At 45.3% G+C, this 72,089-nt stretch overlaps 2 protein-coding genes across 2 annotated transcripts; both read right to left on the bottom strand.

The window, feature by feature from the left end:
• Positions 1 to 21,572: 21,572 nt before the first annotated feature.
• Positions 21,573 to 32,068, bottom strand: LOC141212372 (uncharacterized). Its single transcript, XM_073664924.1, has 5 exons — positions 31,974 to 32,068; positions 31,817 to 31,895; positions 31,019 to 31,116; positions 30,780 to 30,897; positions 21,573 to 23,394 (listed from the first exon to the last, which is right to left on the bottom strand). The coding sequence occupies exons 4-5, from the start codon at positions 30,844 to 30,846 to the stop codon at positions 21,602 to 21,604; spliced, it is 1,860 nt and encodes a 619-aa protein (XP_073521025.1). The 5' UTR covers positions 30,847 to 30,897; positions 31,019 to 31,116; positions 31,817 to 31,895; positions 31,974 to 32,068; the 3' UTR covers positions 21,573 to 21,601.
• Positions 32,069 to 34,571: 2,503 nt separating this feature from the next.
• On the bottom strand, positions 34,572 to 45,638 carry LOC141212353 (oocyte zinc finger protein XlCOF29-like). Its single transcript, XM_073664910.1, has 4 exons — positions 45,290 to 45,638; positions 37,428 to 37,607; positions 36,409 to 36,532; positions 34,572 to 34,672 (listed from the first exon to the last, which is right to left on the bottom strand). The coding sequence occupies exons 1-4, from the start codon at positions 45,512 to 45,514 to the stop codon at positions 34,572 to 34,574; spliced, it is 630 nt and encodes a 209-aa protein (XP_073521011.1). The 5' UTR covers positions 45,515 to 45,638.
• Positions 45,639 to 72,089: the final 26,451 nt, after the last annotated feature.

Below are 72,089 nucleotides of genomic sequence, written 5' to 3'. Positions count from 1 at the left end.
GCACCTGGGTGAAGATCTATTCGCCCAGCATACGTGCCCGGATGGGCAGCCCTTTGTATGGCCCCAGGAGTACATTCAGCTGGAACTCCAGAGAGCAAGGCCCATGTGCGAGCCCCTGATTCCGGCTCCGAAGCCCGTAAAGAGGACCTCGCCCCCGCTGGAGGAGGCACAGTTCGAGTGGGACCCCACCGGAGAAGACCTCATGGGGTTCACTCAGGAGACTCGGGCGGCCGCAGCAGAGCGTGCAGAGTGCTGCCGGCAGCAGCTCGAGGTCTTCGAGAGGGAGCGGAGAGAGAGGCGGGTCCGGGAACAGCAAGCGCAGATAAGGAGCGCGGAGCAGAAGAGCCGGACCAGGAGGAATCCCCGTGCAGCTCATGGTCCCCCTTCCACCGGGACTGTGATAAAATTCAATATGCAGCACGGATGGGGCTTTATCAGAGACCATCAGACCCCCGGCGACGTCTTTGTGACCCGCAGAGACGTAGAAAGCCATCTGCCGGAGGGACACAGAGGTCGTGACCTGTACGTAGGGGACGAGGTCACCTTCACCCGGCACAAGTGTGCCAAAGGACCCTACGCCCTCCATGTGCATCGCCTGACGGAGGAGGAGCTGCGGTGTGAGGAGGAGCAAGAGGACCCGGACGGGTCTGAAGAATCTAAAGAAGGAGCAGGAGGACGCCGTCGTTGAAGTACGGTAGAGAGAGACTGTACATAGTTACCCGTCAGGGTATAAGAACTGTTCTAGTTAAAATATAGTCCCCGTTGGGACCAGCAGATTGAACTGAAACCCGTGTGTCCCTATTCCCACTGACCGAGGACTGAGAGCGGTCAATCCTTCCTGATACCTGGCCGAGGACTGAGAGCGGCCATAATTCCCTTGTATATAGTTGCGCTTCCTAAAGCGCCCCCTACCGGTTTTATAGGAAACCGTGTTTCTTCAAGAGACTGTCGCACTTTACCCGGTCACAAGTTGCACCGTGGCCGGAGGAACAAGAGTGTTATTTATGATAAGTTTTATATGAAAAGTTTATGCTGATAATATATGATGTTTTATATGTTTATGTTTTATGAAAAAAAAAAAAAATGTATGTTTGTGGATGTTTATATCTTACAGCCCGAGGACGTGCTGTGATTTACCAGGGGGGAATGTAGCACCCTGAGGATTCGGCTGCTACAGGGGTATTACACCTCAAGCCAGAGGTGTGGTATTCCACTCCCGGGTAAGGATGGAGTGTGGAACTGAGCTCAGTTAGCTGCATGCACTACACACATCCCATTTCCGAGGAACAGACCGATGGTACTCCCACTAGAGAAATGTGCAGGTACGACAGTGTCTGTTCCTGGCTGGAGTGGGAGGGGGGTGGAACATCCCAGTAGTGTAGGGGCAGATAGGGGGAGCAGTCTGGGTAGTGCTAGGAGCTCATTGGGTGCTGGTCACCTGAGCTCACACATAGAGGGAGTATATAAGGTGGGCACCATCTTAGGACAGGGTCTTTTGCAGAGTGAGGTCAGTCTGTCAGCGTTGAGTCAGAGAAGCAGAGCAGAGGAGAAGAGCAGCTCCAAGGCCAAGAGAGAGAGAGAGGAGAAAGAAAGACCCAGAGGGGGAGAAAGAAGGAACTCCAAGAGCCCAAATTAGACCAGAGGGTGAAGCGTTGGCAACAGGGTACCGGATCCCAAGCTGGCAGAGGCTACAGCACACCTTAGCCAGGAACCGGAGGTCGTGGGCAGGATCTGCCACGATCACCCACTAAATCCACCCGGAAGGCAGACCAGGAATAGGGTCAGGGAACCCAGAGACAAGGGTTTACCACCAAGAGGCCCGAGGGAGCCGGACATAGGTGGATCCCTGGTGGGGAAGGCCAGAGAAGAGGACAGGACAGAAAGGGAGCTCAGGACCACGCTCCAGAATCACCTGGGGGTTGGCTGAGTCCAGGACCTGGTGGACGCAGCGCGGCTCGGGTGGTCACTTAAGGCCGGAGTGACCAGAACAACTGCAGTAAGTAAACAAACCCTGAACTGCACAGCCCGACTCTGAGTCTCATTTCCATCCTCGCTGCACCACCACAACCCCCATCCTCTGCAACTGACCCCCTGAGGCTATACCCCTCCCGTTGGGGGTTGTACTACCTGAGCTGCACATACATCACCAGCCTCAGCGGACCCTGCTGCAGCGGCGGCCGTATTGACCGCAATTCAACGGGTGGCGTAGTCGACACAAAAGAACATCTAGTAACATCATAAGGACTGCCACACACTGAGCTTGACACCCTGGGCACGGACCGGGTCACAGCCACTCGGAGACTACAACCCCCATCTGATCCGGCTCCGGGTATCCCTAACAGCACTGGCCCAGGGGGCGCGTCACATAGACATTATTGCATTAAATACAATTAATCAAAGCTATATTGATGAATCATATACTACTATACAGAAAGTTTTTTTCCTTAGAATATAATAGCGCATCAAATCTATTCTATTAGTTCTTTTAAAAATTAATCCTCCTCTATTAGATAAAATTTCATATAATGCCATAAGTCCCCACAGTCCCTCTTCATATCTACTCAACTCTCCTCCTCCAAAACCAGCTTCTCCGCCATCACAGAAGATCAACTTTCCTCTCCAAGTAACATCTCACCACCTGTGAACTTGACCCAATCCCGTTCCACCTCATCCCAAACCTGCAGTCTTCATCCCAACCCTAACCCACCTCTTCAACCTGTCACTAGCAACTGGTGTCTTCCCCTCATGCTCCAAACATGCCTCGATCACACCCATCCTCAAAAATCCATCCCTTGACCCATCCTCTCTGTCTAGCTATCGCCCCATATCACTTCTCCCCTATGCCTCAAAACTACTGGAACAACACGTCCATCTTGAGGTGTCCTCCCACCTCTCCTCCTGCTCCCTCTTTCACCGCCTCCAATCTGGCTTCCGACTGAACCATTCTACTGAAACGTCCCTGACTAAAGTCACCAACGACCTACTGACCGCCAAATCCAAGCGACACTACTCTGCCCTTCTCTTTCTGGACCTGTCATCTGCCTTTGACACAGTAGACCATTCCCTCCTACCAGGGGTGGATTAAGAGTAGTCAGGGCCCCGGGCAGTTTAGAAGGCGTGGGCCCCCCCCCAGGCACCTGATGTATCACGTGACATGTCACATGATCCCTTTTGATAGATCATGTGATAGGTCATGTGAGTAACACACAGATGCTTTGATCACATCTGTAGACGGAAAATTACGGAATTTTTTTCCATTATGTACAGCACTATACATAACATAGCGCTCTACATAATAGAGCAGCGGTGGTAGATTATTTTTCCCAAGGGGCCACAAGAGAGACCATGACTGTTGTGGAAGCCGAACCAATAGGCTGAAATTAATTCTGCTCCATATTAATAATATTAATAAAATAATAAAAAATAATATTAATTGTATGACATAATATTGAGCAGTTTTAAGTATGCTGACATCCCCCTATATATTGTATGAGCCCCCATATAGCTTCCTAGATACAGTATGAGCCCCTACACAGCCGTATACATACATTTTGAGCCAACACACAGCCCCCTACACACAGTATGAGCCCCCGCACTGCCACCTACATACAGTATGAGCCCCCACATAGCCCTCTATATACAGTAAGAGCCCGCACATAGCTCCCTATATACAATAGGAGCCCGCACATAGCTCCCTTTATACAGTATGAGCCCCCACATAGCTCCCTATATACAGTATGAGCTCCCACATAGCTCCCTATATACAATAGGAGCCCGCACATAGCTCCCTATATACAATAGGAGCCTGCACATAGTTCCCTATATACAATAGGAGCCCGCACATAGCTCCCTTTATACAGTATGAGCCCCCACATAGCTCCCTATATACAGTAAGAGCCCGCACATAGTTCCCTATATACAATAGGAGCCCGCACATAGCTCCCTATATACAATAAGTGCCCGCACATAGCTCCCTATATACAGTATGAGCTCCCACATAGCTCCCTATATACAGTAAGAGCCCGTACATAGCTCCCTATATACAGTAAGAGCCCACACATAGCTCCCTATATATAGTAAGTGCCCGCACATAGCTCCCTTTATACAGTATGAGCTCCCACATAGCTCCCTATATACAGTAAGAGCCCGTACATAGCTCCCTATATACAGTAAGAGCCCACACATAGCTCCCTATATACAGTAAGTGCCCGCACATAGCTCCCTTTATACAGTATGAGCCCCCACATAGCTCCCTATATACAGTAAGAGCCCATACATAGCTCCCTATATACAGTAAGAGCCCGCACATAGCTCCCTATATACAATAAGAGCCTGCACATAGCTCCCTATATACAGTAAGTGCCCGCACATAGCTCCCTTTATACAGTATGAGCCCCCACATAGCTCCCTATATACAGTAAGAGCCCGTACATAGCTCCCTATATACAGTAAGAGCCCGCACATAGCTCCCTATATACAGTAAGTGCCCGCACATAGCTCCCTTTATACAGTATGAGCCCCCACATAGCTCCCTATATACAGTGAGAGCCCTTACATAGCTCCCTTTATACAGTATGAGCCCCCACATAGCTCCCTATATACAGTAAGAGCCCATACATAGCTCCCTATATACAATAAGTGCCCGCACATAGCTCCCTATATACAATAAGTGCCCGCACATAGCTCCCTATATACAGTAAGAGCCCGTACATAGCTCCCTATATACAATAAGTGCCCGCACATAGCTCCCTATATACAATAAGTGCCCGCACATAGCTCCCTATATACAGTAAGAGCCCGTACATAGCTCCCTATATACAATAAGAGCCCGCACATAGCTCCCTATATACAATAAGTGCCCGCACATAGCTCCCTATATACAATAAGAGCCCGCACATAGCTCCCTATATACAATAACTGCCCGCACATAGCTCCCTATATACAATAAGTGCCCGCACATAGCTCCCTTTATACAATAAGTGCCCGCACATAGCTCCCTATATACAATAAGAGCCCGCACATAGCTCCCTATATACAATAAGTGCCCGCACATAGCTCCCTTTATACAGTATGAGCCCCCACATAGCTCCCTATATACAGTATGAGCCCGTACATAGCTCCCTATATACAGTAAGAGCCCGTACATAGCTCCCTATATACAGTAAGAGCCCGCACATAGCTCCCTATATACAGTAAGAGCCCGCACATAGCTCCCTATATACAGTAAGAGCCCATACATAGCTCCCTATATACAGTAAGAGCCCGCACATAGCTCCCTTTATACAGTATGAGCCCCCACATAGCTCCCTATATACAGTAAGAGCCCATACATAGCTCCCTATATACAGTAAGAGCCCACACATAGCTCCCTATATACAATAAGTGCCCGCACATAGCTCCCTATATACAATAAGTGCCCGCACATAGCTCCCTATATACAATAAGTGCCCGCACATAGCTCCCTATATACAATAAGTGCCCACACATAGCTCCCTATATACAATAAGTGCCCGCACATAGCTCCCTATATACAATAAGTGCCCACACATAGCTCCCTATATACAATAAGTGCCCGCACATAGCTCCCTATATACAATAAGTGCCCGCACATAGCTCCCTATATACAATAAGTGCCCGCACATAGCTCCCTATATACAATAAGTGCCCGCACATAGCTCCCTATATACAATAAGTGCCCGCACATAGCTCCCTATATACAATAAGTGCCCACACATAGCTCCCTATATACAATAAGTGCCCGCACATAGCTCCCTTTATACAGTATGAGCCCCCACATAACTCCCTATATACAGTATGAGCCCGTACATAGCTCCCTACTCTGATTGACTGTCAGTTCCACAGCCAGCTCAGAGAATGGTCGAATGCAAAATGCAGCTGCCTGGGAGAAACCTCTGATCATCGCATGAGGTGGCCCGAAGGCGCCCCCCTGACGAATGTACCCAGGTCACGTGCCCCCCCGATTCCCCTAGGTATGGCCCTGTACAGTCTATATGACAATACATGACTGGTATCTATAGTACAATCAGGGAAGTTTCCTTCTGTCAGAAGCCTCTATAGACTGCGCCAGTGCAATACCTGCACAGTCCGGCCGCAGACAGAAAGACGCATCCACATCCCAGACAGGGAAGAGGAGTGCGGAGCCAGAGATCGCGGTATGCATAAGCACTGAGCGCATACCGCGATCTCCAGCACCATAAACACATACTTGTTCGGTCCGGTCATCTCTGGAGAGGCCGGGGGAAGAGTGTGGCGCCAAAATCGGCGCCTGCACATAGCGCGATTTTTGGCGGCATTTTAGTGAAGACAAATATGCACAGTGTCTTCAACAAAATGGACAGCGTGGCATGCGCATGCGCATAGTCTGGCGGCATTTGGTTGAATACACTCTGCACAATTGTATTCATTAAAATGAAAACGGATATCGCGCTATGCGTGGGCGCCGATTCCGGTGCAATTGTTATTGAAATAACGCAGGCGATGCGCTGCAGTGGAGAGGTGGAAAAGCAAGTAGGAGTCTTTTTTTTTTTTTTCATTTATTTATGGATGGGGGAGTACATATCAGGATGGGTGACTAGGATGGGGGAGCATATACCAGGATGGGGGGGGGAGCATGGACCAGAATGGGGGAGCATATACCAGGATGAGGAAGCATACACTAGAATGGAGGAGTATATACCAGGATGGGGGAGCAGGCTTGGGGAGCATATACCAGGATGGGGAACCAGGATAAGGGGGGGGGCCATGGACCAGGATGGGGTAGTATATACCAGGATAAAGGAGTATATACCAGGATGGGGAGGGGGGCATAGACCAGGATGGGGTAGTATACACTGTGTTCCAAATTATTATGCAAATAATATTTTCTCAGATTTTCCCAAATTACCTATATGAATTGCAGTCATTGTAATTTTCCAGTCAAATAACTATTAGAGTACAATTGAAAGGTTTTTGTACAAACTGCCTATGAGAACAGTATATTTTTAAAAAATAAAAAACTCAAACTGCACTCAAAATGCATGTTCCAAATTATTATGCACAGCAGAGTTTTCAACCTTTTCATTTTAATAAAAAACAAAAAAATGGTCATTTTTGAAATTATAAGCATTAGCAGGTTATTACAAACTGAAATCAAACAGTTTTCAGCTCAAAACTTTATTCTAGGTGATGTTACATTTGCACATAGGACCCCTTGTTCGAAAGGAGCTTCTGAACTCTCTCGTCCATTGAATTTGTCAGGTTTTGGATGGTTTCTGCTTTAATTGTTTTGCATGAGGACAGAATACACTCCCAGAGCTGTTGCTTAGATGTGAACTGCCTCCCGCCATCATAGACACTCCTTTTGATGATGCTCCAGAGGTTCTCAATGGGGTTGAGGTCAGGGGAGCATGGGTGCCACACCATAAGTTTGTCCCCTTTTATGCCCATAGCAGCCAGAGATGCAGATGTGTTATGTGCAGCATGAGACGGGGCATTGTCTCCCTGATGCGGCCGGTTTCTAAGGCACAGTACGGTCCCCCGCTGCTGAAAACATTATAATGAGGGCAAATTGGCCATGGGCCCCCTGGAGGCCCGGGCCCCGGGTGGTAGCCCAGATTGCCCTTATTATAATCCACCTATGCCTCCTACTACAGACTCTCTCATCTCTTGGCATCACAAACTTGGCCCTATCTTGTATCTCCTTATACCTAACAGACTGGACATTCAGCATCTCCCACTCCCACACCACCTCCTCACCTCGCCCCCTATCTGTCAGTGTTCCCCAAGGCTCAGTTCTAAGACCCTTGCTCTTTTCCATCTACACCTTCAGCCTGGGACAGCTCATAAAGTCTCACGGCTTTCAGTATCACCTCTATGCCGATGACACACAGTTCTACCTCTCTGGACCTGATATCACCTACTTACTAACCAGAATCCCCCAATGTCTGTCTGCTATTTCATCTTTCTTCTCTAGATTTCTAAAACTTAATATGGATAAAACTGAATTCATCATCTTTCCACCATCTCACTCAACCCCCCATCTATCAAAGTCAATGGCTGCCCACTCTCCCCAGTCCCGCAAGCTCGCTGCCTCGGGGTAACCCTTGACTCTGATCTCTCCTTCAAACCTCTTATCCAAGCCCTTTCCACTTCCTGCTGACTCCAGCTCAAAAATATTTCCCAGATCCGCACATTCCTGAACACGAATCTGCAAAAACACAAGTGCATGCCCTCATCATCTCCCGCCTCGACTACTGCAACCTCCTGCTCTGTAGCCTCCCTTCTGCCACTCTAATCTATCCTAAACTCTGCTGCCCGACTAATCCACCTGTCCCCCCACTATTCCCCAGCCTCTCCTCTCTGTCAATCCTTTCACTGGATCCCCATTGCCGAGAGACTCCAGTTCAAAACCCTAACCATGGCATAAAAAGCCATCCACAACCTGTCTCCTCCATACATCTGTGACCTAGTCTCCCGGTACATACCTGCACGCAACCTCTGATCCTCACAAGATCTCCTTCTCTACTCCCCTCTTATGTCCTCTTCCCACAATCGCATCGTGGAAATCTTCAAAAGGAGCCTGAAGACCTACCTGTTCCGAAAAGACTACAACCTGCAGTAACCCTTGCTCCACCACACTGCTGCACGATCAGCTCTACCCTCACCTACTGTATCCTCACCCATCCCTTGTAGACTGTGAGCCCTCGCGTGCAGGGTCCTCTCTCCTCCTGTACCAGTCGCTGACTTGTTTTTTTTCCAATTATTGTACTTGTTGTTTGCTATGTATACCCCTTTTAAACATGTAAATTAATGGTGCTATAATAATAAATAATAATAATGCGACTTATCTAATCTAATGTAATTTAATATAAACTAGTGATTGTATGATGACTGCATTGTTGAAAAAAGCCTGGGACAGGCTGAAACATCCTTTGGAATTGGCAATGAAATAAAAGAGCAATTATTCACTGAACACGTGAGTGCTGGGAATTACTTCCTTTCTGCATATTCTACTCCACGTGCACCACCACCACCGATCCACCATCCCTGTATTCATATTGGGATACGAGCACACATTTTTCACCATTGCTGCAACAAGTCGGATTTTCAATTAGGAAGAAGCCGCTAGAATTATGGTGCAATCCACAATATCAACAGATTTCCTGAAAATCCCAACAAGTGAGTTCAAAAGACGGGACTTTGAGAGGGGAAACTAAGAGGTTGATTTCATATGAGTTGCATGCTGAAACACTTGTAGAATATTATCGAGAAAAGAAAATACAGCAGGACTTAAGGGTTTAACCTACGCTCGACGCTGTTTTCAGAAGATAATATATTCTGCGATGATTTTGAGCAAGTGCTTAATAAATGCTCTATGGATTTGATGTTACTAACTATTGACAGATTGCATAAAGCCATCGCTGACCTTAAAGTTCAGAGTGCTAATATTGAAGAGCAATTAACCTCCTGTTTGAAATCTGATGAACTTTCCATTATGAAGGAATCTTTGAATTCTGTTCAGGATATTCATTGAAAGGATTTACAAGAGAGAAAAAGAAGGAAATTTACTCGTGACACTGAAGACTATCTAAATAATAAAGTTTATAGATGGCGAGAGCAAACTTTCAATAGGATTAGAAATCCCAGACAATGTTTTAGGAATGATTTTTATTCATCTGAATCTAGCAGCGAGTTCTCAGGATCCTGGAGGAATCCACGTCCTTTTTCCGTGAGAACAAAGCGGCCGAACATCACAAGAAGAGGAGGAGAGCAGGTCGCCATCACCGACACAGCTACACCTGCGATGCAAACAAGATCTCGGTAGAGAGGAGTCCCTTGTTATAAACATTTCATCAAAAACTTTTTTGCAATTCAGATGCAAGTATTGCAGAAAGGACTTTCATTTGGTGTTATGTCCAAACTTAATACATTTCAACTTGATTTGGACATTAAGTTTCTCCATAATGTCAGATTAAAACGTATTTTTCAAATGTGATTACACCTGCGCGCACTTTACCTGTATTACAGGTGAAATGCTTTACTGCATCTGAACTGGGATTAATACAAAGAAGCTTTTTCTCTCCACCCAAAATTCACGTATGCAGATAGACAAAGTGGTCCTTATCCAAGAATGAATTTGGGTTTTAGAGAGAGACAAACATTGACTTCTTTAACGCATGGCGATTCGATCGAAATTAAACCGGCAGCCAAGGGTGGTTCAGTGGTGGTAATGGATCGTTACAAATATAAAAAAAAGAAATCTTGTGACAATTGTCAGATCAGACGACCTATGTACCACTGAGCCATGATCCCTTGCCCAAAATTCAGAGGAAAATTTCCAACATGATTGATAAATATAAAATAAATATAAAAACCTGGGTATTATTGATGATAAATTAGCGGAGTTTTTGGTGAAGACAGATCCCCTTACACCTGTATTTTATAAACTGCCAAAGGTGCATACAACCTTAATTGATCCTCCGGCAAGGCCAATTGTGGCATCAACTAACTCGGTATTATCCCCGTTATCAATCATGTTGGAAAGGATCCTCCTCAATTAAATAAAAAAAACAAAACAAAAGCATTTCTTCTGGATACTAAAGATTTTTTTGAAAAAAATTAAAATGATTGATGATAGTGGAGATGATACTATATTAGTTACCATTGATGCAGCTAATTTATACACTTCTAGAGGACATCACAAGGGACTTGAGGCGATCCACTGGATTTTGAATTGAAATGAATTTACACACTTCCAAATTGATTGCATTATCGTTTTTTTTACTCTAGTCCTCAATGAGAACTATTTTCTCTTTCAGGACACTTTCTATTGTCAACGGAGGGGTTTGGTGATGGGTGCTAATGTGGCCCCCCCATATGCAAATGCATATATGGCATTCTTTGAAGAACGATTTATATACAAACATACTTTATTTTCAAACACACGTGAAAACGTGGTATAGATATATTGACGATGTCATTTGCATATGGGAGGGGCCACACTAGAGGCAATGCAAGATTTTGAAAAATATCTGAATAATATTTGGGATGAATTAAATTTTACCACGACAAACGATTTGGGAAGAATACATTTTTTTTAGATACATCAATTATTAAAAATGATAATAGTCTGGATACAGATTTATATAGAAAAAAAAATACGGACAAAAATAGTGTTTTATACTTTGAAAGTGCGCACTCTTATTCTCTTAAGAGGGCTATCCCTAAATCACAGTTACAAAGGATACGTAGAATTGTGTCCGAACCATCTCTTTGTGAACAGAGACTTACTGAAATGCGACATGATTTTATGGCGAGAGGTTATCCACGCCACCTGTTAGAGAAAGTTAAAGAGGATTCTCTGTCTAATAAAAGATCTAGAAGTGCATTATCACACAGGATACCTTTTGTCAGGGATTATCATCCAATCAATTTAAAAGTTGATCATATTGTTAAAAAACATCGGCATATCTGACATCATGCGTATCCTCAGATATCACAGCTTGAGAATCTCCCATTGATTAACAAAAAGTTGACTAATATTAAAGATAAATTAGTGCGTGCGGACCTAGGTAGTGAAAAGAGAGAATCTAAACAAACCTTTATTTCTAGTAGGAAAAAACGGTACATATCCATGTTTTGGGATGTTTCCAATGTAATAATGTTGCTAAAGGAGAATTTTTTTTTATGACTCTCAAACTGGACAACAACGAAAAAGAAAAGTTTTTTTTACTTACCTCTCCAATAACGTGATTTATATGATAAAATGTCCCTGTGGTTTAGCTTATAGTGGAGAAACCACACAATCAGTTGGTGCAAAGATTAATAAGCACAAATCCACAATAAGGTGCGGAGATATTACCTTTATTGGTATTGCCATTACCTCTTCCAGCACATTTTCTGGAAAAAAAAACACACATACTATCGCACAATTAAAATACCAAGTGCAGGAACAGGTGATAATTTCTAGAATTCCTAGGAGAGGTGGTAATATGAAGTGAGGCGTATTAGTATATTAATATATGAAATTTTATCTTTTATTTTTACCTTAAATTTGTTTGTGATTAAATAATATATCGTATTTTTTCGGACTATAAGACGCACTTTTTTCCACCAAAATTTTGGAGGAAAGTGGGGGTGTCTTATAGTCCAAACTGTGCCCCGTACTATATACCTATGGCTGTGGGTGGTGAGGGGAGCGGCGGCGGGGCACAAGAGGCAGGAGCCGCCTGCTGCAGCCTACACTGTGCCCGCTGCTAAAGAAAATGAATATTCACTGCTCCACACGCCCATGGGCGTGGAGAACAATGATTAATTTTCCTCAAAAGAGCTCACACTGTAGCCGCAGTGCGGCTCCTGCTGCCGCTGTCCGGTTTATGTTCCCGCTATTAAAGACCATGAATATTCACTACAATCCTCTCCCATGGGTTGTATTGAATATTCATGGTCTTTAATAGTGGGCACAAAGACCGCCGTCCGCAGCAGGAGCTGTGCTGCAGGTACTGTGTGAGTTAATGGTCACTGCTCCACACACACACAGTTCTGGCGCAGGGAGCAGTAACTATTCCAGAACAGCATCTCACACTGTGAGGGCGCATGGCAGGGACGCCATGCATGCCTTTCATAGTGAGTGTCGACAGCAGAGTGGGACGTAGCGCTGGAGGAGAGAGGAGGTGATTATAATTGTTTGTTTTTGTGTGTGCAGCGTGATGGGGATCAGGGGATCGCCTTGTATACTAGGATGAGGGGTGCCATGCATACCAGGATGAGGGGTGCCATGCATACCAGGATGAGGGGTGCCATGCATACCAAGAAGAGGGATGAGGGGTGCCATGCATACCAAGATGAGGAGAACCATGCATACCAGGATGAGGGGTGCCATGCCTACCAGGATGAGGTGTGCCATGCCTACCAGGATGATGGGTGCCTAGCATATCAGGATGGGGATCAAGTGGTGCCATGCATACCAGGATAGGAGATTGGGGTGCCATGTATACAAAGATGGGGGATTGGGGTGCCATGCAGACCAGGATGGGGATGAGGGGTGCCATGCATATCAGGATGGTGATGAGGGCCACATATAACAGGAAGGAGGGGGCCATACAGACCAGGATGGGGAATATTAACAGAATTGGGGGATATTACCCCTATAACAGTGTTAGCAGCAGACCCCCTCCCCCTTAACAGGGCATCATGACCACATTTTTTGCTTACATTTTTTTTTCTATTTTCTTCCTCTAAAACCTAGGTGCATCTTATAGTCCGAAAAATACGGTATTTCTTTGTTTTAGACAACATTGTTGCGCTGATTTAATATTGATGAATCCCTACTTGATGTAATTTCAATGATGATACTCGACACAGTCCAAGTGGAAGTTATTTTCATAAGATAATTTACGTATGATATAATAATAATAATAATATAATGAGATAATCATGTTTCAACTTCATATTAGTAAATTGAATAGAAATAAATCTAATAGAGGATTAATTTAAAAATAACTAATAGAATAGATTTGATACACTATAATATTCTAAGGAATAAACTTTCTGTATAGCATATGATTCACCAATATAGCTTTGATTAATTATAATTAATGCAATAATGTCTATGTAGCCGTGAATAATATAATAATTCAAAAAATACATAAAATAAAAAATAAATTATGTTATACGGGATTCATGCATGAAGAATTATATCGGGTAGGCAGTTTTTTGTTTTACATCTGATGTCACTTCTGAGGTGTAATCCTTTATAAACTAGTGATTGTATGATGACTGTATTGCTGAAAAAAGCCTGGGACGGGCTGAAATGTCCACTGGAATTGGCAATGAAATAAAAGATGTGACAAAGTCACTGGTAAAGTGCTGGAGGGGAGATATGTTTTCCTGAGGCCATTAGCTTTAGTGAAATAAAGCCGTTAAGTTTCCTTCAGCATATTATTTGCTGAGAAGGGTTAAGTCACCACTTGTAAAATGTATGTTTTTATAAGAACAACCATAGAGCGGGCGGGAGGTTGTTCTCCATATCTCCACCTGAAGGTGCGGTCTGGGGTCTAAATACAAGGTCTGCTGAGGCATTACTTGTTCAGTAAGTCTGGGGAGGCAAACTCCAGACATGTTTGTGTTGAGCTGACCTGAACCTTGTGGAGTAGCTAGACTCTGAGCAGGTGGACCCCTGCTAACACAAGGACTGTGTTTTGCGTGACCATTTTATTTTTTTGTTTTCCCGTTTTGCCCAAAGGGCTGTTTTATTTTCATTGACTCAATGTTGGTTTATGCCACATTCTAATAAACCAACAAGAGATTTAAAGAAAGCGTACCTGTGTCTACCTCCGTGTGCAGCTGAGTGAGCGATCTAGTGAGCAATTATTCACTGAATACGTGAGTGCCGGGAATTACTTCCTTTCTGCATATTCTACTCCACGTGCACCACGCTAACGGAGTGCCGATCCACCATCCCTGTATGCAGGGTTCTAGTGATCTGCCTACCGTCAGGAAATAGTCTAAGTATGGAATTATTAGGGTGTTCTGTTCACAAAGATTCGCTGTCATCTCCACCAGGGCCGGCTCCAGGTTTTTGTGGGCCCTGGGCGAAAGAGTCTCAGTGGCCCCTTTAACACATACCACGATTCATGATGCAGAGATACGGCGGAGAAATATATATATATATATAGTACAATGCAAAGATTTCACTTCTTACATTACATGAGTGATATCTATTGTAAATTCCACAATAGCTCAGAAACCGGTGAATCGCTCCACACATAATAGTGGCCACCATATAAAGCTCCATACAGAATACTGGCCCCCATATAACACTCCATACGGAATACTGGCCCCCATATAAGGCCCCATAAGGAATACTGGCCCCCATATAAGGCCCCATAAGGAATACTGGCCCCATACGGAATACTGGCCCCCATATAAGGCCCCATACGGAATACTGGCCCCCATATAAGGCCCCATAAGGAATACTGACCCCCATATAAGGCTCCATACGGAATACTGGCCCCCATATAAGGCTCCATACGGAATACTGGCCTCCATATAAGGCTCCATACGGAATACTGGCCTCCATATAAGGCTCCATACGGAATACTGGCCCCCATATAAGGTTCCATACAGAATACTGGCCCCCATATAACGCTCCATACTGAATACTGGTCCCCTTATAAAGCTCCATACAAGATACTGGCCCCCATATAACGCTCCATAAAGGATACTGGTCCCCTTATAAAACTCCATACAGGATACTGGCCCCCATATAATGCTGCATGCAGGCTGTGCCCCCTTATAATGCTCCATGCAGGCTGTTACCCCCCACATAATGCCCCATACAGGCCCCCCCTTTATAATGCCCCATGCAGGCTGTTCCCCACCTTATAATGCCCCATGCAGGATGTACCCCCCCTCTCTTTATAATGCCCCATGCAGGATGTACCCCCCCCTCTCTTTATAATGCCCCATGCAGGATGTACCCCCCCCTCTCTTTATAATGCCCCATGCAGGATGCCCCCGCCTTTATAATGCCCCATAAAGGATGTACCCCCCCTCTTTATAATGCCCCATGCAGGATGCCCCCCCCTTCTCTTTATACTGCCCCATGCCTCCATACATTAAAAAAAAAAATCAAATACTCACCTCCCTTCTCCTCACCTGCTGCCTGCTGCCCGCCGCTCGCTGCTCGGGTCCGATCTCCAGCATTGTCGGCGTCTTCCCGCTCTCCGCTCCCTGTGACGGCTCAGGGGAGGGCGCGGTGTAAGACGTCACCGCGCCCTTTGACCTGAGACGTCACAGGGAGCGGAGAGCAGGAAGACAGCTGATCTGCGGAGGCACGGGGAGAGGTAAGTATCCAGCTGCCGGGGCCCTGAGCAAGCGGCGGAGAAGGGCGGGTGCTGACACCGCTCTCCTCCGCCCATAGCCCAGCGGGGTGCGCGACCGCCAGTGGGCCCCTCTGTGTGCTCAGGGCCCCGGCATTTGCCCGGGTGCGCCGGGTGCTGACGCCGGCCCTGATCTCCACTATGATCTTTGTAAATACTCTCGGAGCCATGGACAGACCAAAAGGCCGGGGCCCTGAACTGAAAATGTCTGATTCTCTAGTTTATGGATAGGGCCACTCTCAGGAATTTTTCAGCTTCTGCATGGATTGAAACATGGTAGTATGCATCGTTTCTCATTAAGACATACCACAGAAGAGTCCGCATAATCACGCAGCTAATACACCACCACAACGGGGAGACTCATGGATGATTAACGAGAGGGCATCGCAAAAACAACTGAGAAAAATTACCAAGGAAAAAATAGCGACATAAAGCCCATAAACATTACTTAGATGTAAAAAATACATAAATCTTTATTGAATATACACTGTGTTCAGAATTATTAGGCAAATGAGTATTTTGATCACATGATACTTTTTATACATGTCGTCCTACTCCAAGCTGCATAGGCTTGAGAGCCAACTACCAATTAAGTATATCTGGTGATGTGCATCTCTGTAATGAGGAGGGGTGTTGTCTAATGACATCAACACCCTATATAAGGTGGGCTTAATTATTAGGCAACTTCCTTTCCTTTGGCAAAATGGGTCAGAAGAGAGATTTGACGGGCTCTGAAAAGTCCAAAATTGTGAGATGTCTTGCAGAGGGATGCAGCAGTCTTGAAATTTCCAAACTTTTGAAGCGTGATCACCGAACAATCAAGCGTTTCATGGAAAATAGCCAACAAGGTCGCAAGAAGCGTGTTGGCCAAAAAAGGCACAAAATAACTGCCCATGAATTGAGGAAAATCAAGCGTGAAGCTGCCAAGATGCCATTCGCCACCAGTTTTTCCATATTTCAGAGCTGCAACGTTACTGGAGTATCAAAAAGCACAAAGTGTGTGATACTCAGGGACATGGCCAAGGTAAGGAAGGCTGAAAAACCACCACCTTTGAACAAGAAACATAAGATAAAACTTCAAGAATGGTTCAAGAAATATATTAAGATTGATTTTTCAAAGGTTTTATGGACTGATGAAATGAGAGTAACCCTTGATGGGCCAGATGGATGGGCCAGAGGCTGGATCAGTAAAGGGCAGAGAGCTCCACTCCGGTATGAGTATGAGCTGGTATCATCAAAGATGAACTTGTGGGACCTTTTCGGGTTGAGGATGGAGTGAAGCTCAACTCCCAGACCTACTGCCAGTTTCTGAAGACAACTTCTTCAAGCAGTGGTACAGGAAGAAGTCGGTATCGTTCAAGAAAAACATGATTTTCATGCAGGACAATGCTCCATCACATGCATCCAACTACTCCACAGCGTGGCTGGCCAGTAAAGGTCTAAAAGAAGAACAAATAATGACATGGCCCCCTTGTTCACCTGATCTGAACCCCATAGAGAACCTATGGTCCATCATAAAATGTGAAATCAACAGGGAGGGAAAACAGTACACCTCTCGGAGCAGTGTCTGGGAGACTCTGGTGGCTGCTGCACGCAATGTTGATCGAAAACAGATCAAGCAACTGACAGAATCTATGGATGGAGGCTGCCGAGTTTCATCATAAAGAAAGGTGGCTATATTGATCACGAATTATTTTGGTTTTTGCATGTCAGAAATGTTTATTTCTAAATTTTGTGCACTGATATTGGTTTACCTGGTGAAAATAAACAAGTAAGATGGGATTATATTTGTTTTTTATTAAGTTGCCTAATAATTCGGGACAGTAATAGTTACCTGCACAAACAGATATCCTCCTAAGATAGCCAAATCTAAAAAAAAACCCACTCCAACTTCCAAAAATATTAAGCTTGGATATTTATGAGTCTTTTGGGTGAATTGAGAACATAGTTGTTGATCAATAATAAAAATAATCCTCTAAAATACAACTTGCCTAATAATTCGGCACACAGTGTATCTTAGTTAAAAGTCAATTAGATTACATAAGGACCAAGCAATGTGAACTCAGGTCTAAGATGGTAGACATGCAAGAAATAGGAGCATGTTCACACTAGCAAAAAGAAGCAAAACCTACAAAAGACAAAAAATATATCTCATACCCTACCATCATTATATATAAATGTAAAGCAAAGTTGCATAATAAATATAGGGTACTTAGTGAACTATTTTTGATCAAAAAAAGTATACAAGCCGTCCCACCAGCGGCAAGGTGACCCTAAATTGGGACGGTACCTATACTGTCTATATTAAAAACCTTACTGTATATCAAAGTTGAAGTAATGCATATAAAAGGGTAGACAAATAGGACCGGGTCCCAACTCCAGACCACCTAGGCCCGTGGTAAGCTACATATATACTAATCAGCTCAACAAAGGGGATGCCACACCCTTAAATTGCACAGAATGCAAACAAGACAAAAAACAAGCAATGTGAACTGAGGTCTAAGATGGTAGACATGCAAGAAATAGGAGCATGTTCACACTAGCAAAAAGAAGCAAAACCTACAAAAGACAAAAAATATATCTCATACCCTACCATCATTATATATAAATGTAAAGCAAAGTTGCATAATAAATATAGGGTACTTAGTGAACTATTTTTGATCAAAAAAAAGAAAAATGACCAAGGAAAAAATAGCGACATAAAGCCCATAAACATTACTTAGATGTAAAAAAATATATAAATGTTTATTGAATATATCTAAGTTAAAAGTCAATTAGATTACATAAGGAGTAGTAAACACCAATGACCATGTACAGAAAAGAGAACGGACATATCACACAGCCAGCCCTTATGGCCCGACAATATTATCGATGATTAAATAAATATGGTCCAATCCATAACACTGCTCTAATATTCCCATCCATCTAGGGTTGTTTATAAGTCATATTTCCGTATGAAGATAAAATATATAGCTACCTTGGGTACAGGAAGCCAGGAGCGTACCAACGGCTGGGTGGTGTACATCCACCCCAACGCGCGTTTCAGCGAACCTTCGTCAGGGGGTATGTGTCAGTGTCAATGTGATCCCTTTTAAATGTGCCCACGCTAATCACCACGTGTGTAAAAAAACGGATGTCTATAGTCTGATCGATAGGTTTGAGGACCTTTGATGACGCATACCGCGTCATGATAGGCGGGGCGGCGTCGGCATCACGTGGCACCCGCGTCACAGTCAGCTGACCGCGGCGCAGGTCCTCACGATGTAGCAGCCTAGAAACAGAAGTTTTACAGCCGATTGTTTTGACTTCATCTTGAAGGGTTGATACACCAGAAATCTGTTCAGACCTCTCAAATTTACTATAGTTCTGAAAGTGCCATCCAGCTTCTTTATCAAGAAAAGGGGGGAATATAATCCCTTTCCTTATTCTTCTATGGGTACCTCCAAGAGGACCAAAAACTAACTATTGCTTGGAAGACCTTCGGAGAGGTGTCACCATGAAGGTTCGCAGGGGTGGAAGGATAGTCTGGAATTCCAATTTTAGGTCGGCTTCCACTATCCCTAGAATCCAGGCATGGGATGAATTTTATTCATACGCATGGAGGAAGAGGGAAAGCATTCCTCCTTCCGGGGAATGACATCACTGGGAAGACTTCGTTCCCCCTGAAGGCGGCCCCCCAAACATGAAACCTTTTTTTTAGTCTTCTGACTTCCTATTTTTCCTGATCCCTAGGAGGTCTTTTTCAGCCGTATCTTCTATTCCAAAAGGTACTCCTGTATTCTGGGATAGACAAACTGGGGAATCCTTTCTTTTTATCTCCAGCTTTGTCCAAGATGTCATCCAGAACTTGACCAAAAAGAAAGCCCCCATCACATGGGATTGAACACAGTTTGGTCTTTGACTGGACATCCCCAGGCCAACTTTTTACCCATAGCGCCCTACGAGTGGCAATAGAGAGGCCCGCTAACCTGGCTGCCATCCTCACTGAGTCTGCTGAGGCATCTGCAATAAAAGCTGCTGCTCCCTGCATCAGCCAGGATATTTTCCCTTGGGACATTATCCTTCGGTTGACCTTCTAGTTGTTGCAACCAGATAATCATAGATCTGGCTGTACAGGTCGTAGAGACCGCTGGCTTCAGGGCACCCACCGAGGACTCCCAGGTGTGTCTTAAGTAACCATCTACCTTTCTATCCAGATGATCTTTCAGAATACCCACATCCTCAAAAGGCAAGGTAGATTTTCTGGATGAATTGGCCACTGCTACGTCTAGCTTTGGGATCTTATTCCATGAGTCTTGTTTCCTCCTCATCAAATTGGTATCTTCTCTTAGAAGATGATGGTAGTGAAACGTTTCTCTTTGTTTTTTCTCTTAATGAGAGCCTGAATCTTTTCATTAATTAGAAATATGCGCCTCTTTTTTTTGCCCTAATCCACAAAACATGAACTCTTGTATGGATTTGGGGGTCTTAGCATCCGAGATGCCCATGGTAGCTCTCACAGCCTTAATCAACCTATCTGCGACTTTTATAGGAAAGCATGGCCTACCCCCTGTATCGCCATTAAAGAATGAAAAGGAACAAGAATCCAATCCACATTCACCTTCCGACTTTATAGATTCATCTAAATCAGGTGATAATTTTTTGGACCCTTTCCTTCCCTTTCTATTCCTTTTTTTATGAATAAGGGTCTCAAGGGAATTCTTAACTTGTGCCCTGATCACGGATCTCAAATCCATGAAGTTAGTGGATTCTTCACATGCGGTTTTCTGTATACAATCTGCACAGTCTTTTCTGCCACAAGTCAGGTAACTTATCCCTACAAAGGGTTCACTCCTTATTCTTTTGTGCCACATTTCTTAAGCCATTCCTAGTAATTAGAGACAAGAAAAAGGGACTTAATTACCATGGTGAAATTTCACAAAGATCAGTCAGCATTCTGGAGTTTAATAAGGGTACCAGATTCAGGGGCTGGATCAAATCACACCATTATTCGTGGTCGGTCGTACTATCACTTCTGCAACTCATGAGACTGCCATTGCTGTGTAAACTCTGATCCTGGCACTGACGTTTCTCCATATCACGTGGGGAAGGAGAGCCAGAGAAAACCCACTCTTTTGGCAGTCAGGCGTGATTTTAAAAGAGGGACCAGCCACAGCAACTCCCGCACACCCTTGTGCATGCCTTCTCCAGACCCCCTGGAAGTGAAATCCAACACTTCAGGTCAGAAGTCTCCGGCATGCTCTTCATCAGGGCGCACCAATCCCAGGGCGTCCTGCACATGCGCAAGCCTGGGACATTGTTGGGGCCAGCAGGCATCCAAAAGGACTTCGGCGCTCGCATCTACATGAGCCCTCAAGCAACCAGCGGTGGCGCTTCCAGGACCCGACACGGCACTATAGACAAGGAGCCTTTCTTCCAGGCAAGGCCTGGGTAAGTTTCTCCTTTAACTTTCCTCTCCTGATTCTTCAGCTTCAGGTTCCCTCATGGACAGGAAACCAAAATGATGCGGGGTAGAGGTGCAGCCCTCTTATTCAGTACGCTTCCTGTCCTTATTGGGTGAATTCCCTCTCTCGTGTGGCGCTGGTCATGGGGGAAAGGAAAATTTTAGAAATTGTTCTGGTATTCAGTGAGATATTAATGACAATCTTACTTATCAAAGGAAGTGTACTGATTATTCTGAGCAATTTTATTAAAAATTTTAAAACACACAGTGTACACGATTACACTTTCTTTCCTGTATGACTTCCCCCATGTCTAACAAGATACGATTTATTTACAAAAGATTTCCCACATAGTGAACATGAATACGGCTTCTCCCCAGTGTGACTTCTCTCGTGTTTCACAAGACTTAATTTACCTGTGAAGGACTTCCCACATTCCAAACATGAAAATGGCTTTATTCCTGTGTGAATGCTCTCATGTCTAACACATTTTGATTTATGTGTAAAGCATTTCCCACATTCTAAACATGAATATGGCTTCTCTCCTGTGTGAGTTTTCTGATGTCTAATAAGAGTCTTTTTATCAATAAAGCATTTCCCACATACTGAACATGAAAATGGCTTCTCTCCTGTGTGAATTCTCTGATGTATAATAAATCTTGATTTAGCTGGAAAGCATTTCCCACATTCTGAACATGAATACGGCTTCTCTCCTGTGTGAAATGTCTGATGTCTAATAAAACTCCCTTTATATCCAAAGCATTTCCCACATTCTGAACATGAATATGGCTTCTCTCCTGTGTGAGTTTTCTGATGTCTATTAAGAGTCTTTTTATCAGTAAAGCATTTCCCACATACTGAACATGAAAATGGCTTCTCTCCTGTGTGAATTCTCTGATGTATAATAAATCTTGATTTAGTTGGAAAGCATTTCCCACATTCTGAACATGAATACAGATTCTCCCCAGTGTGACTTCTCTCGTGCATCACAAGACTTAATTTACCTGTGAAGGTCTTCCCACATTCTGAACATGAAAATGACTTTTCTCCTGTGTGAATTCTCTCATGTCTAACACATTTTGATTTATCTGTAAAGCATTTCCCACATTCTGAACATGAATATGGCTTCTCTCCTGTGTGAGTTTTCTGATGTCTAATAAGAGTCCCTTTATCATTAAAGCATTTCCCACATACTGAACATGAAAATGGTTTTTCTCCTGTGTGAATTCTCTGATGTCTAATGAATCTTGATTTATCTGTAAAGCATTTCCCACATTCTGAACATGAATACAGCTTCTTCCCAGTGTGACTTCTCTTGTGCAACACAAGACTTAATTTACCTGTGAAGGCCTTCCCACATTCCGAACATGAAAATGTCTTTTCTCCTGTGTGAATTCTCACATGTCTAACACATTTTGATTTATATGTAAAGTATTTCCCACATTCTGAACAGGAATATGGCTTTTCTCCTGTGTGAGTTTTCTGATGTCTAATAAGAGTCCCTTTATCTGTAAAGCATTTCTCACATACTGAACATGAAAATGGTTTTTCTCCTGTGTGAATTCTCTGATGTATAATAAATCTTGATTTATGTCTAAAGCATTTCCCACATTCTGAACATGAATACGGCTTCTCTCCTGTGTGAATTCTCTGATGTGAAATAAGATTCCCTTTATCTGTAAAGCATTTCCCACATTCTGAACATGAATATGGCTTCTCTCCTGTGTGACTTCTCTGATGTATAACAAGTTTTGTTTTATTTGTAAAGCATTTCCCACATTCTGAACAGGAGTATGACTTTTCTCCTTTGTGTTTTCTGTGTGTTAATAAATCTGAGCTTTTAGTAAATTGCTTGTCACACTGAAATCTTGTATCTGTGTCACCTGGAATTGTGATAACAATGTGAGATTGCTCAGGAGATGATTCCTCATGATTAGGAGGATTATAAGAAAGTGAAGTGCTGTGAAGTCCAGAAGGTGCAGGAAGGGTGATGAGGTTTCCTCCATTAGAGTGCTCCCATATATCTTCTTTTTTACAATTTAGTGATAAACCTTTATTCTCACAGGGATTTCCTATAAGGATGAAAGACAGATTTATGTTGTTAAAAAAATCATATCCAAAGAGATTTACACATTTATTTTCTGGATCTCACAATGAAGACCCTCGTCAGTCAAAGTACCGGTAATAAGGAAGACAACTACATGCCATAACATTAACACAATGACGAGTAAAGTGAATAACACTTATAAACTGGTGACATTGGCACAAGTCAGGGGTGGCAGAGATTAGACAGCAAATAGACAGTTCTTAAAGGGAACCTGTCATCAGGATTTACCCCCTTAATGTACCACCAGTGCCATTTCACTCTCTCAAGCTTCCTATCTCGCCCTTAGTGTAGAAAAGTGTCCACGCAATTAAAAATTGAGTTTTAATCTTTTATTACTGCATGCAAATGAGACTGACTAATCACAAAGGTGGGCCTCATAAAGGTGGCCGCCGTAATCATGTCCACAGTATACCTAAGGACTAGTGTTGAGCGAGTATGTTCTGTTAACCCTTTCGGTGAGTATGCTCGGGCGAGCTCCGAGTATTTATAGCTGCTCGGTGATAAGGTTGAATCCCTCCCGTGTGCATGATTTGCGACTGTTTGACAGCTTTATTACATGTGAGGAATGTCTATTTCTTACATATTCCTCACATGTAATAAAACTGTCAAACAGTTGCAAATCATGCACACGGGAGCGATCTAACCTTATCACCGAGCAGCTGTAAATACTCGAAGCTTGGCCCGAGCATACTCGGACAGAACATACTCACTCAACCCCAGTAAGGACATGATACGAATCCTTAGAAGAATGAAATAGCACCGAAGTCATATTACAGGGTTAAATCCTAATTACAGTACCCAGGGGAGTCCTTCTCCCAATGTCTGAGAAGAAAAATCTACAGTGGTAGAAAGTGGAATGATTCGAGTATGTGAGCAACCTGTAGTGCAAATGGGCCTCCATGTATCCTCTGGAGCCTCCTTATTCCATTAACCACCCTACACCACGGATCCTCCTTATCCCCTGAAGCCTCCCTACACCACGGATCCTCCTTATCCCCTGGAGCCTCCCTACACCACGGATCCTCATCATCCCCTGGAGCCTCCCTACACCACGGATCCTCATCATCCCCTGGAGCCTCCCTACAACACGGATCCTCATCATCCCCTGGAGCCTCCCTACACCACGGATCCTCCTTATCCCCTGGAGCTTCCCTACACCACGGATCCTCCTTATCCCCTGGAGCCTCCCTACACCACGGATCCTCATCATCCCCTGGAGCCTCCCTACAACATGGATCCTCATCATCCCCTGGAGCCTCCCTACACCACGGATCCTCATCATCCCCTGGAGCCTCCCTACACCACGGATCCTCATCATCCCCTGGAGCCTCCCTACACCACGGAGCCTGCTTATTCCCTGTAGCCTCCCTACGCCACGGATCCTCCTTATCCCCTGGAGCCTCCCTACACCATGGATCCTCCTTATCCCCTGGAGCCTCCCTATACCACGGATCCACCTTATCCCCTGGAGCCTCCCTACACCACGGATCCTCGTTATCCTCTAGAGCCTCCCTACACCACGGATCCTCATCATCCCCTGGAGCCTCCCTACACCACGGATCCTCCTTATCCCCTGGAGCTTCCCTACACCACGGATCCTCCTTATCCCCTGGAGCCTCCCTACACCACGGATCCTCATCATCCCCTGGAGCCTCCCTACAACATGGATCCTCATCATCCCCTGGAGCCTCCCTACACCACGGATCCTCATCATCCCCTGGAGCCTCCCTACACCACGGTTCCTCATCATCCCCTGGAGCCTCCCTACACCACGGAGCCTGCTTATTCCCTGTAGCCTCCCTACGCCACGGATCCTCCTTATCCCCTGGAGCCTCCCTACACCATGGATCCTCCTTATCCCCTGGAGCCTCCCTATACCACGGATCCTCCTTATCCCCTGGAGCCTCCCTACACCACGGATCCTCCTTATCCTCTAGAGCCTCCCTACACCACGGATCCTCCTTATCCCCTGGAGCCTCCCTACACCATGTATCCTCCTTACCCCCTGGAGCCTCCTTACACCACAGAGCCTGTTTATCCCTTGGAGCCTCCCTACACAACGGATCCTCATCATCCCCTGGAGCTTCCCTACACCACGGATCCTCATCATCCCCTGGAGCCTCCCTACACCATGGATTCTCCTTACCCCCTGGAGCCTCTCTACACCACAGAGCCTTCTTATCCCCTGGAGCCTCCCTACATCACGGATCCTCCTTATCTCCTGGAGCCTCCCTACACCACAGATCCGCCTTATTCCCTGGAGCCTCCCTACACCACGGATCCTCCTTATCCCCTGGAGCCTCCCTACACCACGGAGCCTGCTTATCCCCTGGAGCCTCCCTACACCACGGATCCTCCTTATCCCCTGGAGTCTCCCTACACCACGGAGCCTGCTTATCCCCTGGAGCCTCCCTACACCACAGAGCCTGCTTATCCCCTGGAGCCTCCCTACACCATGGATCCTCCATATCTCCTGGAGCCTCCCTACACCACAGAGTCTGCTTATCCCCTGGAGCCTCCCCACACCATGGATCCTCCTTATCCCCTGGAGCCTCCCTATACCACGGATCCTCTTTATCCCCTGGAGCCTCCCTACACCACAGAGCCGGCTTATCCCCTGGAGCCTCCCTACACCACGGATCCTCCTTACCCCCTGGAGCCTCCCTACACCACAGAGCCTGCTTATTCCCTGGAGCCTCCCTACACCACAGAGCCTCCTTATCCCCTGGAGCCTCCCTACACCATGGATCCTCCTAATCCCCTGGAGCCTCCCTACACCATGGTGCCTCCTTATCCCCTGGAGCCTCCCTACACCACAGAGCCTGCTTATTCCCTGGAGCCTCCCTACACCACAGAGCCTGCTTATCCCCTGGAGCCTCCCTACACCACAGAGCCTGCGTATTCCCTGGAGCCTCCCCTACACCACGGAGCCTGCTTATCCCCTGGCGCCTCCCTACACCACGGAACCTCCTTATCCCCTGGAGCCTCCCTACACCACGGAGCCTGCTTATTCCCTGGAGCCTCCCTACACCACGGAGCCTGCTTATCCCCTGGAGCCTCCCTACACCACAGAGCCTGCTTATCCCCTGGAGCCTCCCTACACCACGGAGCCTGCTTATCCCCTGGAGCCTCCCTACACCACAGAGCCTGCTTATCCCCTGGAGCCTCCCTACATCATGGATCCTCCTTATTCCCTGGAGCCTCCCTACACCGCAGATCCTCCTTATCCCCTGGAGCCTCCCTACATCATGGATCCTCCTTATCCCCTGGAGCCTCCCTACACCACAGAGCCTGCTTATCTCCTGGAGCCTTCCTACACCACGGATCCTCCTTATCCCCTGGAGCCTCCCTACACCACAGAGCCTGCTTATTCCCTGGAGCCTCCCTACACCACAGAGCCTGCTTATCCCCTGGAGCCTCCCTACACCACAGATCCTCCTTATCCCCTGGAGCCTCCCTACACCATGGATCCTCCTTATCCCCTGGAGCCTCCCTACACCACGGATCCTCCTTACCCCCTGGAGCCTCCCTACACCACGGATCCTCCTTACTCCCTGGAGCCTCCCTACACCACGGATCCTCCTTATCCCCTGGAGCCTCCCTACACCACGGATCCTCCTTATCCCCTGGAGCCTCCTTACATTACTTGGTCTATATACAGCTGAACCTAGTGCACATGTGATACATCCGCCCCTGCCCGAAACCCTAAATATATGTCCTTAAAAATAATGTTTAAAGGGAAACTGTCCGTTTCCTGTGCCCCCAGAACCCGCAGCAGATGTGTCTGCAGATATAAACTCTCCACCTAACATCTCTATTACATTAAACACACAAACAGATCTTTAGAAAAAGTATTGTATTTCTAAAGTTTATGAGGCCTTTGATTTGTCGATGAGGCGTTCGTGACCCCAGAGTAGTCGTCCCACTTAGCATGTCATCACGGCTTTGGAGGCTTGAGAACATGACAAACCTACCGCATGCGCGTGGCTTCTCCTCCTCACTGCATTGAGCCTCTGACGCCGGGTGTACGCGTCCCATTACTGAGATAGGAGAGGACGGTCACTACTGGTCAGAGTCCATGTAGATGGGAGGAGCTCAGCCTCTAGCCCCGCCCTCCTCTCCCCTCCCCCTACACAGAATCTTATCAGTAGCGGCCGTCACCTCCGATCTCAGTGATGGAACAATGTTTCCTAACTGAATAGAGATTTTACCCCGGAACCGAGAATCCTGAGACGGAAGAAGAAATACACAGATTTCTGTGGAGACTCCGGGGACAAAGTCTCCTATTTCCATCTCGTCTATTCTTACAATTCATGAAGTTTATTCCTCTTATTCTTGTGTAATAAAGACTGATCAGGACGTTGTGTATATTATATGGGAACAATGAGGAATACTGTCACCATGTAACAATACATCGCTTATGGTTTATGGCCGCCAGGATTTGGTAACACAAAAATGTCTGAAAAGAAACAAAGTATTTATTGTAGAAAAGTCCTAAAAGAAAATGAAATAAATATATTGCTATTGGCTTGGATCAGTTGTATTACCGCAGTTACAGAGACCCTCCACCCCGGGACTGAACGCTACACATTTCCCTGTACAGTCCCCTATGGGGTCCTCTGCCCTCCGCTGCCCCCTCAGATCGGTGGTCCCTTCCCCCGGCTTCCAGGGCGGCCAGTGCAGTGGTATGGTGAGTGCAGTAATACGTCTACCCCACCCTCCCCTGCCTTTCCTGTGCTGTGACCTATAGGGCAGCGCCACATCCTATTAATCTCCCAGCAGTCTGCGGGGCGTCACCAGTTACAGATGTATTCTGCACCTGCTTTCATTGCTCCTGTTTGTCTTTGGTAACCTTGTCTGGCTTCCATAATACCCCGGGATGACTTAGGCCTCCATCTACAGGACCATTCTTACTCGGCTTCCTGATTCTGACCTCGTCCCGCTTCTTGATTGTCTAGTACCTGCCATCTTTGGGTCAGATCTGACATGTCGACCTTCTTCTGCCAGCTCGCTCTACCAGCCAGCACTACTATGTGGAGCAGCCCCGGTGTCTGTGCTGTAAGTCCAGATCACTGTACAGTGGTAAAAAGATGGAAGCCGGGAAACCTCTGGGACCGGCTGTATGGAGACTGTGTGTAAGCGCCTTATTATTAGGAACTGCCAGGTTTCCTCCATCGGTTCACCGTTACAGGAGGCAGATGGAGGACACAAGGAAGGGAGTCTATATATGATAACCGTATAGTCACTTCTCAGTCTCAGGGTGGACGGTCGTTTTATCACTCAACTTGTGCAGCTCATGAAGAGAGAAAAATTCTAAAAAATAACAGCAGAATAAAGATGATAAAGTAACAAGATGAGAAATACAACTCATCCCCCACAAAAAAGCTCCTCATACAGCGAGGTCAGTAATGAGAAATAAACCATCAAGAATGGAGAAAACAATCCAACAGAGGCCGGACAGACATCTGTCTGAGATGGTGAGTCCTGCATTGAGCAGGGGGCTGGATACGGGGACCCTGGAGGTGGTCCCCTCCAACCAGAACATTCTAGGATTGTAAGTTGTTTGGTCATTTTATCTGTAAATCATTTCCCCCATTATCGGCCTTACAGATACATTTTTTCTTTATTGATTTTTAATTTTTTTTTTTTTTACTTTCTCGTCCTCTCATTTCCGGAGTCATAATGTTATTGGTCACTAAGCTGCGCAGTTCTCCTGCTATTCACCCTATAAATGTAAGGAAATACTGACAACTGGGCGTTACCATTGTTCCCCTACATTGTCCAATCAGAGCTGAGTGTCAGAAGTGTGGGGACACATGTATGGAGAACGGTGACACCCGGTTATCATGTCATTCATAAATGTCGGAGGAACGGCCGGGAATCTGAGCAGCAGTTTCTTTCTTTGGTAACAATTCTTGTCGGAAAAAGAATTTCATCCAATTTATTGGTAAAAAAAACAAAAACAAAAAAACTTAAAACTTTCGGAACCTGGATGAGGACGTCTTCTTACCTTCTTTTGGTAATTTATGTATTTTACTGTTGGAAAGAGAATTATTTATTCACGTTAGAGGCTCAGATGGGGGGACGATTCCTAGACGACATCTTGTCTGGAGAGACCGAGAGTGAAGATTCTTCTAAAGGGACGTTCCCAAAATCACAATGTGCTCTTATAATAAAGTACACCCTGGTTATTGTGAATATAACCCCTGTATAACATCTGGCCTGTCCTGCACATATCACCCCCTGAGTATGCCCCCCAGGATCTATATACCCAGCAGTTGAAATTGTAACCAATACACACCGAGGAGCCACATGTTATATACTGGGGGGTGGGACAGGGCTGGATGTTATACACCGGGGGGACAACAGGGCCTGAAGGAGAAGCCAGAATGCAGTGATTAATGCGTGTGGCCCAATACTATTCTCCATATAGTGAATCTCTCCATATTAAAAGATTCACCATAAATGAGACGCTGACAGGGGATATAATCCGTGCATGGTGAAGGGCGCCCCCTCTGGGCAGTATTTAGTCTCCATGTTTATATGTTGATTGAACCAGATCTCAAAAACCGACATGATGTAAGATAACGACAACTCTAGATGCGGCCATCGCAGCTGTTTGTAGATACGAGCTCCTAATCCCTTTTATGATGAAGCAATTCTCCACCCGGCACAGAGGACTAAACATCTGTCATGTACTGTCACCTACCTGGTGTCCTCCGCTTGTCTCTGACTAAGACCTGTGTTCTGGTCCTCCTACATCCAAGATGGCCTCCATAGTGGCAGAGGGACGACAGCAGTATGTCTGACCCACACCTCCATAGCATGGCACTTACTGACTTACCATAGGGGTCTTCATGCCACCGGGCAGCCGGCCTGGATGAGGAGGGACCAGAACGCCGGCCTCAATGTAGGAGGCAGTGGGAGGCAAACAGAGGCGACAGGTAGGACGACTCTACATGTGACATGTGTCGTCACTCGTCAGCACCAGGCAGTGGCTGCTACATCACCGAGATCCATAGGACGGGGAGATTCATAACCTGGAGCACAAGCTCAGTCATTTATATGGCAGCACGGACTTGTGTAAGGAAAATATGGACGTAAAGGATGGAAAGAATATTATAGAAGGTAAAGGAAAACTAATATGTGCTTCCTAAATCATTAAGAAGAGGTGTGGAGGCGGCCCCGGTATTCATCAGAGCACAGCCGGACTCTACAGGAGCAGCCGCGCCATCACCGGACGCTTCTGCTGTGATGTGGACAGCGGATAAAGCTTCACTGCACCGGAGACTCCACACGATATCACACACCGGTCATCATCATCATCACACGCTGGTCATTATTACATACCTGTGGAAACATCTACCGGAATCTCCTCCTTCCCGTCACTCACACACGGCTGATCCCCCCCCGTCATCGCTTCTTCTTCTGTCTCGTCCTTCACTTTATTCTTAGTTGGATCTTCCTCCTGATATACCAGATGTAACAATCAGCACAATACAAGAAACCACGAAAATCTGTGGCATCTATGACCTCAATCAGAAATGTCCCCTATATACAGATCCAGTACAGGGCTCAGCACAGTCTACCTGATGATCCTCCGGGACATTGTGATTCTCCTCTGGACAGTCCTGGGAATACAGAGGACAGGGACATCTCTCTGGTGGATTTCTCCTCCTGAATCCATCTGTAGGAAACACACAGTGACGGAATAGATTGTGTCATGTGTGGCAAAGTCACTGGTAAAGTGATAGAGGGAAGATATATTTCACGGAGGCTATTAGCTTCTGTGAATTGAAACCATGAAATTTGCTCCAACATGTTATTTGCTTAAAGAGGTTAAACTTCCATGTTAAAAGGGAGTGTTTTTTGTGAATGATCATTGTGAAGGGTGGGAGGTCATTCACCATATCTCCATCTCAGAGTGTGGTCTTTGATTTAAATACAAGTCCTACTGAGGCATTCAGTGTTCAGTGTCTGGAGAAGCTAGCTCCAGAGAGGATCTTGTGTTTGTTTTTCCTGAACCATATGGAGTTGCTGAACTCTCAGAAGGTGGATCCCTGCTATCACAAAGACTGTGCTTTTGTGTTACCATTTTGCTTTGTTTCCTGTTTTGGCCAAAGGGCCGTGATTTCTTTTATGGACTCAGTGTTGGTTTATGCTGCATTTTAATAAACCAACGAGAACTTTTTGGCCAAAGGGCCGTGATTTCTTTTATGGACTCAGTGTTGGTTTATGCTGCATTTTAATAAACCAACGAGAAGTTTTTAAAGAAACAGTGTACCTGTGTCTACCTCCGTGTGAGCGATCTACCACACATGTTATGATGAAATTATGGGAGTAGTAGTAGGTGACCACAGAACAGACATGACAGTCTCCCTCCTCACCCTGCTGATCGGCCCATATTGCGATCGCGTCTTGTGCTCCATGTATAACCTCAACCTTAATATCAACCAGATCTTCACCCTAAAAATAAAAATGTAAGATGAGCTCAGGTCCCATCACTTCATGGTCCGATGTTGTGGGGACTTCAGTGTCATCTACCTGATGATCCTCCGGGATGTTGTGATTCTCCTCTGGACAGTCCTGTGAATACAGAGGACGGGAACATCTCTCTGGTGGATTTCTCCTCCTGGATCCATCTGTGGAGACACACAGACTGAATACATGACCTGCCGTGTATCAGTCTATATATGAGACTCGTCTCTCAGTACCAGTAATTCTATGTTTATGTATCAGGGAATAAATTACATTGTTGTGGTCCTCACCACGGGTACCAAGGACCCAGCACATTGTGGCCTCAAGTATGAAGTGATAATCAGCGAGGCCAAAGCCTAATGCTCTCTGCTCTGCACCCGGAGGATCAGGACCCTGAGGAGAGGGACAGAGAAGACCCTCGTCAGTCAGATGAAGGAGCCGTACTAAGAAACACAACTTCTCCAAGTTTCGTTTCCAGGGATGGAACCACAGAGGAGCTGGAGAAAGCTCCACATTTCTATCCATCGGTTTCTTCTGTCCTAATTCACCGTTATGTAGATTGGTGGGAAGGACGGTGACCATTTACCAGTGATTGTATTTTGAGATCTCATGATGTCATCATGAGGACACGGCCTCCCTCCTGGACAGGATCCTCTGGGATCACTAAGAGGAGAGAACCTGATCTATTAAAAGACGGGTTACCGCTTTCTTATTCTTCTTTAAATAGAGATAACTCTCAACATCCGCCTCGATATAAACACTAAAATAGGCAGCAAGTTCTGCGTTTGTCTCTGAAGGAGGAAAAAAGGGCACATGTACGGCTGACGGATGAAGTCACAGCGCCGGGAAGGACGGTGTTGTGGGGAGCACCCGGTACGCAGCGGTTAGTGCCTATCAATGTGTAGAAAGGACAACTAGAGAGCCGACACCGGGGTCATGGGCGCTTACTGATGCACACGGGGAGCCAAGGAGAGATTGTCGGGTCAGACTCCACAGAAAAGCTCCATAATACATATTCTTCTGAACAAACATCCCTTTAACCCCGTCACTCCCCAGTCTGTTTTCACCTTCCTGACCGGGCCAATTTTTTACAGTTCTGACCTCTGTCACTTTATGGAGGTAATAACTCTGGAGCTTCAACGGATCCCGCTGATTCTGAAACTGTTTTTTCGTGACACATTGTGCTTCATGTTAGTGGTAAATTTAGGATTTGGCTTTTTTTTTGCGTTTATTTATGAAAATATCGAAAATTTTACAAAAAAAATGTTGGACTTTTAATTTTTATGCCTTTTAACCAGATATGTATTAACTATTTTGTATGGAATAACTAACATTTACCACATGTCTACTTCACATCAGATTTATTTTTTTTGGTAAAAGTTTAATCAGCAATTTCTTATTTTTCAAACAAAATTTACAAAACCAATTTTAAGTTTCCTCCTTTCTCCCCTTTTGTATTTTAAGTCTGCAGTCCTGCTCCCCAATACTTATATCTATGGCCAGTTTGACGTCAATCAGCCGTTACTAACATGTCGCATTTAAGGGATCGCACTCATCGGCTGAAATAAAATTGGTCGGATATTCCTGAACAGTAGGATGATTGTCTTGCGAGTACGATGCGACTTCTCTCACCTGTCTCGCATCTGTATGACATCCGTATCAAACGCGTTTATAACATCAGCTTTTACAGACGGTCATTCTCTGACATTTCAGGCTAATTTTCTAACTAATAAAACATTTTTTATAGATCTAGAAAGATAGAAATGAGTCAGTGAGATATATCATCAGTGCAGGGCGTGTGGAGCTGCTGTACATGGATTTAGCTAATAATTAAAGAATTTAAAGTAAAAAAAGCAAAGGGGGAAAGCGGACAGCTGATGCTTATAGTCTGGGAAGCGGGTAATAAACATTAATATACATAGATCTTCCCAGGGGATTAATATTAACATCTGCGTAGCCTTTACTGGTTATTAACAAGGGGTGACCCCCTCCCAAAAAAATGATGTGGGGGCCCCTTCTATTTTTAATAACCAGAAAAGGCTAGGCAGACAGCTGCAGGCTGGTATTAATAGCCTAGGAAGGGGCCATGCATATTGTACCCCCTCCCAAACTAATAACATCAGCCTGCAGCCGCCCAAAAAATGGCGCATCCATTAGCCTCGGCTCTTCCCACTTTCCCTGGTGCGGTGGCAAATGGGGTAATAATATTGGGGTTGATGTCAGCTTTGTAATGTCAGCTGATCTCAAGCCCAAGGTTAGTAATGGAGAGGCGTCTACAAGACACCCACATTACTAACCCCCATCAGTTTAAGTAAAAAACACAAACACCCAGAGCAAAGTCCTTTATTTGAACAAAACACTTCCCGACCCTTTTACCCATTTAATAATATCCAAAGAAAAATAAAAAAAAACAAAGTCATCCTGAACTGTCGGCAGATAATCCATACTGATGATGTCCCGTGACGAACTCCAGCTCTGCTACATCTGTATGGTGTGTTGAGCGATGGCTCAGCCCGCCAGCCAGGACACACTGGTCAGTGCAGCGAGCAGTGACGTCAGTAAGGTGACCAGAGCTCATTGGCTATGAACTCCGGTGACCTTAGTCAGAGCAGTGCTAGACACTGCAGGAGCATTCTCACGCTACTGGCTTGCTGAGCAGTCACATCAAACAATCCAGATGTAGCACGGCTGGGGATTTTTGTTGGACAGCATCACATAAGGATTATCGGCGGACAGGTGAGGATTATTTTGTATTTTAATTTGATCTTTATAAAGGGTAAAAGAGGGTCTGGGAGTGTTCATTTCAATTAAAGGACTTTGCTCTGTGTGTGTGCTTTTTTAACTAAACTTACGGAGTTAGTAATGGGGGTGTCTTATAGACGCCTCTCCATTACTAACCCCTGGGCTCGAAGTCAGCAAACATTACAAAGCTAACATCAACCCCAATAGTATTACCCCACTCGTAACCGCACCAGAGCAAGTGGAAAGAGCCGAGGCTAGGCGCCAGAAATGGTGCATCTTATGGATGCGCCAATTCTTGGGCAGCTGAGTGCTGGTGTTCTTGCACTGGGAGGGGGACAATATCCAATTCCCAGGCTATTAATATCAGCCGGCAGCTGTCTGTTTAGCCTTTGCTGGTTGGGTCCCTGGTTTCCTGCACTGCTGGTAACATTACCATTATGTCTATCTATTGTGTCCTATTGCACTTGGTCTGTTGATGCTTATTTGTATCACCTTTGCCCAGCATACTGACTGAACCTATCACTTTATATGTTTATTACTATATCCTTTATGTCTATGAGGTATAATGCTTACTTGTGATAGTGTTTCTCTAGTCAGAAACTTTTTCATTATAATGATATAAATAACTGATATTATATATTACTTATGTGATGTATGCTATGGACCTTTACGCATTAGTATACTCTCTAACATATAATTGGACCCATATTTCGTATTTACTTAATAGGATAATTTCACCTTTGGTCTGGGCCTTAGATGTAGCAGTGCAGTACACGAAGCTTTATATCCAGGTATACCACCATTGTTCTTCCTGAACTTGTACCTCACTTTTTGTATATATTGTATTTGTATATGAATACATATGGTATTCCTCTATATGTTTTTTTTTTATTTGTTAATAATAAAGATATATTTTTAGCCCTTTGAAGAAAACGCTTCATCTCTTTAGTGACAGTAATTAACAGAGGCTGAAGTTACAGTTCTATCCAAAGGCTTAACCTTCTCCCCGACAATTGAGTTTGACGTTCATAGAACTTTATTAGATGTGAATAAGTTTGTGAGAACTTTCACTTTGCGTTGTCATTTCATGGTCAATGAACAGAATGAGAACATGGAGAACTCGTTACAAGAAGTTTCTCATGATGATGTTCCCAATAGAACTGGAACTTTTGATGAACAGAGTTCACTTCTTGATCATAAAACTCCAGCGATTCAACACAACAGACAGTTACTTTCAATCGTTTGTTATAAAAAAATCTCTATTACTATCCGGTCAAGTCTCGTCCACCAGTCTTGGATGTTTTCTAGGAAATGATTGAAGATGAACTACTTACATTAAAAAGAACACAAAATTTCAAGGACAGAAATATCATAATCTAATGATATCAGAGCAACGAGCTCTGAAAGAACTTAACGAGAACTCTGACCTCCTCATAAGGAAAGCAAAGGACGATCCGCTGTTATATTGAATGTGGGACTTTATGAAAAATTCCATTGGGAAATCTGCAGACAAAATGTGACCGATGCTCTAAGGAAGGTGAAAGATTCTGAAAGAAGCCGCCGAGGACGAAGACTCAAGACTGATGAAGACGACAGCGGAGAAACCACGACTCACAGATCAGAAGAGAAGAATCAGGGAATGAAAGCTGTGAGAAAATGTAGAGAAAACCAGAGCAAGTCTGGAGAAAAATCATGTATTATAGGACGAGGCCGAGAGACGTCATCACATCCACCGGAGCCAACAAGAGTCTCCTCTCACCTGGTGATGTCAGAGGCCGGAGCTCCTCCATCATCACCTCCTGGTACCGATCCTGGTGTCCTTCTAGATACTCCCACTCCTCCATGGAGAGATAGACAGCGACGTCCTGACACCTTATAGGAACCTGACAACAACGACACCGTCATCACCCAGAATCCTCCAGTGCTGTCCTGTATAATGTCCCAGCAGTCACCTCTCCGGTCATCACCCAGAATCCTCCAGTGCTGTCCTGCATAATGTCCCAGCAGTCACCTCTCCGCTCATCACCCAGAATCCTCCAGTGCTGTCCTGTGTAATGTCCCAGCAGTCACCTCTCCGGTCATCACCCAGAATCCTCCAGTGCTGTCCTGCATAATGTCCCAGCAGTCACCTCTCCGGTCATCACCCAGAATCCTCCAGTGCCGTCCTGCATAATGTCCCAGCAGTCACCTCTCCGGTCATCACCCAGAATCCTCCAGTGCCGTCCTGCATAATGTCCCAGCAGTCACCTCTCCGCTCATCACCCAGAATCCTCCAGTGCTGTCCTGTATAATGTCCCAGCAGTCACCTCTCCGGTCATCACCCAGAATCCTCCAGTGCTGTCCTGTATAATGTCCCAGCAGTCACCTCTCCGCTCATCACCCAGAATCCTCCAGTGCTGTCCTGTATAATGTCCCAGCAGTCACCTCTCCGGTCATCACCCAGAATCCTCCAGTGCTGTCCTGTATAATGTCCCAGCAGTCACCTCTCCGCTCATCACCCAGAATCCTCCAGTGCTGTCCTGTATAATGTCCCAGCAGTCACCTCTCCGGTCATCACCCAGAATCCTCCAGTGCTGTCCTGTATAATGTCCCAGCAGTCACCTCTCCTGTCATCACCCAGAATCCTCCAGTGCTGTCCTGTATAATGTCCCAGCAGTCACCTCTCCGCTCATCACCCAGAATCCTCCAGTGCTGTCCTGTATAATGTCCCAGCAGTCACCTCTCCGGTCATCACCCAGAATCCTCCAGTGCGGTCCTGTATAATGTCCCAGCAGTCACCTCTCCGCTCAGCAGCTCAATCATCTTGTTGCTGAGCTCTAGGATCTTCTTCTTCCTCTCATGTATCGGGGGGTGCGGGGGAGGCTCTGTGATGGGGTCCGGGCTCCGCCCTCCTGACTCCTGGAGATGGATGATGGGAGTCACACCCTCCCCCGGTGTCTTCCTCACTATTGTGTAATCCTGTGTATGGAGAAAAGTGGTAAAACACAAAACCCCAGAGAGATAATGAAATAGTTGTGGCTTTCTAACCCAAAACCTAATTACAGGTTCCTATTAACACTTTCACCCACGAGACTGTTTTCACCTTTCTGATTAGGCCAATTTTTTCAATTCTTACTAGTTTGACTTTAATTTTGATCAAAATTACACAGTGACCCTATTTGGGCCATGTGTGAACACGCTCTTACATGCTGCATGTACACTCATTTATATTCCAGTTCATTTCTTTAGTTTTTTTTTCAGTTAAAGGGGTCCTCCCATCTCCAAGATCCCATCCCAATATGTAGTAGGTGTAATAATAATAATAATATTAGCAAATACCTTCAATTAGAAATGTAGTATAGTATTTTTGGTTCGCTAGCTCTCTTACCCCATGTGCAGGCATCGCAGGACCTTAGGTATCCATGGTTACGACCACTAGCAGCTAGCCAGCTAACTGTGATTTTATCAGTGGACGTAACCATGGATACCTAAGGTCCTGCGATGCTCTGCACATGAGGTAAGAGATAGCGAATCAAAAATACTATACTACATTTCTAATTAGAGGCATTTGCTAATATTACTATTATTACACCTACTACATATTGGGATAGGATCTTGGAGATGCGAGTACCCCTTTAAGTGCGCACAAGTGTGGTAATCTCATGTGGTGTATGGCAGGGGGCTGCACTCCTCGCAGTATACAATGTATCTCGCTGTGGACAGTTTTCTGTCAGGAGAAGAGTCCTCTCTTCTCAAATTAAACTCCACAATGTAATATTTTTCCAGTAAATGCCTCCAGGTAGAGGGTGATGATGGTGGTAGTAGTCTGTGCACCCGAGCCCCAGTCATAAAGAAGCCTAAAGAACTTAAACAGAAGTCCCTTTACTGGGGATAATGGGTCAAATTCTTAGGCTGTGTGCCCACGATGCGTTTTTGAAGCGTTTAGCAGCAGCAAAAACGCTGCAGAAACGCTTCAAAAACGCTTGGTAGAAGGTCCGCCATATCCCCCAATGATAATCCGCGTGTGCTGTGCACATGCTGCTCAAATTTCCACTTCCGTTTTTTCATGGGGAAAAAAAAACGCAGCACCACCAATTATTTTGCAGAAGCGCTGCGTTTTCGCCGCCATTGACTTGCATTGGAACGCTTCAAATCTGCAAATATGTAAAACTACTTGCAGAATTAAAGCGCATTTGCTGCGATTTTGGAACACAAGACTGCAGCAAATGGGAAGTGACCTCATGCGGGGGCGTTCCAGCCATCCCATAAATCCAGGAAGACGAGAATCCCATACCATTCCTGTCTTCCTGGATCATGGCTGAGCACCTGGGGTGGTACAAGATGGACCTGAATGTCCCGGTCATGATTGGTGTCTGCGGGTGTCTGCGCTGGAAACCTGCGCGGTGTCAGCATGGGCTCTGCGCGGTGTCTGCGGTTGTCAGCGGGTGTCTGCGTGCAGGCAGACATAGGTCTATGTGACACTACTACTCCCATCGGCCTATGTCTGTCCCCCGTCCACTAGTGGCAGCAGGATCAGCTCGATGGGAGCAGTAGTTCCCATCAGCCTGATCCTGCTGTTAAAATTGCCCTAATGTGTCCGTAAAACTGCCCCATATGTTATTTTTGGCCCCCATAGGTTTATATTTTTGCCCCTATACATTTTTTATTTTTTGTATGCCCCCTTTTTTTTTTTTTTTGGCAACCTATTTTTTTTTATTAATTTAAAGTCCCCATTTTTTTTTTGTTTGGTCCCCAATTAATTTTAAAAATACATTTCATTGGTGGCCAGTGGTTGCCTAAAGAAATTTAGTTTATACATTACCTGTTCCCGCCGATCGCCACCTAAAATAAAGTAAAAAATAAAAAAAATACACCTATACTCACCTATATACCTAATTCCCCGAAGCCCTCAATCTCCTGTAATAAAATATAAAATAAAAAAACACAATTTTATCCTTACCCCTCCATAGTAATCCACGAGTGTCCCATGAAGATCTCCAGTTTAGAGCAGCCACATAAAATGTGACCGCTCTAAACCGCTGCCACCGCTACAATGACGGGGCCGTAAAGCAGCCCCATCATTGCATAAGTGAGTTCACCGGAGTTCAGGCAGCGCTGCTCCGGTGACCTCCTTTACGGCCCTGCTGACCGTGAGAAATTCCCACGGTACAGCAGGGCCGTAAGGGGGGTCACCGGAGCTGCGCTGACTGAATGCACTCTGGTGACCTCAGTCAGTGCCTCACACTGCCGGGAGCGGAAGTGTTCCCGGCAGTGTGAGCTTACAGCAGCCATGACAGCTGTCACATCTCCAGATGTGACAGCTGTGCATGGGAGATCATCGCAGGAACGTGGACAGGTAATTATTTTTTTTTTGTAAATCTATAATTAAATAAAATTGTGTGTTTTATTTCAAATAAATAATTATTTTCTGGGTGTAGTGTGTGTTTTTTCTTTTTAGCTCTTTGTAGGTTAGCAATGGGGGTGTCTTATAGACGCCCCTCATTACTAACCTGGGCTTTATGGCAGCTGGCGCTGACATGAACCCCACTACTATTACCCCCTGCCACCGCACCAGGGCAGCGTGGAAGAACGAGGCTAAGCGTCAGATTTGGCGCAAAAATATGATGCGCCAAATCTGGGGCGGCTGAGGGCTGGTATTATAGCCTGGAAGGGGGCCTATAACCTTGGCCCCTTTCTAGGCTATTAATATCAGGTCGCAGCTGTCCGCAGAGCCTTTGCTGGCTCCAATTTATAGGGGGACACTATGTCATTTTTTTTTTTGGGTCCCCCTGTAGAATGGACAGTAAAGGCTAAGCTAACTGCTGCGGCCTGATATTAATAGCAAGGGAAGGGGCCATAGTCCTTGGCTACTTCCCAGACTATATCAGCCCTCAGCCGTCTGCTTTCCCTCTGCTGGTTATTAAAAATACGCGTGAACCCACACATTTTTTTTTTTTTTAAATACATTGAAATGTAAGATTATTGTACAGCGTATGCGTGACCAAGCATACATTGAAATGGGTCTGTGTGTGTTTCCGGTATGTGTGGAAAAAGTCATCACCATTCGTACCGGAGATTCTGACGTGTGAAAGAGCCGTAATTGGATACTGGGTGAGGAGTGTGTGTGTGGGGGGGAGCCCATGTATACACACGCGTACATATCTGCATAGAGTATGTATGTGTATATATTTTTTTTATATTAATTACAGGGGCTGCAGTTCTTGTGGCATCCTGAATACTTCCAAAATGGTGAATAGGGGTTTGACTAGGAAATTACATTATTGGCCTTTTTTTTTTCCCCACTAACTTTATTTGGCTTCAAAAACGTTTACAAAACGCATCAAAAAAGCGTCAAAAACACTTCAAAAACGCACATAGAATCTGCATGCATTTTTCCGGCAAGGAGATGCAGAAATGGTCAGGAAAATTTCTGCTTCATTTCTGCATCGTGGGCACATAGCCTTATTCACAAACGGTAGGGAGCTGAGGTACAGGATGACACTCAGGCTGAGTTCACACGATGCGTTTTTAATGCGTTCCCACGGCGTTTTTGCAGCTGCGTAAACGGCGTGGAAACGCATTAAAAATGCATGGTAGAAGGGAAGCAATGTTCCCCAATTGAAATCCGCATGTGCTGTGCCCATGATGCGGATTTTTCCGCAGCGTAAACGCTGCGCTCAAAAATCCGCAGCATGTCCATTAATTTTGCGGAAAAGCTGCGTTTTCGCCGCCATTGACTTGCATTAGAACGCGCCAATTCCGCAAGACTGCATCTGTACTTGCGTAATTGGCGCGTTCTAATGTGCGGATGGTACCCGGGTGTGGAGGAGAGGAGAGTCTCATCCGCACCCAGGTACCATTAAAAAATCTGTAAAAAAAGGATAAAATAAAAAATAAATGTATATTTACCTTCTGTCGGCCCGCGCAGCGCTCCTGCTTGGTTCCCGGCACTTTGCAGTGAGTTGAAGGACCTGCGCTGACATCAGAGTCATGTGACGGGTCACGTGACGCTGACGTCGGCAGGTCTTTCAATTCAAAGTTGCCGGCGAGGGAGAACGGAATGAGCGGGATACCGGGGGCCATCGGAGGGTAAAGTATACATTTATTTTTTATTTTTACCACTCTCTCGGGTCACACTTTATAAATCCATGCCGGTTGCATGGATTTATATAGTGTGACCTAGTTGTCAAGCACTTTCCAAGTGATGCTAAAATCGCCTGGAAAGCGCTTGTCAATCCACATGCGGAAATGCATGGGGGAACGCATGTGAATCCGCATGTATTCTGCAGGAAAAACCGCATGCACAATCTGCATGTGAATCCGCATATATTCTGCAGGAAAACCGCATGCACAATCTGCATGCGTTTTTTCTGCCAGGGAGATGCAGAAATGGTCAGGAAAATTTCTGCTTCATTTCTGCATCGTGGGCACATAGCCTTATTCACAAGCGGTAGGGAGCTGAGGTACAGGATGACACTCATGGTTGAATATTGTTGTGCACCTGCAGACAGGCAGATCCTGGAAACCTCTGGTTTCATCAAATCTGAATATTTCTTCCTCAGCGCTGTGCTCTGTTTCTGCCCTGAGGTAATTCTTCCTAATATGAAGACTATCAGCTCCCCTTATTGTGTCTGTCCCTTTTTTAAGCGCAGCAGTCAGGGAGAAGGTAGGTAACTCCTTCACCTACAAAATGGCTTCCTCTTCTCAAAATGTCTGACCACCAACTGCCTCTTCAATCCTTAACTACCTCACAGGATTTAACTCCTCCCACTCCCATGTGACTGTTAGAGCTGCAGTCATTGGCTGACTGCCCAGAGGCGTTTTTCCAGAAGCTTCTGCATATTAAACAGAGTTGGGTCACATGATCAAGCCTGTTAGAGGAAGATTAACCCTTTTTGTGCTGCCTGTCAGCAGGTCTCACAATTTATATAAAATGCACAGTTTACACAAAAAAACACAGCATTTATATGAAACACACTATATATCTGGTATCCCATTGGAGAATGGGAATACCCCTTTAATTCTTCTGAATATTAAGTTATATCATTAATATTAACCCCCTTTTACCCCCGAGGGTGGTCTGCACGTTAATGACCAGGCCAATTTTTTCAATTCTGACCACTGTCACTTTATGAGGTAATTACTCTGGAGCTTCAACGGATCCCCCGATTCTGAGAATGTTTTTTCGTGACATATTGTACTTCATGATTGTGGTAAAATTTCTTCGATATCACTTGCGTTTATTTGTGAAAAAAAGGGAAATTTGGCGAAAATTTGGAAAATTTAGCAATTTTCAAAATTTGAATTTTTATGCCCTTAAATCAGAGCGATATGTCACACAAAATAGTTAATAAATAACATTTCCCACATGTCTACTTTACATCAGCACAATTTTGGAACCAAAATTTTTTTGTTAGGGAGCTATAAGGGTTAAAAGTTGACCAGCGATTTCTCATTTTTACAACAAAATTTACAAAACCATTTTTTTAGGGACCACATCACATTTGAAGTGACTTTGAGGGGTCTATATGACAGAAAATACCCAAAAGTGACACCATTCTAAAAACTGCACCCCTCAAGGTGCTCAAACCCACATTCAAGAACTTTATTAACCCATCAGGTGCTTCACAGGAATTTTTGGAATGTGGAAGAAAAAAATTAACATTTAACTTTTTTCACAAAAATGTTACTTTAGACCCAATTTTTTTTTTTCGCAGGGGTAACAGGAAAAAATGGACCCCAAAATTTGTTGTGCAATTTCCCCTGAGCATGCAGATACCCCATATGTGAGGAAAAAACACTGTTTGGGCGCACGGCAGGGCTTGGAAGGGAAGGAGCGCCATTTGACTTTTTGAATGTAATGAATAATTAGCGATGCCATGTTGCGTTTGGAGAGCCCCTGATCCCCACAAGTGACCCCATTTTGGAAACTAGACCCCTCAAGGATTTTATTAAGGAGTATAGTGAACATTTTGAACCCAGAGGTACGACACAGAATTTGATAATATTAGGTCATCATATTGAATAAGTTGTCATTAGTGCTCGCTACATGATTTTGCAGCAGGTACTCGGGTATGCACCATGTATCGCGAGTGCTCGAGTCCCCGCCCGCATGTTTCATGGTTATTAGACACCCAAAAAAAAACATGTGGGGATCGCTTGTGCATGGCAGGCAATCCCCGTGAGGTTTTTTTGGCCACAATGCATATGGGGCGGAGACACGAGCACCCGCTATACTCGGTGCATACCCGAGCACCCGATGCAAACTCAGGTAGCGAGCACTTGCGCTCGACACTAGTCGCCATATCGTCATCTTTTTTTTTTCTACTTTTGAAAAAAATCCCAACCCCATCACAACCCTAACCCCAAACCCAGCCCTAACCCCATCACAACCCTAACCCTAGAGTTTATTTTTTACGCCGTCCCTCATGCGGTATAAGTGATTAGACGACTTTATTCTTCGGGTTGGTGCGATTACAGTGATACCAGAATGATATCGGGTTTTTATGATTGACAGCTGTCACACACTAAAAGACGCATTTTTTTTTTTTAAATCTAGTTTTTGCATCGCCATATTTTGAGAGCTATAATTTTTCCATATTTTGGCCGACAGAGTCATGTGACAGCTTGTTTTTTGCGGGACGAGTTGACGTTTTTATTGGTGCCATTTTCAGGCACGCGACATTTTTTGATCACTTTCTATTTCAATTTTTGGGAGGCAGAATAAACAAAAAACAGAACTTCCAGAATTTTTTTTATGTTTTTTTTTTTCATTCTGTTCCGCGTGTGGTAAAATTGATGAGGCAGCTTTATTCTTCGGGTCAGTACGTTTACAGCGGTACCACATTAATATCATTTTTCTATGTTTTGGCGCTTTTACACAATAAAAGCTATTTTATAGAAAACTATTTTTTTTTCATCGCTTTATTCTGAGAGCTATAACTTTTTTATTTTTAAGCTGATGGAGCTGTATGGCGGCTTGTTTTTTGCGGGACAAGATGGTGTTTTCAGCGATACCATTTTTATTTACATTCGCCTTTTTGATCGCGTGTTATTACATTTTTTGTTTGGCGCTATGGTGATAAAGCATTGTTTTTTGCTTCTTTTTTTTTTTTTTTACCGTGTTCACTGAAGGGGTTAACTAGTGGGACAATTTTATAGGTCAGGTCGTTCCGGACACAGCGATACCAAAAGTGTACTTTATTTATTTTTATGTAAATATGTGTATTTAATTAATAATTTTTCCTTTCTTTGTTGTTGTTTACCTTGTCTCTGGACGGGACATCAACTTTTCCTGCCCGGATCGCTGATCTAATACTCTGGATTGCTTGCATCAGGTGCTGCATGTACGGTGGATGTCATGAAGAGGTTAAATGGAATCTGTCACTAAGTTATTGCCACTGACTGGCAGCTTTCTGCCTATGCACAGTGTACAGAGAGCGGCCAATCAGGGCTGTGGGTGAAGCTATACAGAGCTCAGAGCACTACTAGAGCTACAGCAGAATAAACAGGGATTTCATCAGAACTGCAGCTAGCAGCCCAGTAAGCGACCGATCACTGGAATCAAGGTCTCTGCCCCCACATCATGATGCTCTCATATCAGATAGATGTCGGACTTGTTACATAACACAATAAAGCTGATAGAAATGTAGAGGAGTTACCTCTCCGCTCAGCAGGGAGATGATCTCCAGGGTGAAGTGTAATAATCTTCTGGTGGTCTCGTCCTCGTCCATCCTCCGGGGGTCATTCAGGAGAAGGAGGGAGGAGCACTGGATCAGCTGGAGGGATCTCGTCCTGCCGGCTGATAACAGAGAGCAAGAGCTGCACACAACCAGGACGGAGATCTGCACTGAGAGCTGGAGGACCTGTGGTGATGTCACCGCCATGTGATCAGGGGGCGGAGCTCAGGAGATAGGTGAAGGACCTGTGATAATGATGATGTCACGACAGCTCCTCCCCCTCAGTGCAGCAGACACTTCATACTTCTCCTGGATCTCTGTTCTCTCTGTTATCAGCCATTATACAGAGACCTGCGCCCAGGAGACATTATATACAGAGCAGAGAACATTCCCCGCAGATTATATTCCTGGAGACAGAGCAGGATCTGTGTGACGTCAGCACTGAGGGGATTCCAGGAGGAGACCAGAGGCCGAGAGACCGGATCCATCAGTGATCTGAGCCTTAGTTACAGGATCCATCGGTCGTGGTCGGTGACGTCTTGTAGATGTGATCGGAGCCTTAGTTACAGGATCCATCGGTCGTGGTCGGTGACGTCTTGTAGATGTGATCGGAGCCTTAGTTACAGGATCCATCGGTCGTGGTCGGTGACGTCTTGTAGATGTGATCGGAGCCTTAGTTACAGGATCCATCGGTCGTGGTCGGTGACGTCTTTTAGATGTGATTGGAGCCTTAGTTACAGGATCCATCGCTCGTGATCGGTGACGTCTTGTAGATGAGATCGGAGCCTTAGTTACAGGATCCATCGGTCGTGGTCGGTGACGTCTTGTAGATGTGATCGGAGCCTTAGTTACAGGATCCATCGCTCGTGGTCGGTGACGTCTTGTAGATGTGATCAGAGCCTTAGTTACAGGATCCATCGGTCGTGGTCGGTGACGTCTTGTAGATGTGATCGGAGCCTTAGTTACAGGATCCATCGGTCGTGGTCGGTGACGTCTTGTAGATGTGATCGGAGCCTTACTTACAGGATCCATCGGTCGTGGTTGGTGACGTCTTGTAGATGTGATCAGAGCCTTAGTTACAGGATCCATCGCTCGTGGTCGGTGACGTCTTGTAGATGTGATCGGAGCCTTACTTACAGGATCCATCGGTCGTGGTTGGTGATGTCTTGTAGATGTGAGCGGAGCCTTAGTTACAGGATCCATCGGTCGTGGTCGGTGACGTCTTGTAGATGTGATCGGAGCCTTAGTTACAGGATCCATCGCTCGTGGTCGGTGACGTCTTGTAGATGTGATCGGAGCCTTAGTTACAGGATCCATCGCTCGTGGACGTCTTGTAGATGTGATCGGAGCCTTAGTTACAGGATCCATAGTTCGTGGTCGGTGACGTCTTGTAGATGTGATCGGAGTCTTAGTTTCAGGATCCTTCGTTCGTGGTCGGTGACGTCTTGTAGATGTGATCGGAGCCTTAGTTACAGGATCCATCGCTCGTGGTTGGTGACGTCTTTCTAGATGTGATCGGAGTCTTAGTTACAGGATCCATCAGTCGTGGTCGGTGACATCTTGTAGATGTGATCGGAGCCTTAGATACAGGATCCATCGGTCATGGTCGGTGACGTCTTGTAGATGTGATCGGAGCCTTAGTTACAGGATCCATCGGTCGTGGTCGGTGACGTCTTGTAGATGAGATCGGAGCCTTAGTTACAGGATCCATCGGTCGTGGTCGGTGACGTCTTGTAGATGTGATCGGAGCCTTAGTTACAGGATCCATCGGTCGTGGTCGGTGACGTCTTGTAGATGTGATCAGAGCCTTAGTTACAGGATCCATCGCTCGTGGTCGGTGACGTCTTGTAGATGTGATCGGAGCCTTAGTTACAGGATCCATCGCTCGTGGTTGTTGATGTCTTTCTAGATGTGATCGGAGCCTTAGTTACAGGATCCATCGGTCGTGGTTGGTGTCATTTTGTCGATGTGATCAGAGCCTTAGTTAAAGGATCCATGTCATGACACAGCTGTTGGGTGGCCACAGATCAGGGGTTCCTATCCTGACCCTAACACTAGGGGGCACCCTAGCTCACCCTATTCCCCAGGATACCTCTGAAGGTGAGGATGCCGAGGCCTCCACTCTCGTTCTAACTCCTGAGTTAGCCCTCCGCTTGTTCTCCCCCACTCGGGGAAGAGGGGGCGCTACTGTGCACCGAAGTACACCCACCTGAAAAACAGGGTAGCACAGACAGGGATAAGCATAAAACTCCAGGCACACAAAATATTCTTTCATGGAGAGCAGTGACTATTCCGGCACAGAGTGGGACACAGCGCTGGAGGAGAGAGGAGGTGAGTGTAATTTTTTTTTTTTGTTTTTTTTTGTGAAGTGCTACAAGGATCAGGGGGTGCCAAGCATACCAGGATGAGGGGGGCCATACATACCAGGAGTCGCACTACAGGCACAGTGTGCCGGCTATTAAGGAAAATGAATATTCACTGCTCCCCACGCCTATGGGCGTGGGGAGCAGTGAATATTAATTTTATTTAGTAGCGGGCACAGTGCAGGCTGCTGCCTCCTGTGCCCCGCTACTCCACCGCTGTCGCTTCCCCTACATACCCCACCACCCACAGCCACAGTATTTATGTATATCGGACTATAAGATGCACCCCCCAACTTTTCTCCAAAATTCTGGAGGAACAAAGTGCGTCTTATAGTCCGAAAAATATGGTAATTTATTTCAGTTCTTCAATACAAAAGTGAAACTCATATATTATGTAGAGTCATTACACACAGAGGGATCTATTATATAGAGTCATTACATACAGAGGGATCTATTATATAGAGTCATTACACACAGAGGGATCTATTATATAGAGTCATTACACACAGAGCGATCTATTATATAGAGTCATTACACGCAGAGGGATCTATTATATAGAGTCATTACACGCAGAGGGATCTATTATATGGAGTCATTACACACAGAGGGATCTATTATATAGAGTCATTACACGCAGAGGGATCTATTATACAGAGTCATTACACACAGAGGGATCTATTATATAGAGTCATTACACACAGAGTGATCTATTATATAGAGTCATTACACACAGAGTGATCTATTATATAGAGTCATTACACGCAGAGGGATCTATTATATAGAGTCATTACACGCAGAGGGATCTATTATATGGAGTCATTACACACAGAGGGATCTATTATATAGAGTCATTACACACAGAGGGATCTATTATATAGAGTCATTACACACAGAGGGATCTATTATATAGAGTCATTACACACAGAGTGATCTATTATATAGAGTCATTACACGCAGAGGGATCTATTATATGGAGTCATTACACACAGAGGGATCTATTATATAGAGTCATTACATACAGAGGGATCTATTATATAGAGTCATTACACGCAGAGGGATCTATTATATAGAGTCATTATACGCAGAGCGATCTATTATATAGAGTCATTACACACAGAGGGATCTATTATATAGAGTCATTACACGCAGAGGGATCTATTATATAGAGTCATTACACGCAGAGAAATCTGTTATATAGAGTCATTACACGCAGAGGGATCTATTATATAGAGTCATTACACGCAGAGTGATCTATTTCACGTGTTTATTTCTGTTAATGTTGATGATTATGACTTACAGCCAATGAAAACACAAAAGTCATTATCTCAGTAAATTAGAATACTTTATAACAACAGCTTGAAAAATGATTTTAAAATCCGAAATGTTGTCCTACTCAAATCTATGTACAGTAAATGCCCTCAATACTTGGTCGGCTCCTTTCACTTCAATTACTGCATCAATGCGGCAATGTGGCATGGAGGGATCAGCCTGTGGCCCTGCTGAGGTGTTATGAAGCGCAGGTGGCTTTGATAGCAGCCTTCAGCTCGTCTGCATTGTTGGCTCTGGTGTCTCTCATCTTCCTCTTGATAATACCCCATAGATTCTTTATGGGGTTAAGGTCAGACGAGTTTGCTGCCAATCAAGCACAGTGATGCTGTTGTGTGTAAACCAGGTATTGGTACTTTTGGTCGTGTGGACAGGGGCCAAGTCCTGCTGGAGAATGAAATTTCCATCTCCAAACAGCTTGTCGGCAGAGGGAAGCATGAAGAGCTGTAAAATGTCCTGGTAGACGGCTGCGCTGACTTTGGTCTTGGTAAAACACAGTGGACCTCCACCAGCAGATGACATGGCTCCCCAAACCATCACTGATTGTGGAGACTTCGCACTAGACCTCCTGCAGCTTGGATTGTGGCCTCTCCACACTTCCTCCAGACTCTGGGACCTTGATTTCCAAATAAAATGCAAAATTTCCTTTCATCTGAAAACAACACCTTGGACCACTTAGAACAGTCCAGGTCTTTTTCTCCTTGGCCCAGGTAAGACGCTTCTGGCGTTGTCTATTGGTCATGAGTGGCTTGACACAAGGAATGCAACACTTGTAGCCCATGTCCTGGATACGTCTGTGTGTGGCGGCTCTTGAAGCAATGACTCCAGCAGCAGTCCACTCCTTGTGAATCTCCCCCAAATTTTTGAATGACCTTAACAGTCATTTCAAGGCTGCGGTTATCCCGGTTGCTTGTGCTCCTTTTCCTACCACACTTTTTCCTTCCACTCAACTTTCCATTAATATGCTTGGATACAGCACTCTATGAACATTGAACAGCCAGCTTCTTTAGCAATGACTTTTTGTGGCTTACCCTCCTTGAGTGTGTCAATGACTGCCTTCTGGACATCTGCCAAGTCAGCAGTCTTCCCCATGATTGTGTAGCCTACTGAAACAGACTAAGGGGCATTTTATACGCTTAGGAAACCTTTGCAGGTGTTTTTTGTTAATTATTCTAATTTATTGAGATAATGACTTTTGTATTTTCATTGGCTGTAAGCCATAATAATCAACATTAATAGAAATAAACGCTTGAAATAGATCCCTGTGTGTGTAATGACTATATATAATATATGAGTTGTACTTTTTGTATTGAAGAACTGAAATAAATTTACTTTTTGATGATATTCTAATTTTGTGAGAAGCACCTGTAGATACAACCACAACCCCTTTTTGAAGTATAGGAACCGGTTCACAATTATCTCCACCTCCAGGAAAACAGAGAGATAAGGCATCTGCCTTAATGCCCTTGTTCCCCAGCCTATACGTGACAGTGACAAAAAAGTTAAACCTGGTAAAGAATAATGCCCATCTTGATTATCTGGGCGTTAGACGTTTTGAAGACCCTAGATATACCAGATTCTTATGATCCGTGATTACCATAACCGGATGAAATGCCCCCTCCAAAAAATGACGCCACTCCTCAAAAGCCCACTTGATTGCCAACAGTTCTCTGTTACCAATGTCATAATTTCTCTCAGTGGGCGACAGTTTTTTAGAAAAGTATGCACACGGATGTCATTTACCAGGACACGCACCCTGCGACAAAACAGCCCCCACCACCACTTCAGACGCGTCAACTTCTACAATGAATGGCTGAGTGACGTCAGGCCGTATGAGAATCGGCGCAGATGCAAAACACTCCTTTAGGGTATTAAATGCCTCCCTGGCTGGACTGAACCATTTAGAATAGTCCGTCCCTTTCCTGGTCATATCCGTCAGAGGTTTGGCTACCACAGAAAAGTTTTTGATGAACTTGCGGTAGTAGTTGGCGAAACCCAAAAACCTTTGTAACGCCTTTAAATCCTCAGGACGCTCCCAATCCAGTACCTCCTGAATTTTTGCCGGATCCATGCGAAAACCGGTGGACGATAAAATATAACCCAAAAAAGGGATTTCCTCAACCAAAATCATGTATTTCTCTGGCTTGACAAATAATTTATTGTCTCTGAGTATCTGAAGGACCTGCCTGACATTTACCTGATGTGACTCAAGGTCAAGTGAATAAATTAATATGTCATCAAGATAGATCACCACAAATCTACCTGCCAGGTGTCATTAACAAAATGCTGAGAAACGGCGGGAGCATTAGTTAACCCGAATGGCATCACAAGGTTTTCATAATGACCCTCAGGCGTGTTGAAGTCCGTCTTCCACTCGTCCCCCTCTTTAATATGAATGAGGTTATATACCCCCCTGAGATCCAGTTTAGAAAACCATTTTGCACCCACAATCTGATTAAATAGGCCCGGGATGAGAGGGAGCGGATATGAATCCCAGACCATGATCAGACTGAGTTTGTGGAAATATAAGCAGGGGCATAACCCCCCATCTTTCTTCTTAACAAAGAAAAACTTTGCAGCAACAGGGGATGAGGATGGTCTGATATGACCCTTAGCCAAAATTTCCACAATATAGTCCTTCATGGCCTGCCTCTCCGGACCCGAGATATTATATAGTCTGCTCTTTGGCAGCTTGGCTCCAGGAACCAGATTAACAGCGCAGTCATAAGAACGATGGGGAGGGAGTTCTTGACACCCCTGCTCCGAGAACACGTCCTCAAAGTCTAACAGGTATTTAGGCACGGACTGGGTATCCACCCTAGCCAGCCGAGTGCCCAAACAGTGACCATGACAATACTCGCTCCATTTAACCACCTCCCACGTCTGCCAATCTACTGCAGGGTTGTGCAGCGTGAGCCCCAGTAGTCCCAGAACCACAGGAGAGGGCAGGCCCTCTAGCACAAAACAGTCAATACATTCTGAGTGTATGGCCCCAACCTGTAAATGTAACCCTCGGATTACTTGAGAAAAATACCCCCGGGTCAAGGGTATGTGTCTGGACAGTGTTTGCGGTTTGAGGCCCTGGGCCTGGACGAACTCAGCGTCAATCAAATTAAACCCCGTCCACTGTCCAGAAAGGCTCAAATGGTCACTTTATTTTTGCCCAGATGGATCTCGGCTGGTAGGAAGAATTGAGAACCACTCACGGAGGCGACACGTACACCTGGGTTGCTAACCTCCCCGCAACCCGAGTTCATTGGTTTCCTGGTGGCTGTTTTACGGCGAGGTAAGGAAGGACAAGCACCTATGTAATGACCCCTCCCTCCACAGTAAAAACACACACAGCCCCTTTATGCCCAAACTCCAGTTTGATCCCTAGAATGAGTTGCCCCACCCAACTGCATGGGCTTCTCAGATGACTCAGACCAGGGTTCCCTTAGCCCTGGATCTCCCGCACATTGGGGTGTCCCTTTTTGTCTGTGGTGAAGACGGTGATCAACCCGGATCGCCAGAGACATGGCCACTTCAAGGGAGACTGGAGTCTCATATAATGCAAGGGTATCCAATAACCATGCCGACAGCCCTTGACAAAATTGGCTATGGAGTGCGGGGTCATTACACTTAGTGTCCGTGGACCAACTACGAAACTCAGAGCAATACTCCTCTGCCGGCCGGACTCCCTGCTGCAGCTGACGTAGCATGGATTCAGCCAGGGAGACACGGTCGGCGTCTGTGTATATTAGACCCAGGGTAAGAAAAATTTCCTCCACTGTCCGGAGAGACTGGGAGTCCGGCAGGAGAGAAAAAGCCCATGCTTGGGGTCACCCTAAAGGAGCGCGATTACTATCCCCACCTGTTGCTCCTCGGTACTTGCAGAGGTAGGAAGTAACCGGAAGTAAAGCTTACAGGCCTCCCTGAAAACTACAAACCTGTCACGCCCCCCAGAGAACAATCTTGGCCTCTACTAGGGGTTGCCTGGAAGTAACGGTCCCCAAACCTGACGTGTTAGGGTTCTGAAAAACTACAGTGCGTAAGTCTGCTCACCCTATTCCCCGGGATAGATGAGGATGCCGAGGCCGCCACCCTCACCCTAACTCCTGAGTTAGCCCTCCACTTGTTCTTCTCCCCCACCCAGGGAAGAGGGGCGCTACTGTGTACTGAAGTACACCCACCCGACAAACAGGGCAACACATACAGGGATAAACAGAAAACTCCAGGCACACAAAATATTCTTTCACAAATAGCAGAGGGAGCACCGGGGTGTGAAGGTAGGGGGAATAAACTAAAATGGAGAAGGAGCATTAGTTACAGGATCCATCGGTCGTGGTTGGTGATGTCTAGCAGCTGTGATCAGAGCCTTAGTTACAGGATCCATCATTCTTGGTTGTTATCATCTTGTAGATGTGATCAGAGCCTTAGTTACAGGATCCATCGGTTGTGGTTGGTGTCGTCTTGTAGATGTGATCAGAGCCTTAGTTACAGGATCCATTGGTCGTGGTTGGTGACGTCTTGTAGATGTGATCAGAGCCTTAGTTACAGGATCCATCGCTCGTGGTTGGTGACGTCTTGTAGATGTGATCAGAGCCTTAGTTACAGGATGCATGGGTCGTGGTTGGTGATGTCTTGTAGGTTTGATCTGAGTTTTAGTTACAGGATTCATCGGTTGTGATTGGTGCCGTCATGTAGATGTGATCTGAGCCTTAGTTACAGGATCCATCTGTCATGGTCGGTGTCTGTCTTGTAGATGTGATCGGAGCCTTTGTTACAGGATCCATTGGTCCTAGTCACTGTAGTCTTGTAGATGTGATTGGAGCCTTAGTTACAGGATCCATCGGTTGTGGTTGGTGACGTCTTGTAGATGTGATCGGAGCCTTAGTTACAGGATCCATCTGTCATGGTTGGTGTCTGTCTTGTAGATGTGATCGGAGCCTTTGTTACAGGTTCCATTGGTCCTAGTCACTGTAGTCTTGTAGATGTGATTGGAGCCTTAGTTACAGGATCCATCGGTCGTGGTTGGTGACATCTTGTAGATGTGATCGGAGCCTTAGTGACCGGATCCATCGGTCGTGGTTGGTGACGTCTTGTAGATGTGATCGGAGCCTTAGTTACAGGATCCATCGGTCGTGGTTGTTGATGTCTTGTAGATGTGATCCGAGCCTTAGTTACAGGATCCTTCAGTTGTGGTTGGTGACGTCTTGTAGATGTGATTGGAGCCTTAGTTACAGGATCCATAGTTCGTGGTTGGTATCATCATGTAGATGTGATCGGAGCCTTAGTTACAGGATCCATCGGTCGTGGTTGGTGACGTCTTGTAGATGTGATCGGACACTTAGTTACAGGATCCATCGGTTGTGGATGGTGACATCTTGTAGATGTGATCGGAGCCTTAGTTACAGGATCCATCGGTCGTGGTCGGTGATGTCTTGTAGATGTGATCGGAGCCTTAGTTACAGGATCCATCGGTCGTGGTCGGTGACGTCTTGTAGATGTGATCGGAGCCTTTGTTACAGGATCCCTCGGTCGTGGTTGTTGATGTCTTGTAGATGTGATCGGAGCCTTAGTTACAGGATCCATCGGTTGTGGTTGGTGTGCCATCTGGGCCGGGGGATTTGTCAATGTTTAATTTGCTGAGACGCAGGAGTACTTATTTTTGCGTTAAACTAGTTATATCAGGTGGTGAAGTTTGATTTTTGCCTTGTTGAAAGATCCCTAGATGATTCATTGGTGAACACGGATGAAAAGTGACTGTTTTGTATCTCCGCCTTTTCTTTGTCCTCTATAATTATTTTGTTATTATTGTCTTTTAAGGGGCTGATACCATCCGTTTTTTTTTATTTTTGGCATTGGGATTTTTTGGGATTTATTTTAATGTCTCTGGTAATTTGTTTCTCTGTAGATAACTTTGCTACCCTGATTTTCTTTTTTACATTTCTTATTGAGATCTTTAGGCTATGTGCATACATTGCGTTTTTGCAGCATTTTTTCCCGCAGGCAACACCTGCCCTCTTGGCAGTAGGGAAGCTACCTCAAAAAAGCAGGTTTTGCTGCGTTTTTTGTGCTTTTTTTACAGCGTTTTTGTCACTGTACATTTGTCTCTTTTGCATGCTGATAAAGTTTAATGCAAAAAAAAAATCTTATTCAACTTCCTCAGGTTTTGGCATCAAAAACACTGCAAAACCTGATACCTGCGTTTTTGCAGTGTTTTTTGCACTACTCATTGCTTTCAATGGGTGAAAAAGGCTGAAAATACGCTGAAAGAAGTGACAGGCTGTATTTTTCAAGAACCAAGGTATTGCACGAAAGATTGAGGACAAAAAAAAAACAAGCTATGTGCATGAGATTTCTGAAATCTCATACACTTTGCTGGTACGGTAAAATGCAGCTGAAAATTTGCATAAAAATGCATTAAAAAAACACTGAAAAATTGCAACGTGTGAACATAGCCTTATACTCCTGAAATGCTATTTTTGTATCTCAGCCTTCAAGATTTGGAATGCCCTTTGTTTTTGTCTTATTAAACTTTGTACTGTCTTATTTATCTGACGCGCCCCCTGGGCCGTGGGGTACCCGGTGCCGGGCCAGTAGATGCTGGGGGGATGTCACAGTGGCAGTGACCCGGTCCGTGGCCCAGGGCGGTCAATAAAAAGGGGTTATTGATAGGGGATTTATAGTGATTGTATAAAGTTCGTGACGCCACCTGTGGTATGCGGCTAAGGGTGCCGCCGCTCCGGAGCAGTCCTCTGGAGCTGATGTTACTGCAGCAGGGATGGTGTGGCTCTCCACAGGTAGAGCTTAGCTCCAGGGCAGTGTAGATGTTATGGGTTATGCTGGGCATTGTAGTGCATGGGTTGATGGCTCAGCAATAATCAGTCCACAACCTAATGGCGGTTTCCTCTTAGCTTTACTGGTAGTGATTACACAAGCCGGGACTAGGGTACTGGCTAGAAGTGGAAGTCCGGGCAGCCTGGAAGCAAGTAAAGAATCCTCCTTGCCAGGTGAAGTTGGAGGCCTTCCCTTTCCACTAAACTCTTTGGCCCTGCTGCTTGTAGCTGTGCGGTGGCCCTCGTCCCTGAGTGCAATGTCTTTTTGCTCACCCGTATGGCAGGCAGCTCGGGTCTTGCTGATGCGTCGCTCCCACGTGGCGGTGCTGGGCCCTGCGATGCTGCTGAGGCTCCGGGCGTCTGATGGGGCCAGGAGACCTGCAATCTCCTGCCCTCTGGTTTCTGCTGCTGGGCCTTCGGTGCCCCCACAGCCTCGGACTCCGGTGTCCAGTTCCTCTGTGCTGGTTCTTCTGGGGTGAGCTGCTGAGCAGCTCCAGTCCCCAGCTCCTCTCTCCTCAACGTCCTGACTTCAACTCCTCACACTAAGACTAACTAACCCCGCCTCGCCTCCAGATCCTAGTTGCCAAGGGGAGAAACTCCCCTTGCTGGTCTGGAGCCAGGAAAGTGTTGTATGCTTAGTAAAACCTGATTAGGGGACCCCTGCTTGCTTCCAGGCATGGCATCACCTCTTGTGAGGGAGGCAATGCCACTGTGGCAACCGGACCCCTGGAGTGTCACATTCCCCCCTAGTTAACTTCAGTACTCCCGGACTGAGGATACCTTTTAAAATTAACAAATAACAATTCACATTACAAACAGGTTACAAAATCAAAAATTACAAAAACCCAACAAAAACTGAAAGCAGTCACTGCGGCGCTTAGTCCTTACGCCACAATCCTGGTAACTGTAATTTGGCTGGTGGGAACCGCATCAACCCACTTTGTGCATCGTCCCTGGGCGTGGCTTCAGGGCACTCTTTCGTTGGGCCTGGTCTCCAGCCACGCCTGCGGTTTATTTTCTAGGCCTATTAGAAACTATTTTCAATATTGTCCTGACCACACCTAGTCCTGTGGCCCAATTGTCCATAAATTCAACAAATATACTTTTGCAAGACTATTTAATGGGTACAACTATAAACAACATACACTTTAGTTCTCTTATACTTTATACTTTAGTTTCTCCAGCGAGCAGGGAGCTGACCTTTTGGACTCCTGGTCGATCTACATAGTACGTTAGTTGTCACTGCCCTACGCTGGTCCCTAGTGTCTACCCCTGGTGTGGTGGGTTCAGTGTGATCTACACTTCGGGTAGTCTGAGGTAACACCGGTAGGCTGGGTAATCTCCTACAAATTCTTTGGCTCACCCTGGGTACTACAGGTTCACTGCTAGCAGAGGGTAGATTCTCCTGATCTGCTGCTGATGAAGCATCTGTCTCTGGGGCCGACTGGTCTTCCAGATGTTCTGGAGCCTCTGCAGCTTCCGGTGAGGCCGCTTGGAGAAAGGTCAGGACCGGTACCACAATCGCTTTGTTCACCTGCGTCCAAGACCGGGGAAATTCTCTGAGGACTGTCTGAACCGTTTCTTCCACCTCTTATGTGGGCTGAGGGCTGTCTTCTTTGTGTTTCAACTGTTCAGGACATATCTTCAAGTGATCTCTTGAGACTGCCGCTGAAGTTTCCCCTCCATCTTTGCTGATGAGGCACACTTTGGTGTTGTCGTAATTTGAGGGTAGGACGGTGTATGGCTCAACCTCCCACTGGTCATCTAACTTGTGGACTCGTCTTTTCCTCTTAAGTACCTGTTCTCCAGGTGATAAGGGAACGGCAGGTGCATGCTGATTATAAGTTTTCTCTTGCTTCTGTCTTGCCTGGGACAAACTTCTCTCAACACATTCTTGCACCTTGCGGTATTGTTGCTGCCACTCGGTATCCCAATCCGCATCTGGTGAGGTCGTCTCTGGTGTTAAGACTCCCATGTCTAAGTCAATGGGTAGTCTACCAGGTCTTGCTCTCATCAGGTAAGCAGGTGTACAGTTGGTGGAGTTCACCGGGATGTGATTATATAGGTCCACCAAATCTGGTAACTTCTCTGGCCACAGGCTACGTTCTTTAAGGGGCAACGTCTTCAACAGGTCTATCACCACCTGGTTCATCTTTTCACACAACCCATTGGTCTGGGGATGATACGGCGTCGTCCTTATTTTCTTGCAACCGCACAAGTTACAGAATTCCTGGAACACCTCTGCTTTAAAGGCTGGACCTTGGTCGGTAAGCACCCGTTCAGGGTAACCGTGCGGGCCACAAAAGTGCTGTTGGAACGCTTTGGCTGCCGTCTGAGCCGCCTGGTCTTTTACTGGCACTACTACCAGGAACCGGGAGTAGTGGTCTACTATGGTTAGCGCGTAGACATAGCCTGACCTGCTTGGGGCTAGCTTCATGTGGTCCAAGACTACCAGTTCTAGTGGCTGTTTGGTGATGATGGGCTGCAGGGGAGCCCTCTGGCTGTCACGGTCTTTTCGTCTCAGGTTGCATGGACCACATTCTCGACACCATCTCTCGATTGCTTTCCTCATGCCAGGCCAGTAGAATTGCTCACGTAACAGGACTTCCAACTTCTTCCACCCGAAGTATCCTGCTCCATCGTGGTACGCTTCTAAGACCATTGACGCATCCCGCCTCGGGACTACCACCTGCCAGACCAGTTCATGTGTCCGGGAGTTGATGCTTCTTCAACACAGCTTTCCTTTGTAGATGAACAGTTTGCCCTTCTCCTTCCACAACTGTTGGGTCTCCTGTGGAGCATCTGGATCAGGGTATGAGTCAGCTTGCATCAGCAACTCCTTGACTAGGCGGACAGCCGGGTCGCTATCCTGCGTTTCTGCCCATCCATGGTGGGGCAATGGGTTGAACGTGGCCTCTCTGTTGGTGGAGCTCTTGTCCCTTACATAGTGGGAGCACTGGGTCACCCCATGACGATGGAAAGCGGGTATCTCTATCTCCTCCAGCTCTTCCAGGTCTTCTCCCCCATCTGGCAAGTTGGGCATCCTAGACAGCGCATCAGCATTTGCATTTTTATGCCCCGCCCGATACTTGATGGTAAACTCGTAGTTAGACAGTCGGGCCATCGATCTTTGCTCTAGGGCACCAAGCCTCGCAGTCTCCTGGTGCATCAGCGGGTTATTGTCCATGAAGACTGTAAATTTGGAGGAGGCGAGATAGTGCTTGAAGCGCTCTGTTACAGCCCAGACTATGGCGAGAAACTCCAACTTGAAGTAACTGTAGTTGTCGGGGTTCCTTTCCGCGGGCCGGAGCTTCCTGCTGGCATAGGCAATCACTCTCTCTCTGCCTTGCTGTACCTGGGACTGCACCGCTCCCAATCTCACGTTGCTGGCATCTGAATGGAGTATAAAGGGTTGGCCATAGTCGGGGTAGGCCAGGACTTCGTCTCCGGTCAGAGCCATCTTCAGTCGGGTGAAAGATTCGTCTTCTGGTTTACCCTATTTGAACGGAGGTTTCGGGTTCTTGGCCTTCTTGGACTGGCCTACCAGGAGGTCCTGCATGGGTGCTGCTATCTTGGTGAAACCCTTGATAAATCTCCTGTAGTAGCCTACCAGCCCGATGAACTGCCGCACTTCCTTGATAGTGGAGGGTCTTAGCCAGTCCTTGATTACGGTGACTTTTTCAGGGTCTGGCGCTACACCTTCGGCGCTTACCACATGATCTAGGTACTGCACCTTGGGCTTTAACAGGTGGCATTTGGACAGCTTTACCTACAGGCCAAAACCAGATAGGGCTTCAAACACCTCGGCCAGGTGCTCCAGGTGGTCTTCATATGTCTTCGAGTAGACAATTACGTCGTCCAGGTACAGCAGGACAGTTTCGAAGTTCTTGTGTCCTAGGCAGCACGCCATTAACTGCTGGAAGGTTCCTGTGGCATTGCAGAGCCCGAATGGCATGCAGTTGAACTCGCTGAGGCCCATTGGTGTTGTAAACGCGGTCTTTTCTTTGTCCGCCTCTGCCACAGGAACCTGCCAGTACCCACTATTGAGATCCAAAGTGGAGAAATAATTAGCAGATCTTAGTGCAGCTATTTAGTACTGTGCATAGGAGGGGAGAGAGGGGCTGATATGGATGGAGTGCAAAGAGTGTGTGCAAGGACTGTGGATGTGAGTGAGTGCAGCTGCCAGAATAGAAATTATACAAGTAAATATGGTGAATACTTGATGCAGTGCAAATGATCTGGAAGTAGGTTTCTTTGAATGTCTTACCTGCTCCTGCCCTTTCTGCTGTGTTTAATGGCCAGGCATTTTGAAAAAATGGCACTTGGACAAAATGTACATAAATGCTCCCCGCCCCTGCATAAATCCTTCCCCAAAGCTCTGTCTGAATATTTAGGAGAGTTTGCTCTCTATTACTAAATTAGCTCGTTACTAGTGATGAGCAAGCTCTAAAATGCTGGAAGTGCTCGTTGCTCGGGCCGAGTAAATCGTAATGCTCGGGTGCTCGACCCGAGCAATGAGCCCAATCTAAGTCAATGGGAAACTCGAGCATTCTTCTGGCGGCCCCCACCTCGGAGGTCTGCAGGGGGCCTAAAAATTGCCCAAATCGATGGGAACAGTGCTCAAATTACATGGGAAGACCCCTGGAAGCATCTCTGACTCCCAGGTCACTGCTGTGAACAATGTTGTCAGAGTATTACACCACTTTTACGGACTCACAATAAAAAATACAAAAACAAAGCCAAAATGGATTTTCCCGGAAAAAAAACGTTAAAAGGACATTCTTTCCAGGGTAATGGCTTGTATACAAGGCAAAAAAAACAACACAAAAAAGTGCTCCTCCACACCTTGGGCTATGTTCACATGCATTTTTGTAGTTTTGCATCGCTTTCCATGGTGAAAAATACATTCACCGGTAAATATCATTTTAACATTTTACTAACTTACCTACCCATGTGGTATGTGAGACATGATCAGACACATCCTCTTTCATTTATGAAGGAGGGACTCTGAAAGTCACAAAGCCTATTTTTTATAGGGCCGTCAGGCGGCCCTTAGTACTGTTAAAGGGCCAGCAGTCAGCCCTCACTATTGTTAAGACGACACCGACCACGACTGATGGATCCTGTAACTAAGGCTCCGATCACATCTACAAGAAGTCACCAACCACGACCGATGGATCCTGTAACTAAGGCTCCGATCACATCTACAAGATGACACCAACCACGACCGATGGATCCTGTAACTAAGGCTCCGATCACATCTACAAGACGACACCGACCATGACCGATGGATCCTGTAACTAAGGCCCCAATCACATCTACAAGACATCACCAACCACGACTGATGGATCCTGTAACTAAGGCTCCAATTACATCTACAAGAAGTCACCGACCACGACCGATGGATCCTGTAACTAAGGCTACGATCACATCTACAAGACGTCACCGACCACGACCGATGGATCCTGTAACTACACTGTGTGCCAAATTATTAGGCAAATGAGTATTTTGATCACATGATACTTTTTATACATGTTGTCCTACTCCAAGCTGCATAGTTTGAGAGACAACTACCAATTAAGTAAATCTGGTGATGTGCATCTCTGTAATGAGGAGGGGTGTTGACTAATGACATCAACACCCTATATAAGGTGTGCTTAATTATTAGGCAACTTCCGTTCCTTTGGAAAAATGGGTCAGATGAGAGATTTGACGGGCTCTGAAAAGTCCAAAATTGTGAGATGTCTTGCAGAGGGATGCAGCAATCTTGAAATTTCCAAACTTTTGAAGTGTGGTCACCGAACAATCAAGCGTTTCATGGCAAATAGCCAACAGGGTCGCAAGAAGCGTGTTGGCCAAAAAGGCGCGAAGTAACTGCCCATCAATTGAGGAAAAATCAAGCGTGAAGCTGCCAAGATGCCATTCGCCACCAGTTTTGCCATATTTCATAGCTGCAACGTTACTGGAGTATCAAAAAGCACAAGGTGTGCGATACTCAGGGACATGGCCAAGGTAAGGAAGGCTGAAAAACGACCACCTTTGAACAAGAAACATAAGATAAAACGTCAATAATAGGCCAAGAAATATCTTAAGACTGATTTTTCAAAGGTTTTATGGACTGATGAAATGAGAGTGACTCTTGATGGGCCAGATGGATGGGCCAGAGGCTGGATCAGTAAAGGGCAGAGAGCTCCACTCCGACTCAGATGCCAGCAAGGTGGAGGTGGGGTACTGGTATGGGCTGGTATCATCAAAGATGAACTTGTGGGACCTTTTCGGGTTGAGGATAGAGTTAAGCTCAACTCCCAGACCTACTGCCAGTTTCTAGAAGACAACTTTTTCAAGCAGTGGTAGAGGAAGAAGTCGGTATCGTTGAAGAAAAACATGATTTTCATGCAGGACAATGCTCCATCACATGCATCCAACTACTCCACAGCGTGGCTGGCCAGTAAAGGTCTAAAAGAAGAAAAAATAATGACATGGCCCCCTTATTCACCTGATCTGAACCCCATAGAGAATCTGTAGTCCATCATAAAATGTGAGATCTACAGGGAGGGAAAACAGTACACCTCTCGGAACAGTGTCTGGGAGGCTGTGGTGGCTGCTGCACGCAATGTTGATCGAAAACAGATCAAGCAAGTGACAGAATCTATAGATGGAAGGCTGTTGAGTGTCATCATAAAGAAAGGTGGCTATATTGATCACTGATTTTTTTAGATTTTGTTTTTGCATGTCAGAAATGTTTATTTCTAAATTTTGTGCACTGATATTGGTTTACCTGGTGAAAATAAAAAAGTGAGATGAGATTATATTTGATTTTTATTAAGTTGCCTAATAATTCGGCACAGTAAAAGTTACCTGCACAAACAGATATCCTCCTAAGATAGCCAAATTTAAAAAAAAAAAAACTCCAACTTCCAAAAATATTAAGCTTGGATATTTATGAGTCTTTTGGGTTGATTGAGAACATATTTGTTGATCATTAATAAAAATAATACTCTAAAATGCAACTTGCCTAATAATTCTGCACACAGTGTAAGGCTCTGATCACATCTACAAGACGACACCGACCACGACCGATGGATCCTGTAACTAAGACTCCGATCACATCTACAAGACGTCACCGACCACGACCGATGGATCCTGTAACTAAGGCTCCGATCACATCTACAAAACGTCACCGACCACGACCGATGGATCCTGTAACTAAGAATCCGATCACATCTACAAGAAGTCCACGACCGATGGATCCTGTAACTAAGGCTCCGATCACATCTACAAGACATCACCGACCACGACCGAAGGATCCTGTAACTAAGGCTCCGATCACATCAACAAGACGTCACCGACCACAACCGATGGATCCTGTAACTAAGGCTCCGATCACATCTACAAGACGTCACCGACCACGAACGAAGGATCCTGAAACTAAGGCTCCGATCACATCTACAAGACGTCCCCGACCACGACCGATGGATCCTGTAACTAAGGCTCCGTTCACATCTACAAGACGTCCATGACCGATGGATCCTGTAACTAAGGCTCCGATCACATCTACAAGATGTCACTCACCACGACCGATGGATCCTGTAACTAAGGCTCCGATCACATCTACAAGACGTCACCGACCACAAGCGATGGATCCGGTAACTAAGGCTCCGATCACATCTACAAGACGTCACCGACGACGACCGATGGATCCTGTAACTAAGGCTCCGATCACATCTAGAAGACGTCACCGATCACGAGCGATGGATCCTGTAACTAAGGCTCCGATCACATCTACAAGACGTCACCAACCACGACCGATGGATCCTGTAACTAAGGTTCCGATCACATCTACAAGACGTCACCGACCACTGATGGATCCGGTCTCTCGGCCTCTGGTCTCCTCCTGGAATCTCCTCAGTGCTGACGTCACACAGATCCTGTTCCGTCTTCAGGAATATAATCTGCGGGGAATGTTCTCTGCTCTGTATATAATGTCTCCTGGGCGCAGGTCTCTGTATAATGGCTGATAACAGAGAGAACAGAGATCCAGGATAAGTATGAAGCGTCTGCTGCACTGAGGGGGAGGAGCTGTGGTGACATCATCATTATCACAGGTCCTTCACCACTTCTCTCCTGAGCTCCGCCCCCTGATCACATGGCGGTGATGTCACCACAGGTCCTCTAGCTCTCAGTGCAGATCTCCGTCCTGGTTGTGTGCAGCTCTTGCTCTCTGTTATCAGCCGGCAGGACGAGATCCCTCCAGCTGATCCAGTGCTCATCCCTCCTTCTCCTGAATGACCCCGAGGATGGACGAGGACGAGACCACCAGAAGATTATTACACTTCACCCTGGAGATCATCTCCCTGCTGAGCGGAGAGGTAACTCCTCTACATTTCTATCAGCTTTATTGTGTTATGTAACAAGTCCGACATCAGGTTTTGCTATCTGATCTGAGAGCAGCATGATGTGGGGGCAGAGACCCTGATTCCAGCGATCGGTCGCTTACTGGGCTGCTCTCTGCAGTTCTGATGAAATCCCTGTTTTTTCTGCTGTAGCTCTAGTAGTGCTCTGAGCTCTGTATAGCTCCACCCACAGCCCTGATTGGCCGCTCTCTTTACACTGTGCATAGGCAGAAAGCTGCCAGTCAGTGGCAATAACTTAGTGACAGATTCCATTTAACCTCTTCATGCCATTCACCGTACATGCAGCACCTGATGCAAGCAATCCAGAGTATTAGATCAGCGATCCGGGCAGGAAAAGTTGATGTCCCATCCAGAGACAAGGTAAATTAGTGTAAAAAAAAAAAGTTTTTAAAATTTGTAAAAACATTTTAAAAAAAACAACAACAAAGAAAGGAAAAATTATTAATTAAATACACATATTTACATAAAAATAAATAAAGTACACTTTTGGTATCGCTGTGTCCGGAACGACCTGACCTATAAAATTGTCCCACTAGTTAACCCCTTTAGTGAACACGGTAAAAAAACAAAGCAAAAAACAATGCTTTATCACCATAGCGCCAAACAAAAAATGTAATAACACGCGATCAAAAAGGCGAATGTAAATAAAAATGGTATCGCTGAAAACACCATCTTGTCCTGCAAAAAAACAAGCCACGATACAGCTCCATCAGCCAAAAAATAAAAAAGTTATAGCTCTCAGAATAAAGCGATGCAAAAAAAAATGTTTTCTATAAAATAGTTTTTATTGTGTAAAAGCGCCAAAACACAGAAAAATGATATAAATGTGGTACCGCTGTAAACGTACTGACCTGAAGAATAAAGCTACCTTATCAATTTTACCACACGCGGAACAGAATAAAAAAAAAACATAAAAAAAAATTCTGAAAGTTCTGTTTTTTGTTTATTCTGCCTCCCAAAAATTGGAATAGAAAGTGATCAAAAAATGTCACGTGCCTGAAAATGGCACCAATAAAAACGTCAACTCGTCCCGCAAAAAACAAGCTGTCACATGACTCTGTCGGCCAAAATATGGAAAAATTATAGCCCTCAAAATATGGCGATGCAAAAACTAGATTTTTTTTTAAAAAAATGGGTCTTTTAGTGTGTGACAGCTGTCAATCATAAAAACCCGATATGATTCTGGTATCACTGTAATCGCACCGACCCGAAGAATAAAGCCGTCTAATCACTTATACCGCATGAGGGACGGCGTAAAAAATAAACTCTATGGTTAGGGCTGGGTTCGGGGTTAGGGTTGTGATGGGGTTGGGATTTTTTTCAAAAGTAAAAAAAAAAAAAGATGACGATATGGTGACTAGTGTCGAGCGCAAGTGCTCGCTACTTGAGTTTGCATCGGGTGCTCGGGTATGCACCGAGTATAGCGGGTGCTCGAGTCTCCACCCCATATGCATTGTGGCCAAAAAAACCTCGCGGGGATTGCCTGCCATGCACAAGCGATCCCCACATGTTTTTTTTTGGGTGTCTAATAACCATGAAACATGCGAGCGGGGACTCGATCACCCGCGATACATGGTGCATACCCGAGTACCTGATGCAAAATCATGTAGCGAGCACTAATGACAACTTATTCAATATGATGACCTAATATTATCAAATTCTGTGTCGTACCTCTGGGTTCAAAATGTTCACTATACCCCTTAATAAAATCCTTGAGGGGTCTAGTTTCCAAAATGGTGTCACTTGTGGGGGGTTTCCACTGTTTAGGCACATCAGGAGCTCTCCAAACGCAACATGGCATCGCTAATTATTCAAGCAAATTTTACATTCAAAAAGTCAAATGGCGCTCCTTCCCTTCCAAGCCCTGCCGTGCGCCCAAACAGTGTTTTTTCCTCACATATGGGGTATCTGCGTGCTCAGGGGAAATCGCACAACAAATTTTGGGGTCCATTTTTTCCTGTTACCCCTGCGAAAAAAAAAATTTGGGTCTAAAGTAACATCTTTGTGAAAAAAGTTAAATGTTAATTTTTTTCTTCCACATTCCAAAATTTCCTGTGAAGCACCTGAAGGGTTAATAAACTTCTTGAATGTGGTTTTGAGCACCTTGAGGGGTGCAGTTTTTAGAATGGTGTCACTTTGGGGTATTTTCTGTCATATAGACCCCTCAAAGTGACTTCAAATGTGATGTGGTCCCTAAAAAAATGGTTTTGTAAATTTTGTTGGAAAAATGAGAAATCGCTGGTCAACTTTTAACCCTTATAGCTCCCTAACGAAAAAAATTTTGGTTCCAAAATTGTGCTGATGTAAAGTAGACATGTGGGAAATGTTATTTATTAACTATTTGTGTGACCTATCTCTCTGATTTAAGGGCATAAAAATTCAAATTTTGAAAATTGCTAAGGTTTCCAAATTTTCGCCAAATTTCCATTTTTTTCACAAATAAACGCAAGTGATATCGAAGAAATTTTATCACAATCATGAAGTACAATATGTCACGAAAAAACAGTCTCAGAATCAGGGGAATCCGTTGAAGCTCCAGAGTAATTACCTCATAAAGTGACAGCGGTCAGAATTGTAAAAATTGGCCTGGTCATTAACGTGCTAACCACCCTCGGGGGTAAAGGGGGTTAATATTAATGATATAACTTAATATTCAGAAGAATTAAAGGGGTATTCCCATCTCCAAGATCCTATCCCTATGGGATACCGGATATATAGTGTGTTTCATATAAATTCTGTGTTTTTTTTGTGTAAACTGTGCATTTTATATAAATGGTGAGACCTGCTGACAGGCAGCACGAAAAAGGTTAATCTTCCTCTAACAGGCTTGATCATGTTTAATATGCAGAAGCTTCTGGAAAAACGCCTCTGGGCAGTCAGCCAATGACTGCAGCTCTAACAGTCACATGGGAGTGGGAGGAGTTAAATCCTGTGAGGTAGTTAAGGATTGAAGAGGCAGTTGGTGGTCAGACATTTTGAGAAGAGGAAGCCATTTTGTAGGTGAAGGAGTTACCTACCTTCTCCCTGACTGCTGCGCTTAAAAAGGGGACAGACAAAATAAGGGGAGCTGATAGTCTTCATATTAGGAAGAATTACCTCAGGGCAGAAACAGAGCACAGCGCTGAGGAAGAAATATTCAGATTTGATGAAACCAGAGGTTTCCAGGATCTGCCTGTCTGCAGGTGCACAACAATATTCAACCATGAGTGTCATCCTGTACCTCAGCTCCCTACTGCTTGTGAATAAGGCTATGTGCCCACGATGCAGAAATGAAGCAGAAATTTTCCTGACCATTTCTGCATCTCCTTGCCAGAAAAATGCATGCGGATTGTGCATGCGTTTTTCCTGCAGAATACATGCGGATTCACATGCGTTCCCCCATGCGTTTCTGCATGTGGATTGAGAAGCGCTTTCCAGGCGATTTTAGCATCACTTGGAAAGTGCTTGACAACTAGGCATGGATTTATATAGTGTGAACCGAGAGAGTGGTAAAAATAAAAAATAAAGGTATACTTTACCCTCCGATGGCCCCCGGTGTCCCGCTCATTCCGTTCTCCCTCGCCGGCCACTTTGAATTGAAAGACCTGCCGACATCAGCGTCACGTGACCCGTCACATGACTCTGACGTCAGCGCAGGTCCTTCAACTCACTGCAAAGTGCCGAGAACCAAGCAGGAGCGGTGCGCGGGCCGACAGAAGGTAAATATACATTTATTTTTTATTTTATCCTTTTTTTTACAGATTTTTTAATGGTACCTGGGTGCGGATGAGACTCTCCTCTCCTCCACACAGGGGTACCATCCGCACATTAGAACGCGCCAATTCCGCAAGTACAGATGCAGTCTTGTGGAATTGGCGCGTTCTAATACAAGTCAATGGCGGCGAAAACGCCGCGTTTCCGCAAAATTAATGGACATGCTGCGGATTTTTGAGCGCAGCGTTTACACTGCGGAAAAATCTGCATCATGGGCACAGCACATGCGGATTTCAATTGGGGAACATTGCTGCCCTTCTACCATGCGTTTTTAATGCGTTTCCGCGGCGTTTACGCAGCTGCAAAAACGCAGCTTAAACGCATTAAAAACGCATCGTGTGAACTCAGCCTGAGTGTCATCCTGTACCTCAGCTCCCTACCGTTTGTGAATAAGGCATTGTGCCCACGATGCAGAAATGAAGCAGAAATTTTCCTGACCATTTCTGCATCTCCTTGCCAGAAAAATGCATGCGGATTCTATGTGCGTTTTTGATGCGTTTTTTGACGCTTTTTTTATGCGTTTTGTAAACGTTTTTGAAGCCAAATAAAGTTAGTGGGAAAAAAAAAGGCCAATAATGTAATTTCCTAGTCAAACCCCTATTCACCATTTTGGAAGTATTCAGGATGCCACAAGAACTGCAGCACCTGTAATTAATATAAAAAATATATATATACACATACATACTCTATGCAGATATGTACGCGTGTGTATACATGGGCTCCCCCCACACACACACACACACTCCTCACCCAGTATCCAATTACGGCTCTTTCACACGTCAGAATCTCCGGTACGAATGGTGATGACTTTTTCCACACATACAGGAAACACACACAGACCCATTTCAATGTATGCTTGGTCACGCATACGCTGTACAATAATCTTACATTTCAATGTATGCTTGGTCACGCATACGCTGTACAATAATCTTACATTTCAATGTATGCTTGGTCACTCATACGCTGTACAATAATCTTACATTTCAATGTATTTAAAAAAAAAAAAATGGGTGGGTTCACGTGTATTTTTAACCCTCCGTCAGGGGCAATATGTTTCATAACGAGTTTAGGGGCATTGCACCTGTCAGGCACAGGCTAGAAAATTGGCTATATTTTCCTTTTATTAAAATTTCAATGCTCTAAAAGTGATCAGTTACCTTAATAGGAATGAAATAAATGAGAATACACATAATCACACAGCCTTTAACCCCTTAAGCCCCGAGGGTGGTTTGCACTTTAATGACCAGGCCAATTTTTACAATTCTGACCACTGTCACTTTATGAAGTGATTACTCTGGAACGCTTCAACGGATCCCCCTGATTCTGAGACTGTTTTTCGTGACATATTGTACTTTATGATAGTGTTAAAATTTCTTCGATATCACTTGCGTTTATTTGTGAAAAAAACGGAAATTTGGCGAAAATTTTGAAAATTTTGCAATTTTCAAAATTCGAATTTTTAAGCCCTGAAATCAGAGAGATATGTCACACAAAAGAGTTAATAAATAACATTTCCCACATGTCTACTTTACATCAGCACAATTTTGGAACCAACATTTTTTTTTGTTAGGGAGCTATAAGGGTTAAAAGTTGACCAGCGATTTCTCATTTTTCCAACAAAATTTACAAAACCATTTTTTTAGGGACCACATCACATTTGAAGTCACTTTGAGAGGTGTTTATGATAGAAAATACCCAAAAGTGACACCATTCTAAAAACTGCACCCCTCAAGGTGCTCAAAACCACATTCAAGAAGTTTATTAACCCTTCAGGTGCTTCACAGGAATTTTTTGAATGTGGAAGAAAAAAATGAACATTTAACTTTTTTCACAAAAATGTTACTTTAGACCCAATTTTTTTTATTTTCACAGGGGTAACAAGAAAAAATGGACCCCAAAATTTGTTGTGCAATTTCCCCTGGGCACACAGATACCCAATATTTGGGGAAAAAACACTATTTGGGCGCACGGCAGGGCTCGGAAGGGAAGGAGCGCCATTTGACTTTTTGATTGTAAAATTTGCTTGAATAATTAGCGGACGCCATGTTGTGTTTGGAGAGCCCCTGTGTGCCCAAACTTTGGAGCTCCCCCACAAGTGACCCCATTTTGGAAACTAGACCCCCCAAGGCACCTTTCTAGATGCATAGTGAACACTTGGAACCCCCAGGTGCCTCACAAATTGATTCGTAAAAATGAAAAAGTGAAAAAAAAAACACTTTTTCATTTTTATGAATCAATTTGTGAAGCACCTAGGGTTCCAAGTGCTCACTATGCATCTAGATAGATGCCTTGGGGGGTCTAGTTTCCAAAATGGGGTCACTTGTGGGGGAGCTCCAATGTTTGGGCACACAGGGACTCTCCAAATGCAACATGGTATCCGCTAACAAATTGAATGGAAAATCGGCTCAAATTGTTAGCGGACACCACGTTGCGTTTGGAGAGCCCCTCTGTGCCCAAACTTTGGAGCTCCCCCACAAGTGACCCCATTTTGGAAACTAGACCCCCCAAGGCACCTTTCTAGATGCATAGTGAACACTTGGAACCCCCAGGTGCCTCACAAATTGATTCGTAAAAATGAAAAAGTGAAAAAAAAAACACTTTTTCATTTTTATGAATCAATTTGTGAAGCACCTAGGGTTCCAAGTGCTCACTATGCATCTAGATAGATGCCTTGGGGGGTCTAGTTTCCAAAATGGGGTCACTTGTGGGGGAGCTCCAATGTTTGGGCACACAGGGACTCTCCAAATGCAACATGGTATCCGCTAACAAATTGAATGGAAAATCGGCTCAAATTGTTAGCGGACACCACGTTGCGTTTGGAGAGCACCTGTGTGCCCAAACTTTGGAGCTCCCCCAAAAGTGACCCCATTTTGGAAACTAGACCCCCCAAGGCACTTTTCTAGATGCATAGTGAACACTTGGAACCCCCAGGTGCCTCACAAATTGATTCGTAAAAATGAAAAAGTGAAAAAAAAAACACTTTTTCATTTTTATGAATCAATTTGTGAAGCACCTAGGGTTCCAAGTGCTCACTATGCATCTAGATAGATGCCTTGGGGGGTCTAGTTTCCAAAATGGGGTCACTTGTGGGGGAGCTCCAATGTTTGGGCACACAGGGACTCTCCAAATGCAACATGGTATCCGCTAACAAATTGAATGGAAAATCGGCTCAAATTGTTAGCGGACACCACGTTGCCTTTGGAGAGCCCCTCTGTGCCCAAACTTTGGAGCTCCCCCACAAGTGACCCCATTTTGGAAACTAGACCCCCCAAGGCACCTTTCTAGATGCATAGTGAGCACTTGGAACCCCCAGGTGCTTCACAAATTGATTCGTAAAAATGAAAAAGTGAAAAAAAAAACACTTTCATTTTTATGAATCAATTTGTGAAGCACCTGGGGGTTCCAAGTGCTCACTATGCATCTAGATAGGTGCCTTGGGGGGTCTAGTTTCCAAAATGGGGTCACTTGTGGGGGAGCTCCAAAGTTTGGGCACAGAGGGGCTCTCCAAACGCAACATGGCGTCCGCTAACAATTTGAGCCGATTTTCCATTCAATTTGTTAGCGGACACCATGTCGCGTTTGGAGAGCTCGTGATGTGCCTAAACAGTGGAGCTCCCCCACAAGTGTCCCCATTTTGGAAACTATACCCCTCAAGGATTTTATTAAGGTGTATAGTGAACATTTTGAACCCAGAGGTACTGCACAGAATTTGTTTACATTAGGTCATCATATTGAATAAGTTGTCATTATTCTTGAGCGCAAGTGCTCGCTACTTGAGTTTGCATCGGGTACTCAGGTATGCACCATGTACAGCGTGTGCTCGAGTGACATGCTCGAGTCCCTGCTCCGCATGTTTCACGGTTATTAGACACCCAAAAAAAAACATGCGGGGATCGCTCGTGCATGGCAGGCAATCCCCGTAAAGCTTTTTTGGCCACGAAGCATATGGGGCAGAGACTCGAGCATGTCACTCAAATACCCACGATACTCAATGCATACCAGAGCACCCAATGCAAACTCAAGTAGCGAGCACTTGCGCTCAACACTAGTCGCCATATCGTCATCTTTTTTTCTTACTTTTGAAAAAAATCCCAACCCCAGTCCT

The sequence above is a fragment of the Phyllobates terribilis genome, unplaced genomic scaffold, assembly GCF_046119375.1.
Source record: "Phyllobates terribilis strain yellow unplaced genomic scaffold, ASM4611937v1 Scaffold_171__1_contigs__length_4068163, whole genome shotgun sequence".
Taxonomy (NCBI): Eukaryota; Metazoa; Chordata; class Amphibia; order Anura; family Dendrobatidae; genus Phyllobates; species Phyllobates terribilis.
This window is presented reverse-complemented; position numbering and strand designations above follow the sequence as displayed.

What these genes read in the sequence shown, in the direction of transcription:
- LOC141212353 (XM_073664910.1), bottom strand. Translation starts at nt 45,514, where the DNA reads ATGGCGGTGACATCACCACAGGTCCTCCAGCTCTCAGTGCAGATCTCC. An exon ending in TCTCCCTGCTGAGCGGAGAG is followed by an intron (nt 37,608 to 45,289) that starts GTAACTCCTCTA and finishes CTCCATACACAG; the next exon opens with GATTACACAATAGTGAGGAA. An exon ending in TTGAGCTGCTGAGCGGAGAG is followed by an intron (nt 36,533 to 37,427) that starts GTGACTGCTGGG and finishes CGTTGTTGTCAG; the next exon opens with GTTCCTATAAGGTGTCAGGA.
- LOC141212372 (XM_073664924.1), bottom strand. Translation starts at nt 30,846, where the DNA reads ATGACGGGGGGGGATCAGCCGTGTGTGAGTGACGGGAAGGAGGAGATT. An exon ending in TCCGGTAGATGTTTCCACAG is followed by an intron (nt 23,395 to 30,779) that starts GTATGTAATAAT and finishes TCATCCTTATAG; the next exon opens with GAAATCCCTGTGAGAATAAA.